Here is a 60,948-nt window from a genome sequence, read left to right as displayed (position 1 = left end):
ATGGTACTATTTTGAAGAAGAGCAGGGGAGTTTTCCTGGGTGTCCTGGCCAATATTTATTCCTCAATCAACATCACTAAAACAGATTATCTGGTCATTATCTCATTGCTGTTAGTGGGACCTGTGTGCAAATTGGCTGCCGCGTTTCCTATATAAATGCAAAATGCTGGAAATACTCAGCAGGTCAGGCAGCATCTGTGGAAAGAGAAATAGAGTTAACGTTTCAGGTCGATGACCCTTCATCAGAATATAAAATCAAGTCCTTTCACCATCCCATTGATAAGAAACGTCAAAACAATCAAATCAGCGATGACATTATGGAGCACGGTGGAGAGTCTCTTAGTCTGCTCGTATTCCTCCACCCCCGCCCTTACCAACATGGAGGATCCAAACACACACGTAAAGTCACGTGCTTGGGTCCGCAGCGGCCGGTTCTACTCGGAGAGGCGTTCGATTGGCTAAACCTGGCCCCAAAGTGCCTCTCTCGCTCAATTCGTCACAAGGCGGACGGTGATTTGATTGGTTAAGAGGGCCGTCAATCGCGTAGCGTGCGCGGGCTGTTGCCTGGCGGTGAAGTGGGGCGGGCTCGGTCGGTTGTTGCAGCCGCCATGGAGAGCGCCTTCCCCTATGCGCTGTTTCCCAAATTCTACAATCCCGGCCCTTCCGCCAGGAACCCTCAGGGCCTCGGGGGCTGGGGCAAGTATGAACATGTCCAGCCGTTCTGTGTGGAGGCCGGCGAGCAGCAGGTGAGGGGAGGGTTAAACTTTTGGAACAGAATGATTTACTTTCATAACAACAGAAAAGGCTGGAAACACTCAGCAGGGCAGGCAGCATCTGTGGCGAGTGGAAGGTAGGGTTAACGGCTAGGATTTTCTGGTTAGTAAGGCGGTGTACTCGTGGAGTGAGCCGCCATACCTACTTTGAAATCCACTGCAAGTTCAGGATTTCCGCAACTTGTGGTCTGTCAATGTATGCATTGACAGGACATCCATGCTGACGACGAAAAAGCAATTGCTGGCCAGCAATTGTACACAGAAATGTTACAGTTGATGCAAACGGGCACAGGGCCTGTTTGCATTAATGTAAGGGAATATCTAAGACATTAATTAAACACTTCAGATTGTAAATTATATGCATACACTATCAAATGAGTTTCTGCAAATATTGGCCAGTTTTAATGATGTCTAAAATTATCAAAAAATTAAATTGTTAGGTTGGTGGAATGAAGGTAATTATGAATAAAATTCCAATTATATAAATTGTAATTAGATTAGATTTGAGGATTCCATGAAATCTGATAATGGGATTCCCTTTGGAAATTATTAAAATCTAATTCTGTTTTGTGATTGAAGGACTGGGCCCACGTGACCACAGGTACGCTTCCATATTGCCTGCGTCCCTGCGATCCGTGGGCCATTACTCTGCCCTCCGCCTCACAGCCTCAGACCACAGGTTTTTGCAGTAAGTAGATTCATAATTCTTTCGCAGGTCGGAGGCATACACCACAGGTACGCCTCCGACCGTGATTTTTGGCCCGTTGTTTCAGTGATATTCGGAGGGGGAGAGGGGCAACCCCCAGCACCTAACCCCTAGCACAGGCTCTCGGTAGCAACCCCCAGAGATGTTCAGCAAGGCGATCACCCAATCTGCGTTTGGTTTCCTGATTTAGGAGAGACCGCATCGTGAGTAGTGAATACAGTATACTAGGTTGGAGGAACTACAATAAATCTGTTTTGCCCAGGAGTGTTTGGGGTCTTGAATAGTCTCATGGGAGGAGGTGAAGGGGCAGATGTTTCATCTCCTGTGCTTGCACAGGAAGGTGCCAGGGAAAGGGGAGTAAAAAAGTGAACCAGGGTGTACGGCTTTTTTGGAATGTTGAGAAGGGAGGGGAAAATGTGCTTGACGGAGTGGATCGTGTTAGAGATGGCGGCAGATGAGTCAAATGTGGGTGGGGTGAACCCTATTATGATTCTGAGAGGGGGTAGATGGGGTGAAGGCAAAAGTACTTGACATAATACAGATACTGAAGATATTTGTTTTGGCTTAATTTAAAAAAAAAAACTACCATCTCTGTCAAAATTAAGACTTTGCACAGGGGCTTGGATTTAAATGTTATGATAATGAGCTAGAACTTTGCTGTATCAACAACATTGCTGGTCAATCCTAAAGGATGCAACACTAGTTAACATTGATTTAACTTTAAATCCTTTTTCTTAATTGTCACATTTCCTTGAGTCATGATGTCTGAATGTTTTGTTTACAAATGCACACAACTGTTGTTGCAGGAAACCGAATTGAAATGGTCAGCCCTGAAAAGCCTGAAGCAAGAGAATTGGGAACCATTGGAACCTGTTGCAGTTCCGTTACTTCCAGCCAAAACGGGTAATGCAAAATTAGTTTTATACGGTGGCATAGTGGTTAGCACTGTTGCCTCACAGCGCCAGGGACCCGGGTTCGAATTCGGCCTCGGGTGACTGTCTGTGTGGAGTTTGCACATTCTCCCCGTGTTTGCGTGGGTTTTCTCCGGGTGCTCCGGTTTCCTCCCACAGTCCAAAGATGTGCAGGTTAGGTTGATTGGCTATGATAAATTGACCCTTAGTGTTAGGGGGATTAAAATATGTGGGGTTACAGGGATAGGGTGGGATATGTGTTGGTGTAGGGGTTACGGGGATCAGGTGGGATATGTGTCGGTGCAGGCTCGATGGGCCGAAATGGCCTCTATCTGCACTGTGGGGTTTCTGTGATTTCTGTGATATTAGCCAAATTATTAATAACATTGTGTGTGGCTAGAAAATAAATGATAGATCATGGGTGAAATACATTACTATGAAAGCACTTTGCCATTTAGCTTGTCTTTTCATTGTCACCACCATTTTTACTGCAAAGTTTGCTTTGCAGCTTTCCACCATGTGACAAGTGGGTTATTGGGAACTAAAGCGAAATACTGCAGATGCTGAAAATCTGAAATAAAACAGAAAATTGCTGGAAATGCTCAGCAGGTTGAGCAGTATCTGTGGAGTGAGAAACATAGAAGATAGGAGTAGGCCATTCGGCCCCTCGAGCCTGCTCCGCCATTCAATGAGATCATGGCTGATCATCCAAACTCAATACCCTGTCCCTGCTTTCTCCACATATCCCTTGATCCCTTTAGCCTTAAGAAATATATCTAACTCCTTCTTGAATATATTTAATGAATTGGCCTCAACTGCCTTCTGTGGTAGAGAATTTCACAGGTTCACCACTCTCTGGGTGAAGAAATTCCTCCTCATCTCTGTTCGAAATGGCTTTCCCCTTATCCTTAGACTGTGACCCCTGGTTCTGGACTCCCCTGCAATCGGGAACACCCTTCCTGCATCTAGTCTGTCTAGTCCTGTTAGAATTTTATAAGTTTCAATGAGATCCCCTCTCATTCTTCTAAACTCCAGCGAGTACAAGCCCAATCGACCCAATCTCTCATACGTCATTCCTGCCATCCCAGGTATCAGTCTGGTGAATCTTCGCTGCACTCCCTCCATGGCAAGAACATCCTTCCTCAGATGTGGTCTCACCAAGGCCCTGTACAACTGCAGCAAGACATCCTTGTTCCTGTACGCGAACCCTCTCGCTACGATGGCCAACATACCATTTGCCTTCTTAACTGCCTGCTGCACCTGCATGCTTACCTTCAGCAACTGGTGCACAAGGACACCCAGGTCTCGTTGCACTTCCCCTTCTCCCAATCTATTGCTGTTCAGATAATAATCTGCCTTCCTGTTTTTGCCACCAAAGTGGATAACCTCACATTTATCCAAATTATACTGCATCTGCCCAATCACCCAACCTGTCCAAATCATACTGGAGTTTCTCGGCATCCTCCTCACAGCACACACGCCCACCCAGCTTTGTGTTGTCTGCAAACTTGGAGATATTACATCTAGTTCCCTCATCTAGATCATCATTAATATATAGTGTGAATAGCTGGGGTCCTAGCACCGGTCCCTGCGGTACCCCACTAGTCACTGCTTGCCACTCGGAAAAAGACCTGTTTATTCCAACTCTTTGCTTCCTGTCTGCCAACCAGTTCTCTATCCAGGCCAATACCTTGCCCCCAATCCCATGTGCCTTAACTTTACACGCTAATCTCTTAAGCGGGACCTTATCGAAAGCCTTCTGAAAGTCCAAATACACCACATCCACTGGTTCTCCCTTATCTATTTTACCAGTTACATCCTCAAAAAATTCCAGTAGATTAGTCAAGCACGATTTCCCTTTTGTAAATCCATGTTGACTTTGTCCGATCCTGTCACTGTTTTCCAAGTGCTCTGCTATTACATCTTTTATAATGGACTCTAGCATTTTCCCCACTACCAATGTCAGGCTTACTGGTCTATTATTCCCCCGTTTTCTCTCTACTACCTTTTTTGAATAGTGGGGTAACATTAGCTACCTGCCAATCCATGGTTACTGTTCCAGCGTCTATCGAATGTTGGAAGATGACCAGTAATGCATCTACTATTTCTAGGGCCACTTCCTTAAGTACCCTAGGATGTAGATTATCAGGCCCTGGGGATTTATCGGCCTTCAATCCCGTCAATTTCTCTTAACACCATTTCCCTACAAATACTGATTTCTATCAGTTCCTCCCTCTCATAGACCCTATGTTCCCCGACATCTCTGGGAGGTTATTTGTGTCCTTCTTTGTGAAGACAGAACCACAATATGTATTTAATTGGTCTGCCATTTCTTTGTTCCCCATTATAAATTCCCCTGATTCTGACTGCAAGGGACCTACGCTTGACTTCACCAATCTTTTTCTCTTCACATATCTATAGAAGCTTTTACAGTCAGTTTTTATGTTCCCTGCAAGCTTACTCTCGCATTCTATTTCCCCTCTCTTATTTAATCCCTTTGTCATCTTTGGCTGAATCCTAAACTGCTCCTAATCCTCAGGTTTGCTGCTTTTTCTGGCCAATTTATATGTGCTCTCCTTGGATCTTATGCTATCCCTAATTTCCCTTGTTAGCCAAGGTTGAGTCACCTATTTTGTTTTATTTTTATAAGAGTTAATGTTTCAGGCTGATGACCTTTCATCAGAACTGGAAGATGAAAGGTCATTGACCTAAAATGTTAACCTTTCTTGGTAGCTATGTTGGGGAACTAGATGTAATATCTCCAAGTTTGCAGACGACACAAAGCTGGGTGGGCGTGTGTGCTGTGAGGAGGATGCCGAGAAACTCCAGTATGATTTGGACAGGTTGGGTGATTGGGCAGAAGCATGGCAGATCCTGTATAATGTGGATAAATACGAGGTTATCCACTTTGGTGGCAAAAACAGGAAGGCAGATTATTATCTGAACAGCAATAGATTGGGAGAAGGGGAAGTGCAACGTGACCTGGTGTCCTTGTGCACCAGTCGCTGAAGGTAAGCATGCAGATGCAGCAGGCGGTTAAGAAGGCAAATAGTATGTTGGCCTTCGTAGCGAGAGGGTTGGAGTACAGGAACAAGGATGTCTTGCTGTAGTTGTACAGGGCCTTGGTGAGACCACATCTGAGGAAGAATGTTCTTGCCATGGAGGGAGTGCAGCGAAGATTCACCAGACTGATACCTGGGATGGCAGGAATGACGTATGAGGAGAGATTGGGTCGATTGGGCTTATACTTGCTGGAGTTTAGAAGAATGAGAGGGGATCTCATTGAAACTTATAAAATTCTAACAGGACTAGACAGACTAGATGCAGGAAGGATGTTCCTGATGGCCGGGGAGTCCAGAACCAGGGGTCACAGTCTAAGGATAAGGGGTAAGCCATTTAGGACAGAGATGAGGAGGAATTTCTTCACCCAGAGAGTGTTGAACCTGTGGAATTCTCTACCACAGAAGGCAGTTGAGGCCAACTTATTAAATATATTCAAGAAGGAGTTAGATATATTTCTTAAGGCTAAAGGGATATGGGGAGAAAGGCAGGGACAGGGTACTGAATTTGGATGATCAGCCATGATCTCATTGAATGACGGAGCAGGCTCGAGGGGCTGTATGGCCTACTCCTGCTCCTATCTTCTATGTTTCTATGTTTATTTGCTGTCATAATCATTCCCCTGGCAAAGATGCTCATATTTAAACATGGCAGATTAAATAGAGGGGTAGCCAAAGTGTGGATGTTGGGTGAAGACAGGATCAGGTGTGGCTGTGTCACCTCCTGTGGTTAAATATAACATGGAGCCATTCACGATGTAAACTCACATGAGAAATGACCATTTAGCTGTGGTACTGAAGAGTGCTAGAGCCAATGGAACTGACACGGCATGGCATAAATCATTTTTGGGAAAAGGAAGAAAAATATGTAGCAAGAATTTATCAGCCAAACTATACTTCCTCATGAGAGTGCCCAAGTTGAAATCTTAGCATTTGTCAATTGACATTGAAGTTATTCATGATATATGCACCATTAGTTGAAGAAAAAGTATTTTAAAAGCTTGTTACTTCTTTTCATTTTTCATTTAAAGTCTTTTTTGTTTAGGAAATGGCCTTTATTGGAAAGTCTAGTGTGTGTTTGTGTGTGTGTGTATATATATATATATTGTATAATTTTTCCTGCAATATTATTTGTTCCTAAACTCATAATTTTTTCTCTTTAAGTCTGCAAGTTTCGTCCAGTAAGCCTGGAAGAACTTACTTACACTGGGAGGATAATGACAACTGGAGAAAGGGACGAAATGACAATGGGTGCACTTAACTTCACGGAGCAGGCATGTTATGTGATATATTTTAGTTTTAGCCTAAAACAAGAACTTATTACATGTTTGCACATTAGCATATAGATCAGGATTTGAAGAGCATATTGATGTATAAATTCATTAGAAAGATTGTGATTCTCTATAACCCTCCCCCCAAATACAGGTCTTTCCCCATAGTTAACAAGCAGTGCTAGCCTAGATTAAATGTACATCTGTTTCAATGGGCCCTATTTTCCGATTGGAGGCTTACTGTGTGCGGAGGCCTCCGATCTGAAAAAATCTATGGACTTACCTGAGGGCGCCCGAGGTCTGGACACTTCCGTTCCTGGGCCTCTCCTACTCAAAGTGCGCAGGGCCCACGTATCCCAGAGGTGCATGCAGTTCGCAAGCGTCCCTGGGATCACGTGGGCCATGGAGAGCCAATCAAAGAAGGGAATCTCCCTTCATACACTTGACAGATTGACCTGTCAAATATATGAATGGAGATCACCCCAAAAACAGTGTAAAACATTTTTTTAAATCACATTTTTAAAATTAGTTGAAATTACAATAAATTAAATATTTTAAACATTTAATTTTTTGAAAAAAGTAATTAAAGTTTTTATGGGGCTAAAAATAAACTTGCCTTTCTTGACAGATCGGAAATGCCGGTTTTCAGCGTTTGCGCTTGGGATGTCTGAAACCGGCATTTCCGATGTCCCTATGGGTGTGTCCGCGGCGCATACATACCCGTAGGGATTGAAATATACGGCCCAATGTTTTTAATAAAGGATGCAAGGGTCCTTCTGTGAGCACTGGCTTTATAACTTGGCTTCTGATTTATGGCTTTTTTTATAACCAAGCTTGATGTAATTTTTGTTACTCGATTTTATTAAAATCTTTTTTAACACGAGCACTTCATCGTCGCTGGGTCAAAATCCTGGAACTCCCTACCTAACAGCACTGTGGGAGTACCTTCACCACACGGACTGCAGCGGTTCAAGAAGGCGGCTCAGTACCACCTTCTCAAGGGCAACTAGGGATGGGCAATAAATGCTGGCCTTGCCAGCGACGCCCATATCCCATGAACGAATAAAAAAAGTGTCTGTTTACTTGTATTTACTGGAATGTGGTCTGCTAGTTGTAACATGCTAAGTTATGGCATTAGTGACGTGCAGGTCAGTAAGTTGCTAGTATGATTGCCACATGTAGATTGAGCTCTAGCCTGCACCCTGCACTTCCAGCTGTGATACTTTACTTTTGAAATTGTTCTGTTAGAAACTGCATGTAAACAGAATTTGATAAACTAGTTGATGACCATAAGAGGTATAACAATTTGCTATGCTTCTATTTTCACCGTTGCCTATTTTATAATTTTGAAGATGGCTAACTTCTTTCTTGATCACCGTAATGATGCCTTCAATTCAATGGGCAAACTTCTAGAGGAGAACTTTTATTTTGGAGAACCCGTTCTCAGGGTAAGGATTGTTTTTATTTTCTGTAAAGTGATTGCAAGAATCCCATAAAAATTATAACGACTAAATGACACGATGAGCTAAGTGAGCTGTATGATCTATTCTCATTCCTACTTTGTGTTCTTATAGGAGGCTGTACTTGGATGTTATCTAGATGGGCTGAGATAAGGCAGTTGGATTTTAATGTAGATAAATGTAATATATTGTACATAGGAATAGGTAACAGTACATAGGAATAGGTAACAGTAAATGTAGAACATGAAAAGGTTTTCATTAACAGAATGGGAAATGGGAGTGATCATACTCTGGAATATATATATATTTTTTGCATTTCTGGAAACTTCCTCCAATTAGCTCTATGGTTGTAATGTTAAAGTACAGCAATGTTTAAGTTGTGAATAATCAGACTAAAACCAATCTAACATGCCCTGCAATTTACATAGAAACATAGAAGATAGGAGCAGGAGTAGGCCATTCAGTGCGATCATGGCTGATCATCCAAATTCAGTACCCGGTCCCTGCTTTCTCCCCATACCCCTTGATCCCTTTAGCCTTAAGAAATATATCCAACTCCTTCCTGAATATATTTAATGAATTGGCCTCTACTGCCTTCTGTGGTAGAGAATTCCACAGGTTCGCCACTCTCTGGGTGAAGAACTTTCTCCTCATTTCTGTCCTAAATGGCCTACCCCTTATCCTTAGACTGTGACCCCTGGTTCTGGACTCCCCGACCATCGGGAACATCCTTCCTGCATCTAGTCTGTACAGTCCTATCAGAATTTTATAAGTTTCAATGAGATCCCCTCTCATTCTTCTAAACTCCAGCGAGTACAAGCCCAATCGACCCAATCTCTCCTCATACGTCATTCCTGCCATCCCAGGTATCAGCCTGGTGAATCTTCGCTAAACTCCTTCCATGGCAAGAACATCCTTCCTCAGATAAGGCGACCAAAACTGCACACAATACTCAAGATGTGGTCTCACCAAGACCCTGTACAACTGCAGCAAGACATCCTTGTTCCTGTACTCAAACCCTCTCGCTACAAAGGCCAACATACCATCTGCTTTCTTAACCACCTGCATGCTTACCTCCAGCAACTGGTGCACGAGGACACCCAGGTCTCGTTGCACTTCCCCTTCTCCCAATCTATTGCCATTCAGATAATAATCTGCCTTCCTGTTTTTGCCACCAAAGTGGATAACCTCACATTTATCCACGTTATATTGCATCTGCCATGCTTCTGCCCAATCACCCAACCTGTCCAAATCATCCTGGAGTTTCTCGGCATCCTCCTCACCGCACACACGCCCACCCAGCTTTGTGTCGCCTGCAAATTGGGAGATATTACATCTAGTTCCCTTGTCTAGATCATTAATATATATTGTGAATAGCTGGGGTCCAAGGACCGATCCCTGCGGTACCCCACTAGTCACTGCCTGCCACTCGGAAAAAGACCCGTTTATTCCAACTCTTTGCTTTTTGTCTGCCAACCAGTTCTCTATCCAAGTCAGTACCTTGCCCCCAATCCCATGTGCCTTAACTTTACACGCTAATCTCTTATGCGGGACCTTATCGAAAGCCTTCTGAAAGTCCAAATACACCACACCCACTGGTTCTCCCTTTATCTATTTTACCAGTTATATCCTCACAAAATTCCAGTAGATTAGGCAAGCACGATTTACCTTTTGTAAATCCATGTTGACTTTGTCCGATCTGGTCACTGTTTTCCAAGTGCTCTGCTATTACATCTTTTATAATGGACTCTAGCATTTTCCCCACTACCGATCAGGCTTACCTGTCTGTAATTCCCTGTTTTCTCTCTACCACCTTTTTTGAATAGTGGGGTAACATTAGCTATCCTCCAATCCATGGGAACTGTGCCACAGTCTATAGAATTTTGGAAGATGACCAGCAATGCATCTACTATTTCTAGGGCCACTTCCTTAAGTACCCTAGGATGTAGATTATCAGGCCCTGGGGATTTATCGGCCTTCAATCCCATCAATTTCCCTAACACCATTTCCCTACAAATATTTCTTTCAGTTCCTCCCTTTCATCAGACCCTATGTTCCCTGACATCTCTGGGAGGTTATTTGTGTCCTCCTTTGTGAAGACAGAACCAAAATATGTATTTAATTGGTCTGCCATTTCTTTGTTCCCCATTATAAATTCCCCTGATTCTGACTGAAAGGGACCTATGCTTGACTTCACCAATCTTTTTCTCTTCACATATCTATAAAAGCTTTTACAGTCAGTTTTTATGTTCCCTGCAAGTTTACTCTCATTCTATTTTCCCGTTCTTAATTAATCCCTTTGTCCTCCTTTGTTGAATCCTAAACTCCTCCCAATCCTCAGGTTTGCTGCTTTTTCTGGCCAATTTATATGTCCTCTCCTTGGATCTTATGCTATCCCTAATTTCCCTTGTTAGCCACGGTTGAGTCACCTTTTTTGTTTTATTTTTATGCCAAACTGGGATGAACAAATTCTGTAGTTCATCCATGCGGTCTTTGAATGTTTGCCATTGCCTATCCACCGTCAACCCTTTGAGTGACATTCCCCAATCAATCCTACCCAACTCGCGCCACAGTCCATCGTAGTTTCCTTTATTTAAATTCAGGACCCTAGTCTCCGAGTCAACAACTTCATTCTCCATCTTAATGAAGAATTTTATGGTATCTTGAGGTGGCCATAGATGGAGACGGACACCGGTTAACTCCTTAACATGGTTTAATCAACACTTGCACATAAAAGCTTCTGCCATGAGGCAGCAAAAACAAAGAGTACAACCAGTACAGATCAGACTTAACTCAGGAGAGCAATTGCCACAGCACCACCTGGTGGATCAGGTTACTCATAACCTGCCAGGTTACTACACTCCTCCCCCCTTAAGATTGCCGTATGCAATTCTTAAACAATAACCCTTACTAGGTACTACGTTTTAATTAACCAGTATGCTCTAACCATGGTTAACCCCTGACTAATTTAACAGGTTTGTATAAGTCTTTCTGGTTGCTTGCGAATCCTTTGTGAACGTCTTAATTCCACTTGTGGTGGATTCTCAGATTCATTCGCACTTGAGATTGGAGTAGTCTCTGATGTTGGTTTTACTCTGTCCCACTGTGGCCTGGCAGTACCAGTGTCCACTGGCACCTTATAAGCTGTGCTGGGTCCTGGAACAGCCTCCTCTACTGCCCTTTGTTCCATCTGAGGCAGTTCCCCCTGCTGCCGGCTGAAAAGCTGATCCACATGCCGATAAACCCCTCGACCATCCCCTAGTAACACGGAGTACGACACAGGTCCTGTAATGTCCTGGATTAGTCCTGGTATCCATTTAGGTCCATAGCCGAAGTTCCGGGCGTACACAGAGTCCCCTATGGCGAAATGGTATGTTTGTCATGGTACGCTTTTTGGTTTGTTTGTTTTGTCTCAACCTTGCTTTTGAGATCTGGGTGTATCAGGTCTAATGTGCACCGCAACTTTCTCCCCATCATCAACTCAGCCGGAGAAAGCCCCGTGGTAGCTTGGGGTGTTATACGATAACTAAACAAGGCTCTATTGAGCTTGGTCTCCAGGGTGTCACCTGAGCTCTTCCTCATGAGCTCCTTTAAAAGTCTGCACAGCTCGCTCGGCTAACCTGTAGTGTATGTACCTTTTAAGAGGAACTATGTTTTTGAAGCCCTTGTATACTGTAGTACCAGTACTGACCACTCGGGTATATAAGCCTGTGTAGCGTCTTGTGTTGTTAGTTCACCTCCAGACTTTGTTCAGTAAACACTTGTTAAATCAACTCCTGCATTCCGTGTCTCCATTAACACACGGATCTAACCGTGGCGACGAGTTAGAAACGAACTTACCTGCAATTCGGCAGCACCTCAAGGGGATTGATTCCTCAGACGAAGGTCGAAGCCAGAAGCAAGAAAAAAAAAATAACTCGAAGAAACTCAAACGAGGGCCAGGCTTGGTCTCCAGTCTGTGGTTTCCCCAGCTAGAGCTAGAGCTCGATCGGGTGGCTCTGCAACGGGGCCGGGCAGCGAGTCGGGAAGCAGAAGCAAAGAGAGAGAGAGGGTGGAGCACTCGGGGCGCGGCCGGTGCTGCAAAGCAGGTCGGCGTTCAGACCGAGCTGAGGGAGGGGAAAGTCCCAGAGGGTCCGCTCCACGACGGGAACGGTTCTCCAAGTAACGGAGAAACTATTGAAGCGATATATTAAAAAAAATAGAAATATCGCGAAAAGCTGCAGGTTGCAACGGGAACAGCGTTGGCAGCGGCGGGAAAGCGTGGGAGGCGCCATCTTAACTCGGCAGGGAAGAAAGAAAGGCGCCGGAAGCGCCATTTTAGATTTTCAAGATGCCGAAGACTGGCAATATTACTGCTTTCGATAGTGATATAGAAGATTGGACCACATATGTGGAAAGAGTGGAGGTATATTGCAAGGCGAATGAAGTAGCGGATGATAAAAAGGCATCGGTACTTCTAAATCTGATGGGCGCAAGGACATACGGGCTGTTACGAAACTTGATCACTCCAGCCAAACCGATGGACAAGAATTTTAAGGAGATTGTTGATACCTTACAGGAGCACTTAAACCCAACACCGCTGCTGATAGCGGAATGATTCAAATTCTTCAGGAGGAATCAGCACTAGAATGAAAGTAACGCTGATTACCTCACCGAATTACGAAAGCTGTCAAAGCATTGCCAATTCGGGGCAGGACTGGCAGATTCTCTACGAGACAAATTCGTCTGCGGTCTCCTAAGCGAAGGAACACAGAAAAGACTACTTTCTGAGAAAGATTTGACACTGGACAAGGCTTTCAGTGTGGCTGTATCATACGAAGCAGCAGCAAGAGGAGCTGCAGAGATACAGCAAAAGCCACAGGACTTCGGCACCCATGAAATGACACAGGGTTTCGAGAGATGTTATTGCTGCGGCAGATCCACCCATGACCAGAAGGACTGCTGGTTCAAGGACAAAGCATGCAGGCAATGCGGAAAGATGGGACACATTGCACGTGTATGCAGATCTGGAAAGAAATCCGCTGACAGTAAAAAGGTCAATAAGGAAAAGTACAGAAAGGTACAAATGATGACGGACAGTAGCTCCGAAGACCAGAAGAGCGATAGCGACTCCGGAAACAAGAGACTAAGCTGTCCCAAATTACATAATGTAATTGCCAAAGAAGATTACCAGACCATTTGGGTTACCCTCACGATAGCAGGGTCCCCAGTCAAAATGGAGCTAGATACAGGATCAGCTCTGACCGTCATGAGTTGACGGGATTACGAGCGGCTATTTCCGCATATACCTTTGAAAGACACATCCATTGTCTTGAAGACATATACGGGGCAGAAAGTATACCCCAGAGGGAAAATAAGGGTGCCTGTTGTATACAACGGCAAGGAAATACAGAAGTTGTATTTATACGTTCTGCAAGATGGTGGTCCACCGTTGTTGGGACGTGAATGGATCAGAAAGATACGTTTAGACTAGGGTTGCAAAGGGGTGGAAAGTTTCCGGGAAATTTCCGGAAATTTTCCACGGGAAGTTTAGCTTGGGAATTTTGCCCAAAAAAGCACATGCTAGCATAATGTTTTTTTTGTATTTTTTTCCCCCACAGGTCCTCTCTTAAAATTACTAACAGAGATGGAATCTTAATTATTAAGGAATTTCTTAATCAATATATGTTTATCTTCTTACTTGGCTTGTTTTAATAATTACAAGTTTTGTGTGTGACTGTGAACAAATGTGTCCTGATTGGTTGGATGAGCGATTAGCTCCTTCTATTTGTAATATTTGCATATCGAATTGTGATTGGCCTGCAGGCATCTGTAAGACTGCTATAGTTTTTTTAAGATCCAGGTTAGGGGTCCTGAGGGAAGTCATTTTGTTTTCTGCTGATGTTGTGATGATGCAGTAAGTAAATCAGACTTTATACCAAATAAACCAGTTACTTGTTGAACTCTGTTGTCCTTCAATTTAAAATATACAAAATAATACACTATTGGTGATGTAGCGTCGTGTGTGTACAGGTCATGCTTCCATCACATGGAGCATCAGCAAAAATGTACTCACCCTGTTGCAATCGTGCTGATCGACCGCAGTTCGACACAGAGATGAATGCCCTTTATTTCTCTGCATAGAACAATGCCACGTTTACCGTCTGATGTGTGGAAGCATTTTACCCCAGGCATTAAAGATGGAAAGACTGTGTACATGTGCAAACACTGTAGAAAGCCATATGTAAAGAATGCCACAAAGATGCAGCAGCATTTATCCAAATGCAACAACTTCACTCGAAGCTCACAGCAGTCAGCCCAGAGTTCCTCTGCTTCCATTCAAGAAGATGATGGTTCTCATTCAGCATCAGGCTCCTTATCATCAGCAACTCCTGGCCCACTTGGAAGGTTCTTTGATACAATGGATAACCATAGCCAGAAGAATGCAGATGAGCGCCTTGCTCGAGCTGTATATGCAGCAGGCTCACCCCTCATGCTCACAGCCAATGTGTACTGGAAGAGATTTTTCAATGTTATTCGCCCTGCATACTGTCCTCCCACCAGACATGCTTTGTCTACTTATTTGCTGGAGGCTGAGTATAACAGAGTCCAAGGAAAGCTCAAAGAAACGATAGCGATGGCAGACTGTTGCAGTTATCTCAGATGGGTGGTCAAATGTACGAGGGGAGGGCATCATAAACTACATCGTCTCCACTCCTCTCCCAGTGTTCTTCAAGAGCACAGACACAAAGGACAACAGACACACAGGCACATGCATTGCTGATGAGCTGAAAGCGGTCATCAACGATCTTGGATCACAAAAGGTCTTTGCAGTAGTTACTGACAATGCTGCGAATATGAAGGCTGCTTGGGCTCAAGTGGAGGAGGCCTACCCTCATATTACGTCTATTGGGTGTGCAGCTCATGGGCTTAACCTGCTCCTCAAGGACATCATGGGTTTGAGAACCATGGAAGCACTGTACAAGAGAGCCAAGCAAGTTGTTAAGTATGTCGGGGGAAAACAGGTAGTTGCAGCAACCTACAACTCCAAGCAAATGACAAAGAACAAGAACACCACACTGAAGCTGCCCAACAACACTAGATGGGGTGGTGTTGTCATAATGTACAAAAGCCTTCTGGAGGGTAAGGAGTCGCTGCAAGAAATGGCAATATCCCAGTCTGGGGATATGGAAACCACCATCAAGAAAATACTGCTGGATGATGTGTTTTGGGAGAGAGTGGTTAGCAGCCTTAAACTACTCTCACCAGTAGCATCTGCAATTGCTCAGATTGAAGGAGATGACGCTGTCTTGTCAGATGTTCTCAGGCTTTTTACTGATTTTAAAACAACAAATCAGCATTGCCCTACCCACATCCCTGCTGCTCAAAGCAGAGGAGAAGGCAATTGTTCAATTCATACAGACGCGTCAAGAATTTTGTGTCAAGCCGATTCATGCTGCAGCATACATGCTGGACCCAAAGCATGTTGGGAGACCAATACTTTCTGGAGAACAGATCAACAGCGCTTACAATGTGATTTCTACCCTCACACCATCTCAATCTGGATGTGGGCAAAGTTCTGGGAAGTCTGGCAAAGCTCTACCAAGCAAGGTCTTTAGAATGGGGATGGGATATGGGAATCATGCAAGCATATCAGTGCACATACCTGGTGGAAGGGACTTTGTGCATCTGAGGCCCTGTCACCTATTGCATCGGTGATACTCCAAATCCCACCTTCATCAGCGGCCTCTGAATGAAACTGGTCACTTTTTGGGAATACGCATACAAAGGTGCGCAACAGGCTGACTAACAAGAGAGTGGAGAAACTGGTGGCTATCCGGGCGAACCTACAACTTATTGAGCCAGATACAGAAGTGTCCACCACACAGCTAGACACTGACACAGAGGAGGAAATGGACACGCCAGAGTCAGAGAATCAGGAGGAGCAATGAGGAGTAGAAGAGTCATGAGTAGAAGACTCAAAGGGACAAAATAAGGACAAATTACAGGCTAAATAAGCTGACGCTCTTTTTATTTTATTTTAGATGGGTCTTTTTTGTGGGGGTTCAATAAAGTTCAAAATTATAACCTAAAAGTTTTGAAAGCCTGTTTTTATTTGTATGGAACAGTATGTCTATTTTGACGACAAAGATAATATAAGGGTCAGAGACAAAAACCATCTGTGCAAAAAAACTCAAAATTCCCATGGAAAGTTTCCTTTTAAAAATTCCCAGAATTTTGCAACCCTAGTTTAGACTGGCACTCCATTCAGGCACTGACGGTGACCAGTAAGAAAAAAAACGATGATGACGTCATACCTGGACGATTAAAAGAAATCTTGGCTAACGCCAAAGAAGTGTTTCAACAGGAACTAGGAACCCTGAAAGGCGCCACCGCCTCAATAAAAGTGGAAGATGCGGCAATTCCCAAGTTTTTTAAGGCAAGGCCGGTGCCATACGCAATTCGTCCTGCCGTCGAGGCAGAGCTGGAGAATTTGGAAAAAGCAGGCGTGTTATCCAAGGTAGATTGGAGCGAGTGGGCAACACCCATCGTCCCGGTCATGAAGAAAACGTTGAATAATGATAAATCTGAAGAACAGAGAAAAGTTCGCATCTGTGGGGACTTCAAGGTGGCTGTAAACCCGGTTCTTCACACGGTACAGTATCCTCTTCCGAGGATAGAAGATATTTTCGCCTCACTATCCGGAGGGAAACATTTCACCAAAATTGACTTAGCACAGGCTTATCTACAGATGGAGGTTGAGGAGGCCTCTAAAAAGTATCTCACGATAACCACACACAAAGGCCTGTACCAGTACAATCGACTGGTTTTCGGAGTGGCATCAGCTCCGGCTATCTGGCAAAGAGCTATGGAGCAAGTCCTGCAAGGGATTCCGGGGACTCAATGCTACCTAGACGACATCCTTGTAACAGGAGAAAATGACAACGAGCACCATGCCAACTTGGAGCAGGTGCTCACGAGGCTGAGAGAACGGGGCCTACGAGCAAATCGCCCCAAATGCGAATTTTTCCAGAAACAAATATATTGTGGCCATGTCATTAACGAAGAAGGGTTGCATAAGTCACCTGAAAAAATTGAAGCGGCCGTAAAGCCCCCAGCGCCTGAAAATGTCTCACAATTAAGGTCGTTCCTGGGATTAGTAAATTACTATCATAAATTTTTACCAAACTTGTCGACGGTTCTGCACCCGCTTAACGCACTGCTACAAACGGGAGTAGTTTGGAAATGGAGCGAAGACTGTAAACGTGCCTTCCATAAATGCAAAGGCTTGATCACGTCCAGGGAAGTGTTAGCTCATTACAACCCATCACTGCCAATCAGACTGGTGTGCGATGCATCCCCTTACGGCGTGGGAGCGGTATTATCGCATAGACTCCCTGATGGCTCGGAGCAGCCGATAGCTTTTACGTCACGCTCATTGAACTCAGCTGAGCGTAACTATGCCCAGATCGACAGGGAGGCATTCAGCCTGGTGTGGGGGGTGAAGAAATTCAACCATTACCTACACGGACAAAAGTTTACCTTGTTGACTGACCATCAACCCCTCATCTCCATATTCAACCCTAAAAAGGGCGTTCCCATTATGACAGCGCAAAGGCTACAGAGGCGGTCCCTTTTCCTAGGGGCACACCAATATGACATAGAATACAAAGGAACAAAACAGCATGGGAATGCTGACGGGTTATCGCGCCTACCGTTGCCAGCGGTGGAAGAGGCGCCTACAGTGGACCCAGTGGAGATATTCCACTCGACCATAGTGGAATGTCCACCGGTGACAAATTCTACCATTGCAAAGGAAACGCGAAATGACCCGACACACTCACGAGTCTACGATTTAACGGTGAAGGGATGGCCAGCACATGGCGAACCACTGTGGCCAGCACATGGCGAACCACTGTTACCAGCATTCTCGCAAAGAAGAGAACAGCTGTCAGTGTGCCGAGGAACCTTGATGTGTGGATCCAGAGCGGTGATTCCACCCAAACTCCAGGATAAAGTGCTAAAGGAGCTTCACGAGGGGCATCTGGGTGGAGTGAAAATGAAGAACTTAGCCAGAGCGTTTGTGTGGTGGCCAGGTATCGATGGAGACATCGAAGAAATTACCAAGAGCTGTCTAGGATGCCAGAAGGTCCAAAACGCCCCACCACAAGCCCCTCTACATCCATGCGAGTGGCCCTCATCTCCATGGCAAAGGGTACATATCGACTTTGCTGGTCCATTTATGGACTCAATGTTCTTAATCACGGTGGATGCACACTCCAAGTGGCCGGAGGTAATAAAGATGTCCTCCACCACCACGGAAAAAACCATCACAGTATTAAGGACCATATTCGCCAGGAATGGGCTGCCTGAACAGATCTGTTCTGATAATGGACCGCAATTTGTATCCGAAGATTTCAGGAAGTTCTTAAAAAACAATGGGGTTAAGCACTACACGTCTGCCCCATACCATCCCGCCACCAATGGATTGGCTGAAAGGTTTGTCCAGACCTTCAAGAAGGCCATAAAGGCCATGGGCAATGAAGACATAAATCTACAACATAAGGTAGATCACTTCTTGTTTGCGTACAGGAATGCAACACATGTAGTTACAAACCAAACTCCCGCCATGATGTTTTTCAATAGAAGACTTAAGATGCCGGCTGGATTTGGTCAAGCCAAACGTCAGAACGGACGTAGAGAACCGGCAATTTCAAAGCATGAATGAAAGGCCAACTAGAACCTTCCAGATAGGTCAACCAGTTTTGGCCCGGGACTACCGTACCGAGAAATGGCAGCCTGGAACTACTTGCACATGACTAGGACCGCTGATGTATACCGTGGACATTGGAGAAAGCATAATAAGGCGCCATGCTGACCAGATCATAGAGTCATCCGAAAAAGGACAACCTACACCACAACTCTATACGCCTAGTGATGAAGCAGAGATACCCATAGTATCTACCTCCGATCCGGTGATACTGGAACCAGATGAACCCGACACTAGCATTGAAGCCGAATCGACCTTGCCAAAAGAACCTACTCCGGTCCCTCACGGTGATCTGGCCAGCCTTTCAACACATACTCACGGACCCTTGACAGAACGGGGTCCTTGGCTGTCCAGCCCTGGATTTGCGCTGAAGTCATCAGTGGACTGATCTGCTGATCCAGCATCAGGACGTGCTCCTCAGGGGAAGTACTGCGAGGAGATTTTGAGAGGGGCAGGCGGCTGAGAGCATCCGCGTTCCCGTTTTCCTTGCCGGCTCTGTACATGATCACATATTCATAGGCTCTTAGTATTACTGCCCATCTCATTATTCTCTGTGATGCCATTTGAGGCACCGCTTTCATCTCAGTCAGTAAGCTAATAAGAGGCTTGTGGTCAGTACTGATTACAAACTTCCTCCCATATATGTACTTAGGGAATTTCTTTACTCCAAATATAATGGCCAACCCCTCTTTATCAAGCTGTGAATAGTTCTTTTCCGCAGCTGTGAGCGTGCGTGAAACAAACCCGATGGGCCTTTCCGCTCCCTCTGGCATGCGGTGGGCCAACACTGCCCCCACTCCATAGGGTGATGCGTCGCAGGACATTATCAGCTCCTCCTTCTCGTCGTAATGCACTAACACCCTGCTGGACTGAAGTAGCTCCTTTGACTGCTGAAACGCTTTCGCTTGCTCTGGCCCCCAACGCCATGGCTCCTCCTTTCTCAGCAGTTTGTGCAGGGGTGCCAGCAGCATCGATAAGTTTGGAAGAAACCGGTTATAATAATTCAGGAGCCCTAGATAGGCTTTCAGTTCAGTCACTGAGGTGGGTGCCGGTGCATCCTGCACTGCCCGCACTTTCCCTGGTAATGGATGGAGGCCTGTGGCATCCACCCGATGTCCCAGGAATGTAACTTCCTTCTCCATGAAACTACACTTACTCCGTTTCAGGCGTAGCCCCGCCTCTTCCAGCCGCTGTAGCACTTTGTCCAGTGTTTTTAAGTGATCCTGATCGTCACTTCCTGTTAGCAGAATATCATCTAAGTACACGGCCACCTTTGGAATGCCCTGCAGAATGCTCTCCATAGTCCGTTGGAATATTGCTGGGCTAGAACTGACACCGAATGGTAACCTGGCATACGTGAACAGCCCCTTGTGCGTGTTCACCGTGACAAACTTTTTTGATTCTTCATCTAGCAATATCTGCTGATACGCATGACTCATGTCCAGTTTGCTGAATCTTTCTCCCCCAGCGAGCGATGTTAACATGTCCTCCATTCTCGGAATGGGGTACTGTTCCAGTGATGATACTCTGTTCACTGTTAACTTATAGTCACCGCACACCCTTACGTTACCGTCGGGCTTCAATACCGGGACTATTGGTGCCGCCCAGTCTGAAAATTTCACTGGTTCTATTACTTTGTCCTTTAGCAGGCGATCTAGTTCCGCCTCAACCTTGGTTTTCATTGCAAAAGGTACCGACCTTGGTTTAAAGAAACGAGGTGTGGCATCACTGGCTACATGAATCTTGGCTGTGGCTCCCCTTAAGGTGCCCAGTTCGTCCTTGAACACTAACTCCTGCTTCATCAGCACTTCTTGCAGTGCCTCTGTACTGTCCTCCATTTTATTCATTGCCTGCCAGTACACACTCAACTCACTGATCCACCCTCGCCCTAACAGGTTTGGCCCTGACCCTGCTACCACTACCACCGTAAGCTCTTTGGTGACTCCTTTGTGTTCCACTTGTACTTCGGCCGCCCCCAAAATGTCCACCTTCTGTCCTGTGTAGGTTTTGAGACTAATGGGGCATGTACCTAGCTCTGGTACTTTTGCTTCCCCCCCATAGCTTGGCGTACTCAGTCTGCAACATTATGGTTACACTACATCCGGTGTCAATCTCAAACTTTACTTGACCTCCGTTCACTATCAAATACTGAGTGAGAGGGGGTACGTTGGGCCTTGAAGTGTCTATACTGTATACAGTGAAAACCTCCTCACTAGACTCTTCCTCCTCTTGTATGTAATTTGCCCGGTTTGTGTACTTCTCCCTCCCCCCATTTTCATGCTTTGCCCCTTTAGCACAGCTTCTCTCACTCACTGCCCTTTTACAGACTTTCTTTAAGTGCCCTATTTTTCCACAATTGTGGCACTTTGTCTTTGCAAACCTGCAGTCCTTTGCATAATGGCTCGTCCCGCCACATCGGCAGCAATCCCCAACCCCGACTGGTGGACGTTTCGCACCAGCTTCCATCTTGAAAACAGCTCCTCCCACTGGTTTACTCCATTTCTCCTTGCTCATACTGTTTAAGTCCTTAATGTCCTTGTTAGCCGTCTCCATGGCTTGTGCTTTTTTAAGTGCCGTCTCAAACGTTAATCCTTCTTCTGACAGCAACCTTTGCTGCATACTGTCGTCGTTAACTCCGCATACTAGTCTGTCCCTTAACATGACTGTGAGCGCATTTCCAAAATTACAGTCCTGTGCGAGCTTCCGAAGCTCCTCCACATACTCAGTAACGCTTTCTTCCGGCCTCCTAATCCTCGAATTGAATTTCCATCTCTGTACTATTTCACTAGGTTTCGGATTGAAATGATTCTTTAGTAGACTCACCAACTCGTCAAAAGATTTTTCTCCTGGCCGCTCCGGGCTCAGCAGATTCCTCATCTGTGTATAGGTTTGCGCTCCCACACAACTCAGTAAAATGGCCCTTTTCTTTTCCGCACCGTCCACCTCGTTTGCCATAAAGAAATGGCTCAGTATTTCAATATACTCCTCCCAAGACTGCGACTTGCTGTCAAAAGGTGCCACGGAGCCTACCGTTCCTGCCATCCTTGGAGTCCGGTCACTTCAGCCAAAAAATCAAACTCTGTTTCGACTCCCGCGGCCTAGCCTCGTGCTTTTCCGACTAGTTTGCTAACCAACCCGAGCACCTCTTCCGAATACTCCAAAACTCTTCCGTCCTTTATTCTCGTCGCCATATGTGGTATCTTGAGGTGGCCATAGATGGAGACGGACACCGGTTAACTCCTTAACATAGTTTAATCAACACTTGCACATAAAAGCTTCTGCCATGAGGCAGCAAAATCAAAGAGTACACCCAGTACAGATCAGACTTAACTCAGGAGAGCAATTGCCACAGCACCACCTGGTGGATCAGGTTACTCATAACCTCCCAGGTTACTACAAATTCGATCATAGTATGATCACTCCGATTACCTGAAACAAAAAGCTACGCAAGTTTAATATACAACCAGTTCGATTGGAGAACGGGAAAACGTCATTGTTCCTATGCTTAATTGCCTTTCAGTGACCCTCTCTGAATATGTGTGTGTTTGGATGTTGGGTGAGGACAGAATTGGGCTCACCTTTACTGCCCTCAGTGCTTGAAATGCTGTTACTGTCTGGACTTGGCGTGAAGAAAGGTCACTTGGGTGGTGTACCATAGGGCAACCCGTGCCTGTTGTGAAAATAAGAACGTAAGAAATAGGAGCAGGAGTAGGCCATACGGCCCCTCGGGCCTGCTCCGCCATTCAATAGGATCATGGCTGATCTAAATCTAGACTCGCGTCCACTTCCCTGCCCTCTCCCCGTAACCCCTAATTCCCTTATCTGCTAGGAAAATGTCTATTTCCATTTTTAATTTATTTAATGTTGCAGCTTCCACAGCTCTCTGGGGTAGCAAATTCCATAGATTTACTACCCTCTGAGTGAAGAAGTTTCTCCTCATCTCAGTTTTGAAAGGGCAGCCCCTTATTCTAAGATTATGCCCCCTAGTTCTAATCTCACCCATCAGTGGAAACATCCTCACCGCATCCACCCGATCAAGTCCCCTCACAATCTTATATGTTTCGATAAGATCGCCTCTCATTCTTCTGAACGCCAATGAGTAGAGTCCCAACCTACTCAACCTTTCCTCATACGTCAAACCCCTCATCTCTGGAATCAACCGAGTGAACCTTCTCTGAACCGCCTCGAGAGCAAGTATATCTTTTCTTTTAAATATAGAAACCAAAACTGCACGCAGTATTCCAGGTGTGGCCTCACCAATACCCTGTATAACTGCAGCAAGACTTCCCTGTTTTTATACTCCATCCCCCTTGCAATAAAAGCCAAGATTCCATTGGCCTTCCTGATCACCTGCTGCAACTGCATACTAACTTTTTGTGTTTCATGCACCAGGACCCCCAGATCCCTTTGTACTGTAGCACTTTGCAGTTTCTCTCCATTTAGATAATAACTTGCTCTTTGATTTTTTCTGCCAAAGTGCATAACCTCACACTTTCCAACATTATATTGCATCTGCCAAATCTCTGCCCACTCACTTAGCCTGTCTATGTCCTTTTGCAGGTTTTTATGTCCTCCTCACTCACTGCTTTCCCGCTCATCTTTGTATCGTCGGCAAACTTGGATATGTTGCACTCGGTCCCTTCCTCCAAATCGTTAATATAGATTGTAAAGAGTTGGAGTCCCAGCACTGACCCCTGCGGAACACCACTAGTTACTGATTGCCAGCCCGAGAACGAACCATTTATCCCAACTCTTTGTTTTCTGTTAGATAGCCAATCTTCCACCCATGCCAGTATATTACCCCCAATCCCGTGATTTTTTATCTTGATCAGTAATCTTTTGTGTGGAACCTTGTCAAATGCCTTTTGGAAGTCCAAATACACTACATCCACTGGTTCCCCTTTATCTACCCTGTATGCTACATCCTCAAAGAATTCGAGCAAATTTGTCAAACATGACTTCCCCTTCGTAAAACCATGCTGACTCTGTCCTATTAAATTATGTTTATCCAAATGCTCTGTTACTGTTTCCTTAATAATGGACTCCAACATTTTGCTAACCACAGATGTTAGGCTAACTGGTCTATAGTTTCCAGCTTTTTGTCTACTTCCCTTCTTAAATAAGGGTGTTACATTAGCAGTTTTCCAATCTGCCGGGACCTTTCCTGAGTCCAGGGAGTTCTGGAAAATAATCACCAATGCATCCACAATCCCTACCGCCAGTTCTCACAAGACCCTAGGATGTAGGCCATCAGGTCCGGGGGATTTATCTGCCTTAGGTCCCATTATTTTACTGAGTACCATCTCCTTAGTGATTTTAATCGTGTTTAGCTCCTCCCCACCCCCATTGCCCCCTGTTTGTCCAGTGTTGGGATATTTTTAGTGTCCTCTAATGTAAAGACTGATACAAAATATTTGTTCAGCGTCTTTGCCATCTCCATGTTCCCCACCACTAGTTTCCCAGTCCCATCCTCTAAGGGACCAACGTTCACTTTAGCCACCCTTTTTCTTTTTATATAGCTGTAGAAACTTTTGCTATCTGTTTTTATATTTTTTGCTAGTTTACTTTCATAATCTAGCTTCCCTTTCTTAATTAATCTTTTAGTTATTCTTTGCTGGCTTTTAAATGCTTCCCAATCTTCTATCCTCCCACTAGATTTGGCTAATTTATATGCCCTTGTTTTCAGTCGAATACTATCCTTTATTACTTTACTAAGCCACGGATGGCTGTCTTCTTTTACTCTCCTTTATCCTCAGTGGAATATATTTATGTTGAAAGATGTGAAATATCTCCTTGAATGTAGACCACTGCTCTTGTACCGTCTTACACTTTAATCTGTTTTCCCAGTCCACTTTAGTCAATTCTACTCTCATACCTTCATAGTCTCCTTTGTTTAAGCTTAGTATGCTGGTTTGAGATCCAACTCTCTCACCCTCAAACTGAATTTGGAATTCAACCATATTATAGTCACTCATTCCAAGGGGATCCTTTACTAGGATATTTTTTATTAATCCTGTCTCATTACACAGGACCAGATCTAAGATTGCCTGCCCCCTGGTTGGTTCAGTTACATACTGCTCAAGGAACCCATCCCTAATACACTCAATGAACTCATCCTCAATGCTGCCATGCCCAATTTGATTAGTCCAGTCAATATGAAAGTTAAAATCCCCCATGATTATAGCTGTTCCCTTATTACAAGCTCCAACTATTTCCTGATTTATACTCCGACCAACAGAGTTGCAACTGCTAGGAGGCCTATAGACTACGCCCACTAGTGACTTTTTCCCCTTATTATTCCTTATCTCCACCCAAACTGTTTCACTATCCTGATCCTTTGACCCAATATCATTTCTGACTATTGCAGTGATTCCATCCTTGATTAACATAGCAACCCCACCTCCCTTTCCTTCCTGTCTGTCCTTCCTAATTGTCAAATACCCTTGTATGTTTAGTTCCCATTCATGATTATCTTGCAGCCATGTTTCCGTAATGGCCACCAGATCATACCCATGTGTAGTTATTTGCACCGTCAACTCGTCAATTTTGTTACGAATGCTGCGTGCATTCAGATAAAGAACTTTCAAATATGTTTTCTGACGATTTATTCCTGTTTTTACCCCTTTTACTACTTTACCTTTATCATTATACATTCTGTCCCTTCCTGACACGCTCTGGTTTTTAATTCCCCCACTGCTACCTTGCTCTATTGCCTTCTCCGCTGTCATTTTTATTTTTCGCTCTCTTAAAACCTCCCCCCCACTAATTAGTTTAAAGCCCTCTCTACAGCCCTAGTTATTCGATTCGCCAGGATTCTGGTCCCAGCGCTGGTCAAGTGAAGTCCGTCCCAACGGAATAGCTCTCTCCTGTCCCAGTACTGATGCCAGTGTCCCAGGAAGCAAAACCCATTTCTCCCACACCAGTCTTTGAGCCATGCATTTAACTCTCTAATTTTATTTACCCTAGCCAAATTTGCACGTGGCTCAGGTAGTAATCCAGAGATTATTACCCTTGTGGTTCTGCTTTTTAATTTGACCCCTAGCTGCTCAAACTCCCTCAGCAGAACCTCCTTCCTTGTGTTATCTATGTCGTTGGTACCAACATGGACCATGACAATTGGATCCTCCCCCTCCCACTCCAAGTTTCTCTCCAGCCCAGAGGAGATGTCCTTAACCCTGGCACCGGGCAGGCAACACAGCCTTCGGGACTCTCGCTCTCGGCTGCAAAGAACTCTATCTATCCCCCTAACGATACTATCCCCTACCACTACAACATTTCTTTTAACTCCCCCCCACTTGAATGGCCCCCCGCTCCACGGTGCTGTGCCAGGTTGCTCATCCTCCCCGCAGTCCCCGTTCTCATCCTCACAGGGAGTAAGAGCCTCAAACCTGTTGGACAAGAGCAAGGGCTGCGGCTCCTCCAACACTACCTCCTGGATCCCCGTACCTGCCTCACTTCTAGTCACACCATCCTGACCCTGGCCACGGACAACATCTGAATTAATTAATCTAATTGGTGTGACTACCTCCTGATACACAGAGTCCAGGTAACTCTCCCCCTCCCTGATGTGTCTCAGTGTTTGAAGCTCGGACTCCAGCTCTTCAACACGGAGCCGGAATTTCTCGAGCAGCCAACACTTACTGCAAATGTGATCACCGTGAGCATCAATGGTGTCCACCAGCTCCCACATATTGCAGCAGCAACACATCACCTGCTCTGCCATTCTATGTAATTAATTAAATTTATTATTATTTTTAAATACCCTCTGCCCCGATTCTAGATGATGAATATCGCACCTTAGAAACTATAAACCACAGAGTTTAAGCTTAAAAAGAGAGAAATACTTACCAACCAATCACTTACCCGCTTTCTGGTGACGTCACACTTGGATTACTTTTTACCTCTCTCCTTCCCTCTGACTTCGGAGACTGGAGATTGGTAGGCCTTACCTGGGTCTCTGAAGCCTTTTTAAGCTTCCCGCTCGCGCCTCCCGCCGACACCCGCGGTCTGAGGCCTTACCTGGGTCTCTGAAGCCTTTTTAAGCTTCCCGCTCGCGCCTCCTGCCGAAATGGTGGGCGGGGCAGAACAGGAGGGAGAAGGAAGAACATTGCCAGAAAACAATTGTAGGAAGAATTCTCCTCTTTCTGTCCCTGGGGGAATATGATTACCTTGCCTCTGGCCTAACATCCATACAGACATTGATGCCTCTGTTGTCCTGCCCAGTACTGCCTGGACTTCATTTTCAACACCGTTGATCTCTCCAAATCTTGACTTTCCGTCCCCACTGTTTCCCATTGCAACTTATGTCAGTGGTTACACACCAGAACCCATATTGTATATGACCAGTCTGTCTTGGCCAGCTCTAGCATTTCTGCCTCTCCACAGTCAAATTCTCCTATTCTTCTGGGGTTATCCTGAGGTCAAAAACCACTCCAAATTCAGACTACCTCAGTTTGTTAGTCTGTCAGTTTTTAATATTGTAAGTGCATAGGCCTTTTAGTACCCAAAGGTTTCATTACTGCACCTGTGCCAGTGTGGAAGAATAGTTTAAAATGAATTTTAATCTGTTAATGTTATTTCTTCAAGGGAAAAACAAGACAGACAGCAATAAATGTAAACCATCTGAGAACATTCACAGAGCGAGTAAAACAGAGAGAGTAAGTGACACCAGAATTTACACCTTGTGGAGGACACATACTGTAATGTTGCTCACACAGACCTGTTGAATGATTTCTCCAGGTCACATTTCCCTGATGTCGTCACGATTTATTTAAACAAAAATATTCAATAATTGTACATTAACTCTAACTCTAAGTGACAACCATTGAGTTTTACAATATTTTTCACATTAGATACTAAAATCTGAATTGCATTCCATGCCTTGGATCCATGTGCTGTGGAGAATTCACCAAGGTTACTGTCTGAAGTAACGTGTTTATTAGCAAGTATTGTTCTACCAAGAAATTTGTAGCACTGCATGTAAATTTTGTTAAGACCAACAGAACTATGCAAATGAATGTCCACTCGGCATGTTTTCTGATGTATGCTCTTTATTCATTTTATAGATGCCCACTTTCTAATGGGAATAAGCGAGCAAGACGGTTAAATCTGTTGTTGCGGGAGTCTGTTTTTGACATTCCACCAAATTTGCTGGCAGAAAATATTCATGAAGAAATGAAAATTCAAAGAAACAAACTTCTGTTTGATCACTCTGCCACTGGAGGTGCTCTGGTGTACTGTCCTTTTTCCAAAGGAGCCCGTTTTGAAGAAGGATGTCTGATCTATCCTGGGAGCGAGTCCATGAATTCACTCAGTATCCTTTGGGTAGACATTCCTCATTTGTAAAAAAAAAAAATGGATTGTTAATAATATTTTGCACTTTTTTAGATCAAATCTATTTCACAAAATGAGGCAGCTTGGTTGTAAAGTACCCTGTCCTCTCTTTCCCCACCCCCTCTCATCCTTCCTGAAACTAAGTAATGAAAAAATGTTGGTATTTTTTGTAATGAGGGAGATGCATTTTAATTGTCCTCTTCCTCACATGGGTGAGGCCTGTCCTTTTTAGTCTCCACACATAACTAGAAACTGTCCATTTAAAGTTGGAAAGCAATTGTTGGAAATTCTATAGATTGGAATCTGGGCAGTCTTGGATGCTCACCAGGAGAGCTTCTGAGCATTTAATATTGTTGTTCACTATTTTTAAGAGAGAACTTTCTTTTACCTAATACTGTCATATTGCAGATTTTTTTTGACATTTTCTGCAGAAAGGATTTGCAAAAGAAAGTCACATTTTTAAACGTTGTGTGAATGTGCTTTGTTTTAATACCTAAGTTTTTAACTTTAAAAAAAAAGGGGGGACTGAGATGACAGGTGGTCAAAATGCTAATAAAATAAGCGTTGCTGTTTCCCCATAGGGTAAATAATAAGCAATTCATTAGCCCATCTCTCTGTTGATAAACATCTTGCACCCATGGTGTTGGGAAGTCTCTTGTCCCTTCTAGTTGTGAGCACAGGATGATGGCGATGCAGGTAGTCAGTCAGATCCTGCAAAGACAGTCAGACAACAATAACTTGCATTTGTATAACTCCTTTAATGTAGTAAAACGTCCCAAGGTGCTTCACAGGAGCGTTGCCAAACAAAATTTCACATCGAGCCACATAAGGAGATATTAGGGCAGATGAGATAAAAACAGAAAATGCTGGAAATACTCAGCAGGTCAGGCAAGAGAGAAACAGAGTTAACGTTTCAGGTCGATGACCTTTCGTCAGAACTGGAAAAAAGCAGGAAATGGAACAGATTTTTAAACCAGTGTAGTGGCTGGGAAATGGAGGGGATGAAAGAACAAAAGGGAAGTCCTGTGATAGGCTGGAAGGCAGGAGAGATTAAGAGATATTCAAGGCAAAAGGGGATGGTAATGGGACAGGTTAAACAAAGGATGGCTCTAGATGAAGTGTAAATTGCACTGGCAGAATGGAAGACAGCTGCCCTGTGGGAGAGAAGAACAACAAAAGTGTGGATTAAAAAAAAATATATATATATTGTCCAGAAGGCTGTAAAGTGCCTAATCGAAAGATGAGGTGCTATTCCTCGAGCTTACACTGAGCTTCCGTGGAACAATGCAAGAGGCCGTGGACGGTGAGGTCTGAGTGGGAGTGGAGCAGTGAATTAAAGTGACAGGCGACCGGAAGCTTGGTCCCCCTTACGGACTGAACGGAGGTGTTCCGCAAAGCGGTCACCCAATCTGCGTTTGGTCTCCCCAATATAGAGGAGACCACATCATGAGCAGCGAATACAGTATACTAAATTGCAAAAAGTACAAGTAAATTGCTGTTTCACCTGGAAGGGGTGTTTGGGGCCCTGGAAAGTGGGGAGGTATAAGGGCATGTGTTGCATCTCCTGCGCTTGCACGGGAAGGTGCCAGGGGAAGGGGTGTTGGGGGTCATAGAGGAGTGGACTGAGGTGTCGCGGAGGTAGCGGTCCCTACGGAATGCTGAAAGGGGAGGTGAGGGGAAGATACGCTTGGTGGTGGGATCACGCTGGAGGTGGCAGAAATGGCGGAAGATGATCTGTTGAAAGTGGAGGCTGGTGAGGTGAAAGGTGAGGACAAGGGAAACTCTATCATGGTTCCGGGAGGAAGGGGCAGGGGTGAGGGCAGAAGTGCGGGAGATAGAACTGACGCGGTCAAAGGCCGTGTCAACTACCGTAGAGGGGAATCTTCGGTTGAGGGAAAAGGAAGACATGTCGGAAACACTGGTATGGAAGTTGGCATCGTCAGAGCAGATGAGACGGAGAAACTGGGAGAATGGAATAGAGTCCTTACAGGAGGCGGGGTTGGAGGAAGTGTAGTCCAAGTAGCTGTGGGAGTCAGTGGGCTTGTAGTAAATGTTGGTTAACAACAGTTCTCCTTTAATAGAAACAAGAGGTCATCTATTTTGGTACTCCAAGCACCCTCCAGGCTACATTTTATGAACTATATCCTTACAACAATTGTCTCTGGTTGTATTTTGTTGTCATGACACCCAATATGTAAAAAGAGAAAACAAATCTGTCTAATCCAAATGCATAATTTCATTTTCTCTCTCAAAATTTTCCCTCTTTCATCCTAAAAAATGGGGATTCATGCTATGGCACCATTCCATGGGCGCTGCTTCCAGGTACCTTACTGACAAGACAAAGACGTTCTTTGAGTGTGCCTAGACAGTGAGTGCTGGCAGATTATTCAATTCTAGGATATGGGCACTATCACAGCTGAGTTTGATCCTGCCCATACCTGGTCTTTGCAAATGTTGACAATCTAGTTCAGAAAAGCAGTTAAATATACTCTGGAGTACTGTCTCCACTTCCAAATTTAAAACTTGCTTGTAATCATGGCTTGATGCTTTTTGGATTCCCGTTGTGACAGGCGACCGGAAGCTCAGGGTCCCCCTTACGGACTGAATGGAGGTGTTCCGCAAAGCGGTCACCCAATCTGTGTTTGGTCTCCCCAATGTAGAGGAAACCACATCGTGAGCAGCGAATACAGTGTACTAAATTGCGAGAAGTACAAGTAAATCACTGTTTCACCTGGAAGGGGTGTTTGGGGCCCTGGACAGTGGGAAGGGGGGAGGTATAAGGGCATGTGTTGCATCTCCTGCGCTTGCACGGGAAGGTGCCGGGTGAAGAGGAAGGGGTGTTGGGTGCGATAGAGGAGTGGACTAGGGTGTCGCGGAGGGAGCGGTCCCTACGGAATGCTGAAAGGGGAGGTGAGGAGAAGATGCGTTTGGTGGTGGGTTCACGCTGGAGGTACCTCCCCACTTCCCACTGTCCAGGGTCCCAAACACCCCTTCCAGGTGAAACAGCGATTTACTTGTACTTCTTGCAATTTAGTATACTGTATTCGCTGCTCACAATGTGGTGTCCTCTACATTGGGGAGACGAAACGCAGATTGGGTGACCGCTTTGTGGAACACCTCCGTTCAGTCCGTAAGGGGGACCCCGAGCTTCCGGTCGCCTGTCATTTCAATTCATCGCTCCACTCCCACTCAGACCTCACCGTCCTCGGCCTCTTGCATTGTTCCACGGAAGCTCAGCGTAAGCTCGAGGAACAGCACCTCATCTTTCAATTAGGCACTTTACAGCCTTCTGGACTCAACATAGAATTCAACAATATATATAATATAATTTTTTTTATCCACACTTGTTCTGTTCTTCTCCCACATGGCAGCTGTTTTTCATTCTGCCAGCGCAATTCACACTTCATCTAGAGCCATCCTTTGTTTCTTAACCTGTCCCATTACCATCTCCTTTTGCCTTGAATATCTCGATGTCTCTTAACCTCTCCTGCCTTCCAGCCTATCACAGGCCTTCCCTTTTGTTCATTCATCCCCTCCCCCATTTCCCCCGCCACTACACTTGCTTAAAAATCTGTTCCATTTCCTGCTTTTTTCCAGTTCTGACGAAAGGTCATCGACCTGAAACGTTGACTCTTTTTCTCTCTTCACAGATGCTGCCTGACCTGCTGAGTATTTCAGCATTTTCTGTTTTTATTTCAGATTTCCAGCATCTGCAGTATTTTCTTTTTGTATTAGGGCAGATGAGGCAGGTTTTAAGGTGCGTCTTGAAGGAGGAAAGCGAGGTAGAGAGGCAGAAAAGTTTAGGGAGGGAATTCCAGAGCTTATGGCCGCCAATGGTGGAGTGATTAAAATTCGGGATGCTCAAAAGGCCAGAATTGGTGGAGCGGAGATATCGCAAAGGGTTGTAGGGCTGGAGGAGATTAGGGATTTTTTGTTTAAACTAAACTAAACTTTTTATTCAGAGTTTCCTGCTCCTTTATTTTGAAGCCTTAATGGCTTAAATTTGCAATGGAGACTTGTACTTGTCTAGAACTAGGGGGAACTTTCTCAGGATAAGGGGTTGGCCATTTAAGACTGAGATGAGGAGAAAACAAGGGCATATAAAGTAGCCAAATCTAGTGGGAGGATAGAAGATTGGGAAGCATTTAAAAGCCAGCAAAGAATAACTAAAAGATTAATTAAGAAAGGGAAGATAGATTATGAAAGTAAACTAGCAAAAAATATAAAAACATAGCAAGAGTTTCTACAGTTAATATAAAAAGAAAAAGGGTGGCTAAAGTGAATGTTGGTCCCTTAGAGGACGAGACCGGGAAATTAGTAGTGGGGAACATGGAGATGGCAAATACGCTGAACAAATATTTTGTATCAGTCTTTACAGTAGAGGACACTAAAAAAATCCCAACACTGGACAAACGGGGCTATGGGGGGGAGGAGCTAAACATGATTAAAATCACTGGTACTCGGTAAGATAATGGGACTTAAGGCGGATAAATCCCCATGACCTGATGGCTTACATCCTAGGGTCTTGAGAGAAGTAGCGGTAGGGATTGCGGATGCATTGGTGGTAATTTTCCAAAACTCCCTGGATTCAGGAAAGGTCCCGGCAGATTGGAAAACTGCTAATGTAACACCCTTATTTAAAAAGGGAGGTAGACAAAAGGCTGGAAACTATAGACCAGTTAGCCTAACATCTGTGGTTGGTAAAATGTTGGTGTCCATTATTAAGGAAGCAGTAACAGGACATTTGGATAAGCATAATTTAATCGGACAGAGTCAGCATGGTTTTATGAAGGGGAAATCATGCTTGACAAATTTGCTCGAATTCTTTGAGGACGTAACAAACAGGGTGGATAACCAGTGGATGTGGTGTATTTGGACTTCCAAAAGGCATTTGACAAGGTGCCACACAAAAGATTACTGCACAAGATAAAAAATCACGGGATTGGGGGTAATATACTGGCATGGGTGGAAGATTGGCTATCTAACAGAAAACAGAGAGTGGGGATAAATGGTTCATTCTCGGGTTGGCAATCAGTAACTAGTGGTGTTCCGCAGGGGTCAGTGCTGGGACCCCAACTCTTTACAATCTATATTAACGATTTGGAGGAGGGGACCAAGTGCAATGTATCCAAGTTTGCCGACGATGCAAAGATGGGAGGGAAAGCAGTGAGTGAGGAGGACATAAAAAACCTGCAAAAGGACATAGACAGGCTAAGTGAGTGGGCAGAAATTTGGCAGATGGAATATAATGTTGGAAAGTGTGAGGTTATGCACTTTGGCAGAAAAAATCAAAGAGCAAGTTATTATCTAAATGGAAAGAAACTGCAAAGTGCTACAGTACAAAGGGATCTGGGGGTCCTGGTGCATGAAACACAGAAGGTTAGTATGCAGGTACAGCAGGTGATCAGGAAGGCCAATGGAATCTTGGCTTTTATTGCAAGGGGGATGGAGTATAAAAGCAGCGAAGTCTTGCTTCAGTTATACAGGGTACTGGTGAGGCCACACCTGGAATACTGCGTACAGTTTTGGTTTCCATATTTAAGAAAAGATATACTTGCTCTCGAGGCGGTTCAGAGAAGGTTCACTCGGTTGATTCCGGAGATGAGCGGGTTGTCTTATGAGGAAAGGTTGAGTAGGTTGGGCCTCTACTCATTGGAATTCAGAAGAATGAGAGGCGATCTTATCGAAACATATAAGATTGTGAGGGGGCTTGATCGGGTGGATGCGGGGAGGATATTTCCACTGATGGGTGAGACTAGAACTAGGGGGCATAATCTTAGAATAAGGGGCTGCCGTTTCAAAACTGAGATGAGAAACTTCTTCACTCGGAGGGTAGTAAATCTATGGAATTTGCTACCTCAGAGCTGTGGAAGCTGCGACATTAAATAAATTTAAAACTGAGATAGACAGTTTCCTAGCTGATAAGGGAATTAAGGGTTATGGGGAGCGGGCAGGGAAGTGGACGTGAGTCTAGGTTTGGATCAGCCATGATCCTATTGAATGGCGGAGCAGGTCCGAGGGGCCGTATGGCCTACTCCTGCTCCTACTTATGTTATGTTCTTCACTCAGAGGGTTGTGAATCTTTGGAATTCTCTACCCGACAGGGCTGTGTATGCTGAGTCGTTGAGTATATTCAAGGCTGAGATAGATCGACTTTTGGACTCTTAGAGAATCAAGGGATTTGGGGATCGGGCAGGAAAGTGGAGTTGAGGTCGCAGAGCAGCCATGATCTTATTGAATGGCAGAGCAGGCTCGAAGGGCCATATGGCCTACTACTGCTCCTGATTCTTATGTACTAAGTAATTTATAATATGTTAATGGAACATGTGTGTTATTCCTCAGTTGAACCATTGTGTATTTATTTGCTGAAAATGTAAATAGTTTCAGAACTGAGATATTAAACTTGTCACTGCTGAAGTTTTGATTTTTAATACAGGTTGAGCGTCCCGAATCCGGCAGCCTTGGGCCGGGGCCGAGGCCAATCTGGTTTTTGGGTTTTTCCGGACTTCGGAACGTGTTTCTGATGTCCAGAAACGCCCGAGCCCAGGTTGCGATATTTCCGGACTTCGGACATCAGAAACACGTGCCGAGTCCGGAAATGCCTGGGCCCAGGTTGCGCTATTTCCGTTTTTTGGTAAGCCTCCCTCAAGATGTCCGGAATCCAGAAAATTTTACGGATTCCAGACCCCTACCACCAATCATTCCGGATTTCGGACGCTCAATCTGTATTAAAATTGAAGTGAAGACCTAAGTTCATTTGTGCAAGACATTACCAAAGTTGCAAAGAGTAACTCTTGAGTTTTGAGGAAATATAGTTTACGGAGCAAAAAAACTAAGTACCAGCATCAAGTTTACTATCTCTGTTATAATATGCTGTGGCTTTAGTGACCAATAATCACAAATGCAAAGTATGGAATTTTTAATAACACTACATTTTATCAATACTTTGTTAAAGTTCCTTAATGCATTGATATCAGACTTTCGCAAAATCAAGTTAGGTCTTGATGATGATAAAATGCCAAAATTGAGTGTGAAGTTTAAACCAGTGAAGTTTAAATTGAATGGTAGAATCCATCAAATCGACTCCAGTACTGTGGAAGAAGAAGGTTACTGCTGATGTAAACTACTGAAATCTGCAGCATTGCTTATCATTTAGAATTTATTTTTAACAGAAAGAAACAAACTTGCATTTATATAGCACCTTTCACAACCTCAGGACATCCCAAAGCACATCACATTGAAGTAGTCACTGTCATAATGTAGGGATCACGGCAGCCAAATTGAACACGGCAAAATCTCACAAACAGCAATGAAATTAATAACTAGATAATTTTTTTTTTTAGTGATGTTGGCTGAGGGATAAATATTGACCAAAACATGGAGAGCAGCCCAGCTTTTCTTTGCATAGTGCCATGGGATCATTTAGATCCATCTGAGAGGGCAGATGTGGCCTGGGTAAATATCTCATCTGAAAGATGACACCCTTGCAGTGCAGCACTCCTTTGGTACTACACTGAATTATCAGCCTTTCTTGTATGTTGAAGTCTCTGGGTGGAGCCTGTCATAGTAAGTAGGCAATGAAAGTTAATTTAGCAGGATTCCACTTTTATTTCCACTCTTTTGGGTGTTCTGGTTCTGTGCAATCTGCTTCTGGGCCAATGCCACTGAAAGTAGCCAGTGTCTGTGTGCAAGCTCATCTCTAATTTTTGTTCATATGCAAATTTGGAAGACTTTTTTTTAGCCATTCCTTTGGTATTTATTGCCCACACAGTTATAACTGGGAAAAGCCACACTGCCTCCATTCAGCATATTCTGCAGGTTCGAGTGGCTGAATGGCCTACTCCTGGTCCTATAGTCTGGTGTTATTAAATATACTGGATGATGAAGGATATTTGTGCACACCAGTGACAGTTACTTTTTTCAATTTTAAAACTATGTTGTTTAATTCATTTTCATGGCCTGATAACACATATTTGCTTGTTCTCCGATCTTTTCCGAATGACAGTTTTTGTAGGGGTTCGGTCTGACTATCATTGTGGAGTATGGAAACTCTCCCAGGAAGTTAATCCATCTGCCCTACAGGTAGTTCAGGTGGAGAAAATGGCTACCTGCATTAATGTCAGGTAAGGATTGAGTTCTGAATGCTCTATTTACTGGACTTTTAATACCCTGGACTTTCAAAATGTATATACTGTGGTTTTTGCTATGGCATCGTAGTGTAAATTCAGAAATCCTACACTCTAAGGGAGTGTGGGTTGAAACTAGGATTACAGCATTGTAGCCCAGATTCTTTGACCTGTATGCTTTTTGAGTGTAGCTTTCTGATGAGAGAGTGGGAGTGCTAAATTTATGCCTGTCTTCAACCAACTAGGTCCCACTCTGGAATTCCCTCAAACCCCTCTGCCTCTCTTTCCTTAAAACTTGCTTCTGACCAAACTTTTAGTCTCCCCTTCTAATCTCCATTTTTAGCTTGGTGTCTGTTTTATATTCCTCAATGAAGTACCTTGGGATGTTTTAAGAACATAAGAAATAGGAGCAGGAGTAGGCCAATCGGCCCCTCGAGCCTGCTCCGCCATTCAATAAGATCATGGCTGATCTGATCCTAACCGCCAATCCACTTTCACAGAATCATCTCCTGAATCTAACAGAATTAGACACATGAAATAGGAGCAGGATCAGGCTACACGGCCCCTGGGCCCGCTCCGCTACCCACAGGGCCATGTCCGATCCGAACCTAGACTAATGTCCAAATTCCTGCCCGCTCCCCGTAACCCTTAATTCCCTTTACTTCTAGGAAACTGTCTATTTCTGTTTTAAATTTATGTAATGATGTAGCTTCTACAGCTTTTTGGGGCAGCATATTCCATGGACCTACCACCCTCTGAGTGAAGTAGTTCCTCCTCATCTCAGTTTTGAAAGAGCAGCCCCTTATTCTAAGACTATGCCCCCTAGTTCTAGTTTCACCCATCATCGAGAACATCCTCCCCGCATCCACCCAATCCAACCCCTTCACAATCTTATATGTTTCAATAAGATCGCCTCTCATTCTTCTGAACTCCAATGAGTAGAGTCCCAATCTACTCAACCTCTCCTCATATGTCCATCCCCTCATCCCCGGGATTAACCGAGTGAACCTTCTTTGTACTGACTCGAGAGCAAGTATGTCCTTTCTTAAGTATGGACACCAAAACTGTACGCAGTATTCCAGGTGCGGTCTCACCAATACCCTGTACAACTGAAGCGATACCTCCCTATTTTTATATTCTATCCCCCTAGCAATGAAAGCCAACATTCCATTGGCCTTCTTAATCACTTGCTGCACCTGCATACTAACCTTTTGAGTTTCGTGCACCAGAACTTCCAGATCCCTTTGTACTTCAGTACTTTCCAGTTTCTTGCCATTAAGATAATAACTTGCTCTACGATTTTTCCTGCCAAAGTGCATAACCTCACACTTTCCAGTATTGTATTCCATCTGCCAAATCTCTGCCCACTTACTTAGCCTGTCTATGTCCCCTTGCAGGTTTTTTATGTCCTCCTCACTCACTACTTTCCCTCCCATCTTAGTATCATCTGCAAACTTTGATATGTTACACTCGGTCCCCTCCTCCAAATCGTTAATATAGATCGTAAAGAGTTGGGGACCCAGCACTGACCCCTGCGGAACACCACTAGTTACTGATTGCCAGTCTGAGAATGAACCATTTATCCCAACTCTCTGCCTTCTGTTAGATAGCCAATCCTCTATCCATGCCAGAATATTACCCCCAATCCCGTGATTTTTTATCTTAAGCAATAATCTTTTGTGTGGCACCTTGTCAAATGCCTTTTGGAAGTCTAAATACACTACGTCCACTGGTTCTCTTTATCCACCCTATATGTTACTTCCTCAAAGAACTCCAGCAAATTTGTCAAACATGACTTCCCCTTCATAAAACCATGCTGACTTTGTCCTATTAAATTATGATTATCCAAATGTCCTGTTACTGTCTCCTTAATAATGGACTCCAAAATTTTACCTACCACAGATGTTAGGCTAACCGGTCTAGAGTTTCCAGCCTTCTGTCTACTGCCCTTTTTAAATAAGGGTGTTACATTAGCAGTTTTCCAGTCTGCCGGGACCTTTGCTGAGTCCAGGGAGTTTTGGAAAATTATTACTAATGCATCCACAATCCCTACCGCCACTTCCCTCAAGACCCTAGGATGTAAGCCATCAGGTCCAGGTGATTTATCCGCCTTGAGTCCCATTATTTTACCGAGTGCCACTTCCTTAGTGATTTTGATCATGTTTAGCTCCTCCCCGCCCCCCCCCCCCCCCCCCCATAGCCCCCTGTTTGTCCAGTGTTGGGATATTCTTAGTGTCTTCTACTGTAAAGACTGATACAAAATATTCATTCAGTGTTTTTGCCATCTCCATATTTCCCACCATTAATTTCCCGGTCTCATCCGCTAAGGGACCAACATTTACTTTAGCCACCCTTTTTCTTTTTATATAACTATAAAAACTCTTACTATCTGTTTTTATATTTTTTGCTAATTTACTTTCATAATCTATCTTCCCTTTCTTAATCAATCTTTTTGTTATTTTTTGCTGTCTTTTAAAGTTTTCCCAATCCTCTATCCTCCCACTAGATTTGGCTACCTTATATGCCCTGTTTTTAGTTGAATACTATCCTTAATTTCTTTACTTAGCCACGGATGGCTGTCTTTTCTTCTACACCCTTTTCTTCTCAGTGGAATATATATTTTTTGGAAGTTGTAAAATAACTCCTTAAATGTACACCACTGATCATGTATCATCTTACCCTTTAATCTATTTTCCCAATCCACTCTACTCAATTCCGCTCTCATACCTTCATAGTCTCCTTTATTCAAGCTTAGCACGCTGTTTGAGATCCAACCTTCTCACCCTCTCATTGAATATGGAATTCAACCATGTTATGGTCACTCATTCCAAGGGGATCCTTTACTAGAACATTTTTAATTAATCCTGCCTCGTTACACAGGACCAGATCTAAGGTTGCTTGCCCCCTGGCCGGTTCAGTTACATACTGCTCAAGAAACCCATCCCTAATACACTCAATGAACTCATCCTCAAGGCAGCCCTGCCCAATTTGATTTGTCCAATTAATATGATAGTTAAAATACCCCATAATTATAGATGTTCCCTTATTACAAGCCTCAACTATTTCCTGATTGATACTCCGTCCAACAGAGTTGCAACTGTTCGGAGGCCTATAGACTACGCCCACTAGTGTTTTTTCCCCCTTATTCCTTATCTCCACCCAAACTGTTTCATTATCCTGATCTTTTGACCCAATATCATTTCTCTGTATTACAGTGATTCCTTCCTTTATTAACATAGCCACCCCACCTCCCCTTCCTTCCTGCCTGTCCTTCCTGATCGTTAAATAACCTGGTATGTTTAATTCCCAGGCATTGTCACCCTGCAGCCATGTTTCTGTAATGGCCACAAGATCATACCCATATATTTCTATATTAAAGGTTGTGTTGTGTATTTCCTCCTTAACTATATTACATTTTTTGATCAACATTGCTCCTGTTACTTAGAATGTTAATACTTTGATTTATATACTCAAACATAGAACATGTATTACAGAACTGTCATGTAAAGCAAAATAGATTTCCTGTTCTCTGGTGATATTGTAGTACATGTAATTAGAACCATTTGCTTGAGTGCAAGATAAACATCCGCATGGGTTGGTTAGGCTAAATGGCTTGTTTCCATTTTGTAACTTCTATATGTATTTTCTGTGCATTTTTAAGTACATGGGGTGTTTCAGCCTTGAAAAGGGGGAAATAAGTTGTGGCGTTGTAGGAAAAGGTAAATCCAGAACATTATTTCCCACTACCTGATCGTAGGACAAGGATAAGTTCAAACTACTAAAAGGCAAATAGTAGTCAGCACATGGAATGGTCTTCCAGGTAGGGTACTAGAAGTGAACACCCTGGAATCATTTAAGGTACACTTGGATGCTATAATTGGGTTGCTGCAGGGTCTTCCTGGATAGATGACTAAGTTATGCTAAATTGCTTTCCTCATCTGTATCTATTTTGTGAAGTTAGAGAAAATTTCCCCCATTTTATAATTTTGATTCAGTTCTTTAAATGTAGAGATGCAGATGTAAGCAAGCTATTTTACTTGCATTGTGAGCACAGAACAAGAGGACAATAGTTCAAAGCTAAGAGCCGAAGTACAATTAGAGGTTGCAGTGTTTCCCTCACAATTTGTGCTTGGCCCTTTAATTCATTATGCTGTTTTGGGCAAATCATAATTGAGTAATCTTGGTGATTCTCTTTTACAATTGAAGTTAGGTTCTTTACACAAGTATATTTTGGGGCAAAGGCTGTTCTGTATATAGTGGATTCTTGTTACTAATTGTCTTATCTCTGTACGTGTAACTGTTATGGGAAGTGGAAATATCACATTGGTACAGAGTGGGATTGGTTTAAGGCACATTGGTAAGGTGGAACACAGGGCTCTTTACTCTAAATCTTGCCATGGCATAACCGACTTGGGACTACTTTATCATGTCATTTGATTAAAAAAGGACAAAAATGCCCCCCTCGCCCCCCCAAATGCATTTTGTGGCCTTTCACTGCTAGATTCTTGAAGATGTTATGTGACTAAAAGAAAGAACTAGTTGTAAGTAATACAGGATTAAAAAAAAAAAAAAATTGTAGCACTGAAATAGTTTAGCTATAACCTGTCTTTTTTTTACCTCAGCCCTCATGTTCCTGGAGAGCTGGTGATTGCCAGTGAGTGTGGAGCTGCCTACCTCTGGATCCTGGACAAAGGGTAAATTGCAACTGTGCTCTCAAAATTCCTGCATGGGTGAAGATAAAATTATTCTAAATAATATGCTTGATTAAGAAACGCTAGACAAAAGAAACTTTTCTTTTGTACCTTACTTATCCATCTAGTGGCTAAATCAAGTAAAACCTTTACTAGCCCAAGACATGTTGTTTGGGTAGTAAACATCAAAGAGTTGTAAAACTCGATGTGTTTTACAGTCTTGATCAAATGTAATTGTAATGGGTAGGAGTGAAGGGTAATGTAGGCTACTGATGGACTGCACAGAAGTGATTATTGAAAAGCAAGATTTAGTTGTGTTATAATCTGGCAGCCAAGGGTACATTTTTTGGGGTGTGTTTTTTTTTTAAAAGATTGCACCACCTGCTATTTGTTGCACATCTAGAAATATATGAACTGGCTTTGAAGGAGAGCTAGATGATTTTGCCCACCACCTCATGCTGGTGATACCTCCACTTCTGGTGTAACATTTGAAAAGTGCTGTGGTGGGGGAGGCAAGTTATTCCCTTCCCTTTGAGTCAATGTAGAGGCCCAGCCTGACTAATCAAGAGGAGGCATATTACCCACTCAAAGGATAGAAAAATAGGAGCAGGAGTAGGCCATTCGGCTCTTCGAGCCTGCTCCACCATTCAATATGATCATGGCTGATACTCTATCTCAATACCATATTCCCGCTCTCTCCCCATACCCCATGACGTCTTTTGCATCTAGAAATCTATCTATCGCCTTAAATATATTCAGTGACTTGGCCTCCACAGCCTTCTGTGGTAGAGAATTCCACAGGTTCACCTCCCTCTGAGTGAAGAAATTTCTCCTCATCTCAGTCCTAAATGTCCTATCCCGTATCCTGAGACTGTGACCCCTCGTTCTAGAGCCCCCAAGCCAGGGGAAACATCCTCCCTGCATCCAGTCTGTCTTGCCCTGTCAGAATTTTATACGTTTCAATGAGATCCCCTCTCATTCTTCTAAACTAGTGAATACAGGCCTAGTCGACCCAATCTCTCCTCATACGACAGTCCTGCCATCCCAGGAATCAGTCTAGAGAACCTTCGCTGCACTCCCTCTATGGCAAGTATATCCTTTCTTAGGTAAGGAGACCAAAACTGCACACACTACTCCAGGTGTGGTCTCACCAAAGCCCTGTATAACTGTCGTAAGACATCCTTGCTCCTCTACTCAAATCCTCTTGCAATGAAGGCCAACAAACCATTTGCCTTCCTAACTGCTTGCTGCACCTGCATGTTTGCTTTCAGTGACTGGTGTACAAGGACACCCAGGTCCCTTTGTACGTCAACATTTCCCAATCTATCACCATTTAAATAATACTCTGCCTTTCTGTTTTTCCTACCGAAGTGGATAACTTCACATTTATCCACGTTATACTGCATCTGCCATGTATTTGCCCACTCGCTCAACTTGTCTAAATCGCCTTGAAGCCTCTTTGCATCCTTCTCACAACTCGCAGTCCCACCTGGATTATTGTCGTCGGCAAACTTGGAAATATTACATTCGGTTCCCTCATCCAAATCATTGATATATATTGTGAATAGCTGGGGCCCAACCACTGATCCCTGCGGTACCCCACTAGTCACCGCCTGCCACTCCGAAAAAGACCCATTTATTCCTACTCTCTTGTTTCCTGTCTGTTAACCAATTTTCAATCCATGACAGTATATTACCTCCAATCCCATGTGCTTTAATTTTGCACACTAACCTCTTATGTGGGACTTTATCAAAGACCCTCTGAAAGTCCAAATACAACACATCCACTGGTTCTCCCTTATCTATTCTACCAGTTACATCCTCAAAAAACTCCAGTAGGTTTGTCGAAAATGATTTCCCTTCCATAAATCCATGTTGATTTTGTCTAATCCCGTTGATATTTTCTAAGTGTCCTATTATCACATCCTTTATAATAGACTCTAGCATTTTCCCTACTACTGATGTTAGGTTGCCTGTTTTCTCTCCTTTTTTAAGTAGTGGGGTTACATTTGCCACCCTCCAATCTGCAGGAACTGTTCCATAATCTGTAGAATTTTGGAAGATGACAACCAATGCATCCACTATTTCTGTGGCTACCACTTTTAGTCCGCTGGGATGCATATTATCAGGCCCTGGGGATTTATTGGCTTTCAGTCCCATTAATTTCTCCAGCACTATTTTCTTACTAATACTAACTTCCTTTAATTCCTCCTTCTCACTAGACTCTTGGTTTCCAAGCATTTCTGGGAAGTTATTTGTGTCCTCTTCCGTGAAGACAGAACCAAAGTATTTGTTTAATTGCCCTGCCATTTCCTTGTTCCCCAATATAAATTCTCCCGTTTCTGACTGTAAGGGACCTACATTTGTCTTCACTAATCTTTTTCTTTTTACCTACTTGTAGAAACTTTTAAGGTCTGCTTTTATGTTCCTTGCAAGTTTACTCTCATACTCTCTTTTTCCCCTCTTAATCAATCTCTTGGTTCTTTTTTACTGAACTCTAAACTGCTCCCAATCCTCAGGCTTGCTACTTTTTCTGGCAACTTTATATGATGACTCTTTGGATCCAATACTATCCTTAATTTCTTTTGTTAGCCATGGTTGGGCCGCTTTTCCTTTTTTTTTGTGCCAGAAAGGAATGTGTAACTGTTGCAATTCATGCATTTGTTCCTTAAATGTTAGCCATTGCCTATCCACCTTCATGCCTTTTAATGAAGCTCCCTAATCTATCATAGCCAACTCCCTCCTCATACCTTCGTAGTTTCCTTTGTTTAGATTTAGACCCTAGTTTCGGATTGGACTACTTCACTTTCCATCTTAATGAAGAATTCTATCATGCTATGGTCACTCTTCCCTAAAGGACCCCGCACAACAACATTATTAATTAACTCCCTTCTCATTGCACAATATCCAATTTACGATAACCTGTTCCCTAGTTTGCTCCTCAACGTACTGGTCTTAAAAATAAAAATAAAAATCTCGTACACACTCCAAGAATTCATCCTCCACAGTATTCTTGCTAATTTGGTTTGGCCAGTCTATATGTAGATTAAAGTCTCCCATGATTACTGTAGCACCCTTGTTACATGCAAAGGATACGCAGACTAAGACGAGTTTACAGGGGCTTGAACCTGAGTTTGTGGAACCTTGCATGTCTTGTACAATTTAATGTTGCTGTATATGTGGAGATACTATTAGATGGTACTTGTTTTAAGATTTCTTATTTGGTAGACATTTTATTTAAAATTGATATACATCAATCATTCTAAGGGTTCATTTACCCATTTATCATTACTTTTTTATTTTCTTTGTTAAAATGATATCTTAGCCTTCAGAAAATTCGAAAGGAAACGGACAACCTCTACTTCAACGCCCAGTTGCCTTGGAGATGGTGTGATTTCACAGCTCACCCACGGGTCTATATGTATGCTGACAGAACTGGGCTTGATTTAACCGATGTGAGGGTAAGAAGTACCAAGACTTTATTTTTACAGTTTTAGAACTCATGGGTCTTGGGTTCAGGAATATTCTGTAAATTATGATTATTGTTTGCTCTCCCCACCCCCCACCTCCAATAAAAATGGTGAGCAGTGTACCCGCTGATGTTAGGATGTGTTATATAGTCATAGAGTCATAGAGTTTTACAGCACAGAAAGAGGCCCTTCGGCCCATCGTGTCTGCGCCGCCCATCCATCCCTGTCCAGTCTAATCCCATTTTCCAGCATTTGGTCCATAGCCTTGTATGCAATGGCATTTCAAGTGCTCATCCAAATGCTTCTTGAATGTTGTGAGGGTTCCTGCCTCTACCACCCATTCAGGCATTGAATTCCACGTTCCAACCACCCTCTGGGTGAAAAAGTTCCTCCTCAAATCCCCTCTAAATCTCCTGCCCCTTACCCTGAATCTATGCCCCCTTGTTATTGACCCCCCTACTAAGGGGAAAAGTTCCTCTTTATCTACCCTATCTATGCCCCTCATCATTTTGTACACCTCAATCAGGTCCCCCCTCAGCCTTCTCTGCTCCAAGGAAAACAACCCCAGCCTGTCCAGCCTCTCTTCATAGCTGAGGCGCTCCATCCCAGGTAACATCCTGGTGAATCTTCTCTGCACCCTCTCCAAAGCAATCACATCCTTCCTATAGTGAGGCGACCAGAACTGCACACAGTACTCCAGCTGTGGCCTCACCAGCGTTTTGTACAGCTCCATCATAACCTCCCTGCTCTTATATTCTATGCCTCGGCTAATGAAGGCAAGTATCCCATATGCCTTTTTAACCACCTTATCTACCTGCTCCGCTGCCTTCAGGGATCTATGTACATATACACCAAGGTCCCTCTGACCCTCTGTACTTCCTAGGGTCCTACCACTCATTGTGTATTCCCTTGCCTTATTTGTCCGTCCAAAATGCATCACCTCGCACTTTTCAGGGTTAAATTCCATTTGCCACTTTTCTGCCCATCTGACCAACCCGTTTATATCATCCTGTAGCCTGAGGCTTTCCTCCTCGCAATTTACCACCCCACCAATTTTCGTGTCATCTGCGAACTTACTGATCATACCTTTTACATTCTCATCCAAATCATTTATGTAGATCACAAACAACAAGGGACCCAGCACCGATCCCTGAGGTACCCCACTGGACACAGGCTTCCAGTCACAAAAGCAACCTTCGACCATCACCCTCTGCCTCCTGCCACTCAGCCAGTTTAGGATCCAACGCGCCAAGGCACCCTGGATCCCATGGGCTCTTACCTTCTTGACCAGTCTCCTATGCGGGACTTTGTCAAAAGCTTTACTGAAGTCCATGTAAACCACATCCACAGCATTTCCCTCATCCACCCCCGTAGTCACCCCCTCGAAAAATTCAATCAGATTTGTCAGACATGATTTACCCTTGACAAAGCCATGCTGACTATCCCCGATTAATCCTTGCCTCTCCAAGTGGAGATTAATTTTGTCCCTCAGAATTTTTTCCAATAATTTCCCCACCACAGATGTTAGACTCACTGGCCTGTAATTCCCTGGTTTATCCCTGCTACCCTTCTTGAATAATGGTACTACGTTAGCTGTTCTCCAGTCCTCTGGTACATCCCCTGTAGCCAGAGAGGTTCTGAAAATTTGTGTCAGAGCCCCTGCAATCTCCTCCTTTGCCTCCCACAGCAGCCTGGGATACATCTCGTCCGGGCCTGGGGATTTATCCACTTTTTGGCCTGCTAAAACCGCTAGCACCTCCTCCCTCTCGATGCTAATATGTTCAAGTATGTCACAGTCCCCTTGCCCGATTTCTATGTCTGCATCGTCTTTCTCCATAGTGAACACAGATGCAAAAAATTCATTTAAAACCCCGCCTACATCCTCTGGCTCTACACACAGATTGCCACTTTGGTCCCTAATGGGCCCTACCCTTTCCCTGGTTATCCTCTTGCCCTTAATATACTTATAAAACATCTTAGGATTTTCCTTTATTTTGCTCGCCAGTGTTATTTCATGGCCCCTCCTCGCCCTCCTAATTTCTTTTTTAAGTATGCCCCTGCACTTTTTATACTCCTCTAGGGCTTCTTCCGTCTTTAGTCTTTTGTAACTGCCAAAAGCCCCCCTTTTATTTCTAATGCATTTTTGTATATCCCTTGTCATCCAAGGTTCCCTTTGCTTGTTGGTCCCACCCTTGACCTTTACAGGAACATGTTGGCGTTGTACTCTCTCTATTTTCCTTCTGAAAGTCTCCCACTGTTTTGATGTGGATTTTCCTATAAGCAGCTGCTCCCAGTCCACTTAGGCCAGATCCTGCCTTATCATATTAAAATCGGCCTTCCCCCAATTTAGAACCCTTATTTCCGGGCCGTCTTTGTCTTTTTCCATGACCACCTTAAATCTCACCGAATTATGGTCACTGTCGCCAAAATGCTCTCCTACTGACACTTCCACCACTTGCCCGGCTACATTCCCCAGAATTAGGTCCAGTACCGCCCCCTCTCTTGTAGGACTTTCTACATGTTGGCTCAAAAAGCTCTCCTGGATGCACTTTAAGAATTCTGCACCCTCTAAGCCTTTCACACTCTGACTGTCCCAATTTATATTGGGGAAGTTGAAATCCCCCACTGTTATTACCCTATTATTTTCGCACTTTTCTGAGATTTGCCTACATATCTGTTCCTCTATCTCCCCCTGACTGTTTGGGGGCCTATAGTACACTCCCAGCAAAGTGCTTGCCCCCTTTTTGTTTTTAAGTTCTACCCATATGGCCTCATTAGAGGAACCCGCTAATATATCATCCCTCCTTACAGCAGTAATTGACTCCTTAATTAATATTGCAACACCCCCTCCCCTTTTACACCCCCCTCTGTCTCGCCTGAAGATTCTATACCCCGGAATATTGAGCTGCCAGTCCTGACCCTCCCTCAACCATGTCTCCGTGATAGCAACAATATCGTACTCCCATGTGTTCAACAACAACTTCAGTTCATCCACCTTATTTGCAAGACTCCTTGCATTAAAATAAATGCCTTCCAGCCCTGCCATATTCTCTTTTGCCTTCACATATTTGCTCTGCCTTCCCAGCTGACTTGTTTTTCCCTCTGTATTTGGCTGTAAATCACCCCCTACTATAGCTCCACTCTGTACCCCAACCCCCTGCCAAGTTCGTTTAAACCCTCCCCAGCAGTGCTAGCAAACCTCCCCGCAAGGATATTGGTTCCCCTCTGGTTCAGGTGTAAACCGTCCGACTTGTACAAGTCCCACCTTTCCCAGAAGCTGACCCAGTGATCCAGGAAACTAAAGCCCTCCCCCCTGCACCATCCCTTTAGCCACGCATTCATCTGTTCTATCTTCCTATTCCTATACTTACTAGCACGTGGCACCGGGAGTAATCCAGAGATTACAACCTTTGAGGTCCTGCTCTTTAATCCTTCACCTAGCTCCCTAAATTCTTGCTGCAGGACCTCATCCCTCTTTTTACCTATGTCGTTGGTACCAATGTGGACCACGACCACTGGCTGTTCACCCTCCCCCTCCAGAATGCCCTGCAGCCGCTCAGTGACATCCTTGACCCTGGCACCAGGGAGGGAACAAACCATCCTGGATTCACGTCTACGGCCACAGAAACGCCTATCTGTTCCCCTTACTATAGAATCCCCTACCACTATTGCTCTCCCACTCTTTTTCCCCCCTTCCTGGGCAGCAGGAGCACCCCCAGTGCCAGGAAGTTGGCTGCTGCTGCCTTCCCCTGGTGAGTCATCCCCCTCAACAGTATCCAAAGCGGTATACTTGTTTGAAAGGGGGATGTCCGCAGGGGTTCCCTGCACTACCTGCCTGCCTTTGTTGCTCCGCCTGATGGTCACCCCCTGTGCTGCCCTACCCTGAGGCGTGGACAACTCGCTAAACGTGCTATCCACGAGCCTCTCAGCATCGCGCATGCTCCAAAATTCATCCACCCGCAGCTCGAGCGCCACAATGCGGTCTACAAGTAGCTGCAGCTGGATGCATTTCCCGCACACATGGTCGTCAGGGACACTGGCAGCATCCCTGACTTCCCACATAGAGCAGGAGGAGCAGAACACGGGTCTGAACTCTCCTGCCATGACTTACTCCTTTAATTAATTTTTAAAATTTATCCAATACCCCAGTTACAGGTATGCTCTAGGGCGCTTTATTTACCAACTATCCCCACTACACTACAGAATTCAAGCTTGTATTGAAAAAAGAGAAATACTCACCAACCAATCACCTACCTGCTCCCTGGTGACGTCACACACTGATTACTTTTTACCTCTCTCCCCGCTGCTGAGTTGGTCGGGCCTCGCCTCTCTCCGGTTTTTATACCGGGCTCCGACTCACTGCTCCTGCTGGTCCCGACTGGTCTCGGGCCTCGCCTCTCTCCGGTTTTTATACCGGGCTCCGACTCACTGCTCCCGCTGGTCCCGACTGGTCTCGGGCCTCGCCTCTCTCCGGTTTTTATACCGGGCTCCGACTCACTGCTCCCGCTGGTCCCGACTGGTCTCGGGCCTCGCCTCTCTCCGGTTTTTATACCGGGCTCCGACTCACTGCTCCCGCTGGTCCCGACTGGTCTCGGGCCTCGCCTCTCTCCGGTTTTTATACCGGGCTCCGACTCACTGCTCCTGCTGGTCCCGACTGGTCTCGGGCCTCGCCTCTCTCCGGTTTTTATACCGGGCTCCGACTCACTGCTCCTGCTGGTCCCGACTGGTCTCGGGCCTCGCCTCTCTCCGGTTTTTATACCGGGCTCCGACTCACTGCTCCTGCTGGTCTCGACTGGTCTCGGGCCTCGCCTCTCTCCGGTTTTTATACCGGGCTCCGACTCACTGCTCCTGCTGGTCCCGACTGGTCTCGGGCCTCGCCTCTCTCCGGTTTTTATACCGGGCTCCGACTCACTGCTCCTGCTGGTCCCGACTGGTCTCGGGCCTCGCCTCTCTCCGGTTTTTATACCGGGCTCCGACTCACTGCTCCTGCTGGTCCCGACTGGTCTCGGGCCTCGCCTCTCTCCGGTTTTTATACCGGGCTCCGACTCACTGCTCCTGCTGGTCCCGACTGGTCTCGGGCCTCGCCTCTCTCCGGTTTTTATACCGGGCTCCGACTCACTGCTCCTGCTGGTCCCGACTGGTCTCGGGCCTCGCCTCTCTCCGGTTTTTATACCGGGCTCCGACTCACTGCTCCTGCTGGTCCCGACTGGTCTCTGGCCTCGCCTCTCTCCGGTTTTTATACCGGGCTCCGACTCACTGCTCCTGCTGGTCCCGACTGGTCTCGGGCCTCGCCTCTCTCCGGTTTTTATACCGGGCTCCGACTCACTGCTCCCGCTGGTCCCGACTGGTCTCGGGCCTCGCCTCTCTCCGGTTTTTATACCGGTCTCACCACGCTGGTCCCGACTGGTCTCGGGCCTCGCCTCTCTCCGGTTTTTATACCGGTCTCACCACGCTGGTCCCGACTGGTGAGTTTATAATGGGGAGTTTTTAATGCCCACACAACAAATACCTTTGTGGTGTATTACTGTACTCCTGGATTATATGGACAGCTCTGTGCAGAAATAATTCAGACTTTAATTAGAACTACAGGCATTGCAGATAGTCATCATGTAAATGTAACAGTAGACGTGGTCAACTGGTAGCACAACTAAAATATTCCACAAGAAACTGTAACTCTGTGGCACAGTTATGAATTTAGGTCTGCCGTAGATGCTTTCTCGGGTTCAGTGGCATTAGTCACTCCTGTAAATGGTCTGAGTATCTTTCTTTCTTTTATGGAAGTTGATTCACCCTTGCCTCATACCTACTTGTACGATAACAAAACCCAGGAGCATAACTGGATATTCATGTCTTTCCCACGTGTGCTTCTTCGGTCTCGTCAAAGGGGGAGTTGGTGAGACGAGGCCAGATGCAAACCCTTAAACTGCTTCATTTCACAGCGAGTGAACATACAGAGAAAGAGTTATTATCAGATTCACTTAATACATTCAGTTTATTAGACTTTTTGTAATACAAAATAATGAACAAGCTGCACTAGGTGCCTTTTTTAAACTTGAGTATACTGCTTTAAAAACCCAATATTAAACATTCTTTTTCGAAATCTTTTCTGTGGAAAAAGTTGTTTTTAAATGTTGAAACATGACCACCGAGCACCATGTTACTTTTTGTAACCACAGTGTTGTTACTGCCTGCGTGGTAATACCTCGGTGGTGGATAATGCACAAGTATATTGCGCATCATGTCTGCCTGAATATGATTTTGATTCTGAACTTTTTTTTAAAATATGCACTTTTAGGCTGGTGAGACCTGTAACCAAAACTTGTTTAAGATAGGAGCAGCTGCTGACTGCCAAAAAGGGGAACGTGTGATTCTTCCCAAACATCTGCGAGATGTAAATCCGTACCATCACCTTATTACCACTCAGGTTCGTGTCCTTTAATCCTTTGTGTTGAAGTTACCTGATTTGGTTTGCTTGTTCGGCAGTCCATTTAGTAAGAATGGATGAGCGAACAAATCAGTCCACCAGGACACGAGCACATTACCTTCAATGCATTACTGAGGCAGCGTTACATTGGCCCAGAAATTCGGGTCTCCGCGGGTGAGTACACGCTGGGTACTCATCCGTAGGCCCAACGAAAGTGCCGGTTTCGTGCATGCACTGCGCATGTGCGGGAAACTGGAACTTCCGTTCCCTTAAAGGAAGGGGTTCAGAGGTGGAACGCGTGCGCCGGAGAGGCAGCGCATGCGCATGGAATTTACGTTTTTTTGCAGGTTTCTCGATGGAAGGGTAAGCCTCCAGCAGTTACACTTTTTAAAAAGCAGGCCCAAGGCCTGCTTTTAACAAGGTAAGTGGTGAATTAATTAAAATTAAAACATTTTTTCCACAGGTTTATTATTTTTAAATACTTTAAAGAAAGGTAAGTTTATTTTTAGCCCCGTTAGAAAATGTAATTAATTTTTACAAACATTTAAATTATTGTTTAAAATACTTATTTTATGTAATTTATTGTTATTTTAAAAATGTGATGGTTTTAAAAAAAAAAATTATTTGAAGTTTTATTTGTGTTTTGGGGCTTATAGTATTTATACTTTTGACAGCTCTTCCTGTCAATTTTATGAATGGGCATTTCCCTACTACCATTGGCTCTCCATGGCCCACGTGATCCCAGGGGACGCTTCGAACTAACTGCAAACCCTGGGATACGCAAGCGCTGCACGCTGGCAGCTGGAGGAGGCCCAGGATCAGAATCCCACGCGGGCCCACAGCACAACGGCCGGCGCGCTAGGTAAGTGCAGGTTGGAGGCTTGCACCTGCGGGAAGCCTTTGACCCGAATTTCTGGGCCATTGTCTGAGGCACTTTTTTTTTTTAGATGAGACTTTAAACCAAAGCCCTATCTGACTGTTCAAGTGACATAAAAGATACCATGGCTAAATTCAAAGAAGAGAAATGAGTCTTTACCTGTCCCATCACCACCTCCTCTGGCGTTCAATATCTCTTTATGTCTCTTTATCTCTCCTGCTTTCTATCCTATCACTGACCTTCCCTTTTGTTCTTTCATCCCCTCCCCCTTTTCCCAGCCCCCAACTTGCTTTAAAATCTATTCCCTTTCCTGCTTTTTTTCTAGTTCTGGCGAAGGGTCATCGACCTGAAACGTTAACTCTGTTTCCCTCTCCACGGATGCTGCCCTGGCCTGCTGAGTTTTTCCAGCGTTTTCTGTTATTTCGGATTTCCAGCATCCGCAGTATTTTGCTATCGAATGAGTTCTGGTGTCCTGATCAACATTCCTCCCTCACCGCCAAAAACGGATTGACTGGCTATTTATCTCATTTGTTGTTGGTGGGCTTTTCTATGTGCAAATTGGAAGTTTTGTTTGCTTACGAAAGAGTAACTGCACGTTAAAATTAATCATTGGTTGTGAATCACTTGTAAATATCCTGAGGCTGTCATAAGATGCTATATAAATGTTCTTTTCCTTTCCAATCAATTAGCTTCTTTGAAACCCCCCTCTCACAGACACACACTTTAATTTCCTTCTTTTACTATCTGTACTTTGTGCTTTGGAGCTAAGGGATGTTGCAGAAATTTCTTCAAGTTGGGGGAGGAAAAAAGGAACTTTTTTTTGAGTCGCAGGTTCAGGTCCAGCTATCGGTTCTGTGTACTGTAATTCAATTGCAGTTAATTTCTTAACTTGAACCAGTTCTTTTTTGTTTAAACATTTAATTCCAAGTTCTTTCAGCTTTTTAATAGAAAAACAAGACTTCCCTGATAGCACGTTGATAAATACACCCATATGGCATGATGCAGAGCAGGCAGGTACCATATTTGGTTCCCTGGTGAGTTAGCTGATGGTGCAGATAGTATAATTTGGTTTCTGTATGCCAAGACTAGGAAAGAGTAAAAATGAGCTTGAGTTCCCATACATAACTGCTATCCAGTGACTCCTGCTAAAAAATGTGATTGTGTTTATGTCAGGTGGGAACAAGATAAGGTTCATCTGTGTCACATGCCACAGGTGAATAGCCTGCTAACACTCCTGTAGAAGTTTACCCATGAAAATAGTCACTGTCAGTGTACCAAAGACCAAAGAGTCGGTGATGCCAGTAGAACTTTAATGCAAGATGGGTCAGTGGCTTCAGTGGAGGAGGGAAGAAAATGAGTGCCACATAGTCCAAAAAAGATTTATCTGTGATCTTTTCAGGTCCACGGCCTGCCATTTATGAAGTCATGATCTAAACTTTTTAAAACCTTGTACCTCATTAATTTCAAATCTTTCAAAAGATTTCACAATTGGTACTTGTGGTTGCTTGAATACTAAAGTGATATTTTATTTTTCAAATGTAGTATTCTGCCTACATTGTAGATGAACGATTCCCTACTGTACCCATTCTAAAGTGGGCCCACATGCTGGAGTCACCACCAATGTTTGCACAAGTTGCATGTGGGGCTGTAAGGAACAGAACAAACAAGATTCTCCTTGGGACTCAACGTACTCAGGAAGTGTTACTTCTGCAATATTCAGGTGACTGGTAACTTCCAACTAATGATAGCAGTTAGTGAGCTTATGTTTGTTTACTCTATAATAATATTAATGGGGTGATAATGATCCAGGAGAAATATAGCATGGTTTTTTTTGGGTGGGGGGACACTGGTGGGAAGAGAGGAAATTTTAAACAGGGCCCCCAGAATTCTGCAGCATGTCCAGGATAACTTGTGGCAACCCGAACCAAATTCTGCACAATAACTATGCATATTATATGGCAGGTCTGTCCCAGTTTTGAAGAACATTTCACCCTCAAATATTTTAAATACTGTATATAAAGGAAGTGTTAAACTGAAATTTGTGCATTTTAAACTGATTTTAAAGAATAGAACCGGGGATGTGGAGGGATTGAGAGGTGGTGTAAAGGTAGACTGGCGTGTCATCAGCGTACATGTGGAAGCTGACCCAATGTTATCAAGGGACCCCATGTAGATGACGAAGTGGAGGGAACCAAAGATGGATCCTTGGTGGAGCCGTAAGATGACAGTGAAGGGGTGAAAAGAGAAGCCATTGCTAGAGATGCTTTGGCTACAATGCGATAGGTAAGAGTGGAACCAAATGAGGGCAGTCCCATCAAGCTGGACAATGGAGAAGTGTTGGAGGATGGTGTGCTCAGCTGTATGAATGGCTACAGAGAGGATGAGAAGCAATCATGGTCACAGTCACAGAAAATCTAATTTGTGACTTTAGCTAAAGCTGTTTCAATGCTGTAGGAGGGGTGGAAACTGAGATTCAAATGGCGTTGCAGGAGAGCTGGACACAGATCCTGGAAGGTGACAGGTTTAGGATTTTGGCGAAGAAAGAGAGGTTGGAAATGGGGTGGTAGTTTAAAAGGGGTTGAGGGTGGATTTTTTGACGAGGGGGATGATGGTGGTTTTGAAAGGGAGGGGACAGTGCTGGAGGAGAGGGAATCATTTACAATAACAGCTAGCATGAGGCTAGGAAGGGAAGTTGGGTGGTCAGCATTTTTGTGGGAATTGGGTCAAGGGAGCAGCGTGTGGAGCTCATTGATGCGATGAGCTCATCGAAGGCAGAGAGATGGGAGAGATACTAGAGAGAGCTGGGGGTGCAGGGCTAGGATAGGGAGGGGCCTTGGGGGAGGTTTGGCTTGGGCATGGGGAAGTGGGGATGCTGAACTGATGGTTTCTATCTTGGTGACAGAAATGTCCAGAATGCACTAGATCCCCAGTTGAGTCTTCCAGCAACAAAATATCAGCAAAAAGGAATGTTGCATTTCTGTCCGAAATAACTGTAGGTTTTCTTCTATATACTCGTGAAAAACTCAAGAAAATTATGGAAACAAATTGCTTCATTTTCCTTGTGTTCTTCTTTAACCATTGACGAGGCCTAATGTGAAATTCAATTATATTGTAAAGCAGGAATGTGATTTATTTTAGAATTGTTGAATTTAACCAAAACCTTTATAACTTCTGTTAGGTGGGACGCAGCTTCCTTGCCAGTCATTTGGCCCACCACAGAAGCTCTCCAGTATTTACGATATGATGCAGCACCTACCGGTCAGGTTACCCCAGCAGCATGAAGTGGTTGCTGAGAGACTCCACTCTGCTGGGGCAGGTGAGATCTGATTTTTAAAGATATTACTGAACTAGTCTAACTGATAACTAGCATAGCTGCTACAAACATAAGCTGTATTTTCCAGTTCACAATTACAGATTCGTATATAATTTTTAAGTATTAAGATGGAAAATATAATGTTTATGAAATACTGAAAGATCTTTGCATTACAATAGTTGTATTGGGGTGGCAGAAAGGTATGCTAAACTTTTATGTAGCACTGGCTGTGTCTTGGAAAACCATGTACAGTAGTTTCACTCGTGGCAAGTTGCTGTGTCACTGGAGGGGCACCTTGCAGAATAAACAATTAGTTTTGCAATCCAACATCCATAATATAAAGGTGTCTATACAATTTGAGACTATTTACGTAGTTTGTGGGGGATGGGTCTAATTTAAATTTACAATTTAGTGTATGCTTCACAGTAAATTTAAAAGGAGGGGAAAAAAACCTTGTTTTTGTTCTACAGGACTCGCAACCCTTTACCATTGTCGTGGCAAAAAGACGCTGTCTGTGTTTCAGCTCTCTGCAGTGGGAGACCTATTTTACCAGATGCTGGTTCATAAGAACTCATCTGCCAATGGAAAAAGCCTATCAAGAGCCTCAAGTGCTAGGGTTGGAAGTGATCATGAACCAAATAACTCCATTTTGAGTGAAGGGGTACAATCAGTAAATCATTCTACAGAACTTAGGCATGAAGAAACAGAAGATGTGGCACAAGGAGAAGGTGAAAGACAGGAAGAAAACTCTTCACTGAGTGGAGTAGACAAACAAAGATTCCAGTCATTGAGCAAGCAGAGTAGTACTAATAAATCTTTAACACCCAGTTGTGCTGCTCTTGCCATGTGCCAAAGGTGGATGAACTCATTTTTAAAAAAACAAAGGAAATTTCAAAGTGGCTCTGATAAGCTCCACAAACATTCTGTCTTCAGTACAAAGTGTCTGTTTTCCTTTAAAAGGTTTAAGAAGGGCAACAAATCAAATGATGCATGCAGAGAAGTATGGGATAAAATGAAAGCAGTTATGGAGAAGAAGGAAGTGCTTTGTCACAGTACTTTTCCAATATTGGATCCTGTTAGTGTCCCAGATCTTGTGGATCCCTCAATGTGGAGAGATGAGCTAAGTGAAAGACTTACAGCGGCATGGGAGGGGAAGTGGAGTGAGTGGTGGGCAGAGAAACTAGGTGTGAACCGGGACAAGAAAGTCCAAGCACTGCGCGCAAAAAGAAGACGTGAAAAATTAGCTCGAGCAGGGCAACGAAGAGAACTGTCGGGCAGCTTCACATCCTCGGTGTCTGACTTGTCTGACTTTAGTGATTTTTCAGGTTGGAGTAGATCCTCTGTGGTGGATTCAGAACACAGTGATTATTTGTCTGGTACAGAAAGTAATGTCCTATCCAATAAATCAACTGAAGTAAGGGAAAGTAATGTCCTATCCAATAAATCAACTGAAGTTAAACAATCAATTGGGACAGTTACTGAAGAATCTAGACAAGAAAAGGAAGTTCAGTCCAATGTGTCTGTAGTAGAACAAAGCCAGGCTTCAAAATTGATTTTTTTACAAGATCTGCAGTTAGTCAGTGTTCCCAAGGAACGAAAAATAATTCTTCAAAATTACTTGGCTGCGCTGGAAGACCACCCACCCCAACCTTATCAGGGGGATGACGGAATAAGCTGGTCATTACCATTGGCTTCCTCCACGCAGATGTCATTTGCTGAACCTTCACAAGTGGCATCGACTTGTGAAATGTCCCAGCTAACATCCCCTCAGAGTCAGCTCAGACCATCTCAGCCAAAAAAGAAAAGGGCCAGAATGGGTTTTTAAGAATTTGATGCCAAAAATGTTGAATTATCGATTTGGGAAGAATTACCTTTCATACATCTGGATCAAATATTGACCTAGACTGTGTTTGTAGGATAATTGTTAATTCCAGTACAAAATTGATCTCGTTTTCACCTGGAGTTGAATGGTTGGTTTGTCTTTCTATGTGTTAAATTTACACTCCAAGAACATATATAGGAAACTTCGTGATATCCGGCACCGACGGGACCAGCGTGATGCCGATCTATGAAAACTTCCGGACAGATCAGCGCTAATGTTGAAGGATACGGAGGTTTTCATCTCCGTATCTGACAACAAACACTTGCTTAGCAACAGCTTGTAAACAGTTGGCCCGTACCTTGGAAGCATTTCTGTAGCTTAGCAACAGCTTCAGAGAGGCTTAACAGAGACTGACTGTTTTAAAAAAATGCTAGGAGAAGAAAAAAAACCTAGGAGAAGAAAAAAAAACTAACAAAACGGCTGCTGATTTCTGCCGTTAGATCGAGGTTTCCGGACATACAACCTCCGGATAAACCAAAGTTTCCTGTATTTATTTATAAAAAGAAAGAAATGTTAAAGAAAATTAGTGTTGCTCCATGCTTTTCTTACAGATCTTGTATGGTAGGCATGTCATCTCAATGTTCTTTTGGGTCATAAGCAAACTGAGATTTGGAAAATGGGATGCGAGTGATTTTATAAAATATGATGTGAAATATATATTTTTAAAAATTCATTCACAATGTGGGCGTCGCTGGCAAGGCCAGTATTTATTGCCCGTTCCTAATTTCCCTTGAGAAGGTGGTGAGCTGCCTTCTTGAACCACGCTAATTATCGCCTCCGACTGCAAACTTCACCCCTGGAGGTGATTGGAGCGCTAAATCAGGTGCTACACACCTCCAAGGCGCTAACGCAGAGGTGTGAGGCGCTAACTCAGAATGCTGGCGAAGCTCATGGGATGTCAGTCAGCAATGGAACACAGACACAATGGCGCCAGCCAGTTCTTAAAGGGGAGGGTTAATTTTGCTCTGTATCCACACCCTGCTCATTGCAGCCTTGAACCTCGGCCTGGATAAACCTGTACATCAATTCTGCTGGAAAGAACAATGGAGAGGCCCAGGGAAAGAGCAGCCCCCATAGTCTTCTAAATCGATGCAAGGAAGGTCAAATCAAAATGAACCTGCAAAGTGCTGCTGAGTACCCAAAACTCCTTCACACAGCATTGAATCTCTCCAGAAGTGTGTCTCTCAGAATGCATGGTGCAAAAATGTCGCCAACAAAAAAAGACAGGAAGCGGTCGCCTTTAAATAGCGCTCCCCTAGTCCTTTCCTAACTGCAAAACGTTCCCCTCCACCTGTCGTTGCTGGCGGCAGATGGTAAGGCAGGGGGCGCCACTCAATATCTGGTCCAGGGCGTTGCACGCTCGACTGAGGTCACGATCTGCGGGCGCAGGAGATCATAGTGGTATTGTTTAGCGCCGCCGCAAAATGGCCAATTTCGCGAGCAGTGCAAACATCGCCGCGCCCGGGCGCTAGTTGCTTTATGCCCCATTGGGTGCTAACGGGAGGCACAAAGCAACCGAATTTTCCCCCCTGATTGTTTTGATATATGTAGGATGTGTTCTGTGTAAGTAAATACAATTCCTAATAATAAAAAAGTTAAATTCAAACTATCTGCCACATTATTGAAGATATATATGTGTTCTTTCTAGATTTTTTTTAAAACCAGGAACCATTGAATTTATGTAGCACCTTATTACACGTCGCAAACATTTCAAAGCATTTTGCATACAATGAATTTTGTTATGTTTTCAAATGCAGCCATTTGGCTCGGAACCAAACAAAGTCCAATCTTCAGACACTGCTATGGGAATTTTAATATTCACCTGAACCACTCGAACAGATGTCAGGGCCTCTGAAGGATAGCACTGCTGACAGTGCAGCACACTCTCAGTACTGAAGTCAGGCTGGATTTTATGCTGAAGTCCTGCAGTGAAGCTTGAATCCCACAGCCACCTGACTCGTAACCATGCTGCTATTCAAATGCCAGCTACACTCTGAAGTTGTTCCTGGAGTCTTAACCAATGATGATGAAAAAATCTGATTGATGCCATGACAGACACTATTAGATTGCAGTTACATAGATACATAGAAGATAGGAGCAGGAGTAGGCCATTCGGCCCTTCGAGCCTGCTCCGCCATTCAATGAGATCATGGCTGATCATCCAAATTCAGTACCCGGTCCCTGCCTTCTCCCCATATCCCTTGATCCCTTTAGCCTTAAGAAATATATCCAACTCTTTCTTGAATATATTTAATGAACTGGCCTCCACCGCCCTCTGTGGCAGAGAATTCCACAGGTTCACCACTCTCTGGGTGAAGAAATTCCTCCTCATTTCAGTCCTAAATGGCTTACCCCTTATCCTTAGACTATGACCCCTGGTTCTGGACTCCCCGGCCATCAGAAACATCCTGCATCTAGTCTGTCCAGGCCTGACAGAATTTTATAGGTTTCGATGAGATCCCCTCAATCTTCTAAACTCCAGTGAGTATAAGCCCAATCGACACAATCTCTCCTCATACGTCATTCCTGCCATCCCAGGTATCAGCCTGGTGAATCTTCACTGCACTCCTTCCATGGCAAGAACGTCCTTCCTCAGGTAAGGCGACCAAAACTGCACACAATACTCAAGGTGTGGTCTCACCAAGGCCCTGTACAACTGCAGCAAGACATCCTTGTTCTTGTACTCGAACCCTCTTGCTACGAAGGCCAACATACTATTTGCCTTCTTAACCGCCTGCTGCACCTGCATGCTTACCTTCAGCGACTGGTGTATAAGAACACCCAGGTCTCTTTGCACTTCCCCTTCTCCCAATCTATTACCATTCAAATAATAATCTGCCTTCCTGTTTTTGCCACCAAAGTGGATAACCTCACATTTATCCACATTATAGTGCATTTGCCATGTTTCTGCTCAATCACCCAACCTGTCCAAATCATGCTGGAGTTTCACGACATCCTCCTCACAGCATACCCTCCCCCCCGCCCCAGCTTTGTGTCGTCTGCAAATTTGGAGATAATTACATCCAATTCTCTCGTCCAGATCATTAATATATATTGTGAACGGCTGGGGTCCTAGGACCGATCCTTGCGGCACCCCACTAGTCACTGCCTGCCACTCGGAAAACGACCCGTTTATTCCAACTCTTTGCTTTCTGTCCGCCAACCAGTTCTCTATCCAAGTTAATACCTTGCCCCCAATCTCGTGCCTTAATTTTGCACGCTAATCTCTTATGCGCGACCTTATCGAAAGCCGTCTGAAAGTCCAAATACACCACATCCACTGTTTCTCCCTTATCTATTTTACCAGTTACATCCTCAAAAAATTCCAGTAGATTAGTCAAGCATGATTTACCTTTTGTAAATCCATGTTGACTTTGTCCGATCCAGTCACTGCTTTCCAAGTGCTCTGCTATTACATCTTTTATAATGGACTCTAGCATTTTCCCCACTACCGATGTCAAGCTTACCGGTCTATAATTCCCCGCCTTTTCTCTACCACCTTTTTTGAATAGTGGGGTAACATTAGCTACCCGCCAGTCCATGGGTACCGTTCCAGAGTCTATCGAGTTCTGGAAGATGACCAGCAATGCATCTACTATTTCTAGGGCCACTTCCTTAAGTACCCTGTGATGTAGATTATCAGGCCCTGGGGATTTATCGGCCTTCAGTCCCATCAATTTTCCTAACACCATTTCCCTACAAATACTGATTTCTTTCAGTTCCACCCTTTCATCAGACCCTATGTTCCCCGGCATCTCTGGGAGGTTATTTGTGTCCTCCTTTGTGAAGACAGAACCAAAATATGTATTTAGTTGGCCTGCCATTTCTTTGTTCTCCATTATAAATTCCCCCGATTCTGACTGCAAGGGACCTACGCTTGACTTCACCAATCTTTTCCTCTTC

The 60,948-nt window shown here is 44.3% G+C and overlaps 1 protein-coding gene across 1 annotated transcript; it reads left to right on the top strand.

The window, feature by feature from the left end:
* The first annotated feature begins 530 nt into the window (after positions 1-530).
* taf1c (TATA-box binding protein associated factor, RNA polymerase I subunit C) lies at positions 531-58,651 on the top strand. Its single transcript, XM_085973427.1, has 14 exons — positions 531-745; positions 2,285-2,381; positions 6,613-6,722; positions 8,072-8,167; positions 27,516-27,586; positions 27,995-28,242; positions 35,240-35,368; positions 36,268-36,385; positions 41,011-41,082; positions 44,405-44,540; positions 50,845-50,973; positions 53,393-53,570; positions 55,029-55,166; positions 55,634-58,651. The coding sequence occupies exons 1-14, from the start codon at positions 608-610 to the stop codon at positions 56,986-56,988; spliced, it is 3,015 nt and encodes a 1,004-aa protein (XP_085829553.1). The 5' UTR covers positions 531-607; the 3' UTR covers positions 56,989-58,651.
* The last annotated feature ends 2,297 nt before the right edge of the window (positions 58,652-60,948 follow it).

This window comes from Somniosus microcephalus, chromosome 2 (genome assembly GCF_052327205.1).
Source record: "Somniosus microcephalus isolate GS21.2 chromosome 2, FLI_Smic_1.0, whole genome shotgun sequence".
NCBI classification, from domain to species: Eukaryota; Metazoa; Chordata; class Chondrichthyes; order Squaliformes; family Somniosidae; genus Somniosus; species Somniosus microcephalus.
Note: the sequence above shows the minus strand (reverse complement) of the source record. Positions and strands in the feature narration are given on the sequence as shown.

Bases quoted from the DNA above. Each gene is read 5' to 3' on its own strand.
- taf1c (XM_085973427.1), top strand. From the start codon at position 608: ATGGAGAGCGCCTTCCCCTATGCGCTGTTTCCCAAATTCTACAATCCC. The intron at 50,974-53,392 runs GTTCGTGTCCTT...TTTCAAATGTAG, and splicing joins ATCACCTTATTACCACTCAG to TATTCTGCCTACATTGTAGA. The intron at 55,167-55,633 runs GTGAGATCTGAT...TTTGTTCTACAG, and splicing joins ACTCCACTCTGCTGGGGCAG to GACTCGCAACCCTTTACCAT.